At 35.3% G+C, this 72,089-nt stretch overlaps 1 long non-coding RNA gene across 2 annotated transcripts; it reads right to left on the bottom strand.

The window, feature by feature from the left end:
* Positions 1-36,716: 36,716 nt before the first annotated feature.
* Positions 36,717-53,617, bottom strand: LOC134737606 (uncharacterized). 2 transcript variants are annotated; one of them, XR_010122654.1, is made up of 3 exons: positions 53,519-53,617; positions 51,966-52,063; positions 36,717-39,162 (listed from the first exon to the last, which is right to left on the bottom strand). It is a non-coding gene; the product is annotated as an uncharacterized LOC134737606 (long non-coding RNA). The 2 variants fall into 2 exon arrangements; XR_010122653.1 differs by lacking the exon at positions 36,717-39,162 and adding an exon at positions 43,672-43,763.
* Positions 53,618-72,089: the final 18,472 nt, after the last annotated feature.

The following is a 72,089-nucleotide window of genomic DNA, read 5'->3' as shown; positions in this document are numbered from 1 at the left end:
TTTATAAGATTAATCTACTTTAGCTTCACAATGACCTTATGTGATAGACAATAATCATGTCCAAGGTGGCATCTGGAAGAACAGGGTATGAGTTCAAGCAGTTTTCAATAATTACACAGTGTTTAACTATACTGGAGTGTATGCAAAGTTCATAAAGCATTATATTAGACCATTGGCATAAGACTCATTGGGACACATTGAAAAACAAAAAACAAGCAAAACAACTCCTAAGCCTAGGTATGACCACAGAATCACGACATCTAGAGGAGAGAGATTATTTTAGTCACTTCCAGGTGATTCTTCTGTTTGCTTTGAGAACCATTGCTCAATAATTCAAGGAGAGAGACTTTTGCTGGGGTTGTGGTAGCAGTATTTGTGTGTGTGTGCATGTGCGTATGTGTGTGTATGTGTCAGAAAAGGGCAACAGTGCAAAATGAATGAAGAGTTTCACTTGCTTTACTAACTCCAGATCCACCAGCACCATTTCTCCTGCTACTACAAAACCTACTTTTCTGGGATTCAGGCCTGAGCATAAGGTATTGGGTTCATCAATGAGAGGATTTTAGACTCTTCTGGGAGCCAAAATTGGCTATATAGATTTTCAATTCTAATAAGAAACATAAAAATTCACTTTTGAGAAATCCTAGCCTAAAAAAACAACAGTTTGGAATAATGTTGTTCTAAATTATAACATTCTTTTCTGTATGACATCATGTACAGTTTCTTTCTTGAGTAGAAATATATATATATATTATTTTTTAAACAAGAGGGATTTTCCAACATGCCATCGTTGTGCAGATGGAACCATTCCATTCCTAAACAGTAGGAAGTCTTTTCTGTCATATTTTATTGGTTTTTCTGGTCATTAAATTTGACAGACTATAAATCCCCTGTTTGCCATTAAGCATATTGTGAATAACAAGATAGTATTAAGCATTTCTGGCACAGAGATTGCAGTTGGGCAATCAATAGCACCATCATTCTAGGAAAATTATTGCTGTAATTGAAGGAGATGGTCATCAAGGAGAATTGTATGTTCTCTTTATACTTGGACTTAGTAGAGAAAGCCAAAAATAAAAACTAGGACAGTTCACAGTTGCAAACATTCTAATTAATAATAATGATGAAGGAAGGCAGGAAATAAATGGTTGGGGTTGAGACAGAAGATGTGGCCTTCCTTTTGCATGATGTCTTCCCAGCAGTATAAGGCATGGAAAATATGAGAGGCCATTACCCAAATGTAGATGGCACTACCCAATCTCACAGCCAAGTGCACCAACCATCCATTAATTTTTTAAAAATTGTATGTTTTAGTGTTTTCCTGTTAATGAGTTGATTATATTTTTAGAAATCATGGGAAATGTGTAGATGCTGATATCACTGTTCTTTGGCTTTGCTAAGGATGCCTATTGTGAGCAAAGTTGTTTCCTCCCTTGGCTGCAGGCCACTAGACTGCTGTTCTCTCCCTGCCTGCCCACCTCTCCACTCCCTCCTCCATATACAAACACTGGGGCCATAGGAAAAAATATGCTTCTAAGGTCTAAATCTGCTGTCACTATTGCTGATTAAATTAGATTTCATATTATGTAATTTTAAATTCATCTGTATTTTTTCTTCATGGCTCCTCTTTTGAATATAATGAAAAAAGTATTTGTAATTATTAGCTTTGTATTTGTGTCCTCTTTTAGCCATAAGCTTCGTGAGAATGAGACCCTGGCTTGTTTTTTCCACCTCAGCATCTATAAACCCATTGTCATGAACAATGCCAGGCACATAGACAATGTTAAAAATATGTATGTGTGTGTATATATACATATGTATATATTTTTTAATGATGAATGCTTATCAACCAGTTAAGCTTGTGCCCATTGTCACTGAATGCCTTTCACTGAACGAATCTGTGATAATCTTTTATTGTTAGCTCACTTTATTGAGTTTACTTTCTAATACACAAATATACACAGATTTATCCCCACCCCAAAAAGTCCATAGTCTGCTTATTAGAACACAATAATCCCTCTCTATAAGTTTTTGACACCCACATCTCAGTAATCCCAAGTACTCTGTTGTGGTTGCTTTGTTGTTGTTTACTCTTTTGCTTGTTTTAAATGACCCTTTTCTTTTGACTAAGTTTTAACTCTCTCCTTAATGCCAGTGTCCAAATTTTTGCATTGCAGTTCTTAGGCCTGTGTTCCCCTACAAAATTACAATGTCTCAAGAATGGTGACTTTACCAGGTACCCCAGGGATCAATGACACATACTGTTAGCACCTTTGCTGAGTGGTCAAGGCATAGTATTTAGAATGGAAACGGTGCTTCCAATTCTAATTGGTATTCTTATTACTAATATTCTATCATGTTGTTTTTTCTAGTTCTTTTCATTTTTCAGTAGCCACATGATATTGAGTGAGTTCAATCTTTTCTTCCTCAGAAGCTTTGATTTAGATTAAGGTATATGCAGTTCCCTTAAGCAGCCATGTCGGGCACACAAAAAGCACACCCTGGTATGTTCTTTAGTTGAGGACAAACTAAACTATGAATCAGAAGGCTACACACTTGGTTTAAATCAAATGGCATATCTACACATTTCATGGAAAAAGAAAGCAGCCAGAAATAATAAATCTTCCTTTGGTTACAAGCTAAAATTTCTTAGCATTCTATCAAATGTATGTAAAAATTTTATCAAAGAACATAACAAAATTATTAAGTCTTTTGACTTTTTAACTTATGTTATAGATTTTATTTGAAAAACACTTAAAAATCATTTTGCCAATCCCTAAACAAAGAAATCCAAAATCATTATTCTGAATTAACTTAGATAAAATAAGAAAGAGAAAAAAAGCATTTTGAAAAAAGTATAATGTAAAAGATAGCGACATGAGATATAATGAAGAATATATACTAAAAATGTAAGAAACATACTACACTGTATGAGTGAAAGAAAACATCGACAAATAGAAAGTGTAATCCCAATTTTACGAGAAAACCAAATCCCTCAAAATGTTGGCATAAAATTAAAGTTATGGGGCATTTTAATTAAAAACTCTGTAAACATAGACAAGGGCATATTTTACCTTGAAGATCCAGGGACAAGTAGCAAATTACCACTCTGCTTCTTGGGCCTTTCAAGCTAGAAAGTGATGATTCCAAGACTTTCAGGGCTTGAAATAATTTTAAGATAGAGAAAAAAAATAAAATTTTCCCTTTCATCTCTAAAGAAGTTTATGAGTCTCAATGTCCAAAGATGGAAGCATAAGCTCCCTTCTTAGCATTGCCACAGAACGCACAACACTGACACATGCACACCCTAAACAAACTCCTTGATAACAAACTGTTGATTGTTTGTTTGTTTGTTTGTGAAGGAGTCTCGCTCTGTTGCCCAGACCGGAGTGCAGTGGCGAGATTTCAGCTCACTGCAACCTCTGCCTCCTGGGTTCAAGCAATTCTCATGCCTCAGCCTTCCAAGTAGCTGGAATTACAGGCACCCGCCACCATGCCTGGCTAATTTTTGTATTTTTTAATAGAGATGGAGTTTCACCATGCTGGCCAGGCTGGTCTCCAACTCCTGACCTCAGGTAATCCACCCGCCTTGGCCTCCCGCAGTGCTGGGATTACAGGCGTGAGCCACCACGCCTGGCCAAACTGTTGTTTTCTAATCAATTATACTTGTAGGAAGATTTTCAGTTCTTTGAGGAAAATAAAAAGTTTCTTCTTTCACTGGTGTTGCAAGAACATTTGACATACAGAGGGTCATTAGCATGCACATATTAGATAGAGGCATAATCAAATTCAATCCCATGAACTCCTTTCACTATGACCTCACAAGATTCATTCACTCAGAATTTCCAGAAATCTGAAGTCAATCATTCTCCATCAATGAATCTCCAACTTAGCTGCATTGGAGGGACATCTGTCTATATACTTCTTGCTTCAGAACAAAAAAGTCAAGACAATTGCCAGGGTAAAATATTCATATTCTTTTCTGTTGTTGTTGTTAGTTAAAAATGTTTCAATTTTGGATAAAAATTTCCAGTAGAATTGAATCCTAAGCAAACTCATAAACATCTGGGAGCTGGTATGACTTTCCTTGAAAATTACCTTGTATTTCACATTATTTAAATAATGGAGTTGTTACTTTGCATGTAACATGTGCAGAAAACCCGTAATGCAGCGTTAGCGTCCTTTGTCTTGGTTAATGACCACAAACACCTTAAAATGTGTATATTTTTATCTTTTGTTTTCAGATGAACTGAAACTCAGTATTTTCAGTTAGGCAGAGACTGCCAATAGCACCTTCAATAACTGTTTTCTCTCTCATGTAGCAGGAAGCTAATTTTATTGGTGTTGGCAAAGTTCCTACCTAAAAAGCATTTCTTAGACTCCTTTCCTGATAAAGGTATCCGTATAATGGTATTTCCAGACAATAATATATAAGTGACTTTATTGGGAGAGGTTTCTGGGAAAGCACCTTATATAGGAAATGGACTCCTGTAATTCCAGATATATCCTTTTTGCCCATGGCACATTTCCTTTTTTCTTGCCGGAAATACAGATCTATGGGGTGAAGCACTCCAGCAACCATCTCAAGCAGACTGTGGGGAAAAACAAGAAAATCAGCCTGATATCCCTGAGACACTGGATGGCTTACTTGTGAATTTTTGGCTTTGAGAGAGAAACACAACACCTATCTTGCTTAAACCACTGTTCCTAGCATTATCTGTTCTCGTTCAACTGAATAACTTTCATGTTCTGTAGCAAGTCCAAGGTCCCATAGCTATAAACTAATGTAACTTCTTCTGATTCCACATTCTATAAAGAATGCTAAGAGCAGATATCTTCAACATTAATTCAGCTAGCCAGAGTAATATGTAAGGGCTAACTTCCAGGACTAGAATGATCTCATAGGCCCATCTGTATCCTGAGCCACAAAAATAGCTTGTTTACTGCATATTTCATTGTTTGTTTTTATGCATTCATCAAGTATTATTGACAGCCTGCTATTAACAAATATTGCATTGTCTAGAGACCAATGACAGAAAATGTCACTGCTACCAAGAAGTTTATAGTCTAGTCTCGTGGGTATTTCCAATAAATAGGCAAAGAATTTCTATAATTGGGAAAATTTCCACAAAATCTGTTACTATGACAGCAGCAGAAAATGGGAGGGCCTATATCAGTGTTCGGGGTGAGAGAAAGCTTTAGAGAGAATATGTCACATGTGCTGACTTCTGAAAGTTGAGTATGGACTATCCAGGCAACTGGGTATGAAAAAACAGAAGGTGAGTTTAAGGCTTAAGAAACAGCATGTGTAAAGGTCCTGAGGTTTAATAAAGATTGTGGGAAGTGATTCACAATTAGACTGGAAAAGTAGGCCTGAAATATGGGTCCTTTCAGACTGTGTTTGAGATTTTGAACTGTATCACAGAAGCAATGCAGACCATGGAAGACTTGTAAATGGGAAACAGATGTAACTAAATATCTCTTAGGATTAGAGAGGAAAATACCCTAAGGTATTTTTTAAAATTATTTGGAATAAGACAAGAGGAAGCAGAAATAATAGTTAAGATATTATTATTGCAGTAGTTCAGACTGGTAAAGATGTTGGTGAATTAGAATTCAGTGATAATGGAGGAGTTAGAAAGAAGTGAACAGATTTGATAAGCATTTAAGAGGCAGCTGCTTCTGGATGCATAGCTGATTGGATAACAGAGCAGTAAGAACACAGATGTGAAGAACACCTTCCTTGTTTTTGATATGAACTGATGGAAACTGTCATAAATTACCAAGAAGAATGCAGAAGGAAAAATATTTGATAAAAAGAACATTAATCCAGTTTGTTGAGTTTAAAATAAGTGTAACACATCCAAGTGAGAATATTGAGTAGGTAGTTGAATACAAAAGACTAAGCACAGGAGAATTCAGATGGTGTACCCATGGTGAGTGTTCCACCAGCATATAAGTGACAACTTTATATATGTTTATTGCCACACTTCGGCCTCCTTTGTTTCTAGATTAGAGGTTCTTAGTATTACTGAAAAGTAGTTTTATGCTTATGAAAATTAGGTAGACCACTGTATCTTCACCCATCTTATTTGCCATACTTAATTTTCTCTTTTCACGATTCCAAATGAGTCAGTCAGAAAGCTAATTTTTTTCAGAAAGCTTCTTCACCATTGAGCACTGTATCTGCTTTCTATAATCTATTAATATTACAATAATGGAACAACACCAATAATTTACCAAGCACATAAATGTCCCAGATGCTGTTACATCCTTTGCATATATAATTTCTAATTGTCTCAACAATTATATGAAGTATTTTCCAAAGCATTTTGTCAGTGAAAGAACCGAGATTTGGGGCAGCTGCATTGAACAAGATTATTCCTATGCTAAGTGGGAGGCTTGTCTTCAATCCTGAGTCTCTAGGACTGGACACCCAGATTGTTCCTAAGAGTTCCCACTGAGAACATATTAAATACATGTTTTGTAGGGGGCAGAATCCTTTTTTCTTTCCTCTCTTATGTCCTCCATCTGGGTTCCTGCAAATTAGACTGACAAAAGACAGATGAACAAGAGAAAAATGAATACTTCATTAACATGTGTAGCCTGCAAGAGAAATTCAGTAATGAGTAACTCAAAGTAGTGTTTAAAACCTGGATTTATATAGCATCTTAACAAAGATCAATATTTGTACAGAACTGAAAAGCCAAAAACAACAAGATTTTAGGCTTCCAGAGGTTGCAAACTTTGGGAAGGTAACTATATGGGGGAAACAGATGTAAGGTAAGGAGTATCTTAGCAAGGTTTGTTTATGCAGAACCGTCTAGTAGCCAAATTTCTATCTTCTTCAGGACCGTAAAACTTGCTGGAAAGAGGGGATTTATGGCAGTCTTCATTTCTCAGAAGCTTCTGCCTCTAGTTATATAATGGAAGCTCTGAGAAGGCTTATTTCTGCATGTGTGGATTTTCTTTTGCCTCCAGCTTATAAGAGTTTTCATGCCAAAGTGTCATATTTTGGGGTGGCATATTCTGAACCCCTATGGCTTCATGGAATGATGGAAACAAGTACCAGCTCTTACTAAACTGGCCCCAAATACTCCAGGCAAATCTTGCAGAAGTTTCAGAGGAAAATTATATTTAGAAATAAATAAAGGTGATATTCAGAATGCAACCATGCATCAGACTTTATATCTGTTCATTTTATTTACTTTTGTGAGGGCAATAAACAATAGAGGCCACTTTTCATCACTTTATAAAATAATATGTCAAAAGAGTCCTCAAAATTCATTTGTTCTAATAAAGATCTCAGTAGGATGTTAATTTAGGATGGTTATAATAAATAACAATGTAATTTCTACAAGAAGAGCAAACACTCTGTCTGTGTGGAATAACCAGGTCCTGATTCTGTGCTTACTGCTTCCAAGAATTTGACACGTTAATGAGATGAGTGGGTGAAGTACAGAGAAACATTGTTCAGACCTCATTTCAACTTTCCTCTGTCTATATCAATCATTTCACTTTTTTTCTTTTTAAAATCTTACTTTTTCAGATTTTGCTTATTTTGTGCAGAGGATGAGGCTTAAGATGAATTTAATCTTGTCTTAGTAGATTCTTTAAGCACAGAATAAAAATTAATGATATGAAATACATATATATATTTTAGAAGCATTTCTAGATAATATGAAGTAAAATGGAAATAACTTCATATGCCTAAAACATATTTAATTTTCAAATATTTTTCTTACGAATTGTTTAATCTAGTAAAATAGATCTTTGAAATAATTTTGAATATTTTTCTTTAAAATAAAATATTTGTAAAAATCTACTAGTTACCCCAATAAAAAAATGATAAATTTAGAAAATACAGAAAGATAAAAAATAAAAATATTTCTATGTTTTCTTCCAGGATCTATTCATCTCATAACTGTGATTATAAATGTATCACATAAATAATATAAATAATTATAAGGTAAATTTTGTGTTTTCATAGCCTAGTTTGAGTAATTTATTTGCTGATGAAAACTATCAAATAATACTATGAAATAGCTTTGGGGCCTTTTATTAGTTTAACACATTTCATGACAAATTCACAATATAAGAACATGAAATTAGATGAATAAAAATTTGATAAGTGGCCACAGCACTGAAGCAGTTATTTCAGTGCTGTAAACCTCAAGTGTTACAAACTTAAAGACAACTCTCCTCCCAATAGTCTACCCTAAATGCCTCTCTAGAGAATCAAGGCCTCTTTTCCCCTTCCACTTCAGGTGACTCTCTCTTAGTGGCCGACTTTACCCTGGAAATATTCAGGGAAGGAAATTCTGGAAAACATAGTTCTGTGAGACCATAGAAGGATGTGGTGTGATGCCAACTTAACAGCACACAATCTACCACATTATATTATAAAATAAGTTAAAAAGCTGGATGGACTTTAATGATCCCACCTTAAGTATGCTCATTAAAACTCATTATTACTTCTTCCTGCCTATAGATACTCCACGTGTCCTAAACTTTGAACAGAAAGGAATCTTAGCTTTAGATTCTATAAAAGCACTGAATTTGGTAAAGAGTAAACATAAATTATTCAGTTCTGAACTTCTTTTCCTTTCTACATTTACTCCTTTGGTGTTCCAATGTGGATTGAATTATCATGTATACACTGACAACTCTCAAATTTGTTTCCAGCCTTGACTTTTCCCCTTCTATCATGAAAATATTTCCAGTATCCAACCAACCCTCACTTGGATGGCTTCCACCTTAATCCAAGGCAAACATGATCAATTACCTGCTTTAACTTGAGTCCCAGCTTTGATCATTAGCCTTTTATTCTCAACAAAGCAGGTAGAGTATATAGGTAATCCTTTTAAAGTTATGTATCAATCCTCTGCCCGGCACCCTTTAGTGGCTTCCACTCTTGTTCAAAGCAGAAGTTCAAATTCATCTCAGTGTCCTACAAGGTCCTGGATTTCTGCTCTTATTATCTTTCTGACTTCACTTTCTATTACTGTCCCACAACACTTACTTCATTCCAGCCCCGCTGGACACCTTGTCATTTCTCTGCTACCCCAAGCATCTTCTTACATCAGGGTCATTGAACTTGCTCTTCTTTCTACTTCGGGTACTTACTTCACTCAGGATTCTGATCAAATGTCACCTTCACAATAAGCCCTGACTTTTCTATATAAAATAATATCTTACCCAAGGACTATTATCCCTCTTTTTTATTTGCTTAAATTAATCCTTGACAAATGTCAATATATGAGATATAATTTTTTATTTTTATCTCTTTTTCCCACTAGATTCTAAGCTTCATGAAGAAAAGAACTTTGTCTTATTCACTGCTATATCCAAGGAAGAAAGAGAAGATCCCAGCATTTTGTAAACACCGAATAAGTAATCTGTGAATGAATAAATGAATAAAAGCTGAGTTGTGTTGAGAAATGATGACACAGATGTGACTGGCAAGCAAACATTTAGATTCAACCATAATAAGTAAGTGTATTGTCATATCCAAGAAAGAAGATGTCTACTGCATAGTTAAGCTCGTTTATCTAAAGTATTAACAACTCTTCTTTAATTTGATATGTACTCAGTCATTTCTATTTTACTGGACTCTAACTTAATGTAATATGCTGACTAGCTATGGAGTAGCCCTTCTTCATAAAATAGCACAATAACTCCAGGCTCTTTAGAAAAGTAAGATTATGCCATTGTTTACTTTCCAAATAAGCACTAGCAATACAAAAATTTTACCTCTTTTGTGATATCTGAAGATTGACTTTGACTTGGTATTTAACTGGGTTTCTGATCAGATTTCCCAATATTTTGCACTGACAATTTCTATTTGCATTTCCTTCTCTCTTCCTCTTTCTCAACTTCACTCACTGCCTTCCCTCTCCTTGAATGCTCTTCCAGCATTGATTTGCTTATAAAATATTTTCTCTGCATCTAAGACTTATTTCAAGTGCTAATACCCTGGCCAACACTTTCCTAATTCACATAGGTAGATGAAGGCACTCCTCTTGTGCTCTTATTGCACCATGACCACAGTATTTGAAGGAAGAAGCAGTATATGTCATATAAATATCCCTAGTGCCTTTCATATTGCCTTACTTAGAGTAGATACTTGTTATATATTATTTTCTGAATGAATAAATGAATGAATTCATGCAGGGAAAACAAACCGGCATCCAAAGCTAAATAGCAGCTCCTGCATTCTCACAACTACTGTTGAAATCACACTGTTTTATATTCTAGAGACATAAAGTTCTGCACTGAGATAAAACAATGAATTAAATTCTGTAATGTCACATACCTTGAACTCTGAGGGTCAGAAATATTTAATTTCCTAATGTGAAAACATAGTTTAAGGAAATTAAACCAGCAATTTTCTCACTCAAGTAATATGTTTTATTTTAACCCAATGAATATATTTATACAATACTTTAATGTCTATAAATTTTTCTTCTATAAAAATTAATGGATCTGGTAAAGTTTAGTCACTAATTAATGAAAAGGCAGCGCATCTTGATTTTTTGAGTGATATTTTTAATTTCTGTAGCTTAAAAAATTATGAAACAACTCATATTTCCAACTTCATCCTCTTGCTGATACCTTCCTGTCTTCCTATTCTTATTGGCAGTAAACTTGTCTTGCCTGCCAAGTGAGTAACTTGAGATGGGAACATTTCTTGATTAGAACCTACTTGGGTCAAAGTAATATAAAGAATATATAAGAATGAAAGAAAAAAAATACCATGCTTTATGAATACACAGAAAAACATATGTATATAAGTGAATTGTTTAGGAAACAAAGTCTCTAGATAATGAAAAAAATGCTGCTGGATCTCAATCTTACTAATTTTAGAATTAAAATATAGTGCTAAAATGGCTACTACTCCAAGACCTATATGAAATTTAAAGAGCCAGAAAGCTAAATATTAGTTTAGTGGTGAAGGAAACCAAAATATGCCACAGCAAAATATGTTTCTTTGGTATATTTTGAGATGGCTATTTAGAGGGGTTGCAGACACAGGAATAGCTATGAAAAGCTGTCCTTTTGTGGAAGAGATTTGCATCTGTAAAGGAAATCTACATTAGTGAAATAAACAGCAGATGCAAATAGGCTTTATCTGACCCCACCCCCACCCTTATTTGCCTTATATGAATCTAGGAAGTGATTAACAGAAAAGGAGACTAAAAGTCTGAAACTTTTGGAAGTTTGACAGAGTATATTTTACTATGGGCTCCCATCTATTCTTTCACAGGACTGCTACCCATGAAGCTTCATCTGCATCACAAGAAAGCCTTTGCTCACCATGCCTTTCCTCCCCTCCCCTTTCCATAACCTGTCACCATGCTTCAACCCTCTTTTCCTTTCTCTATGAAACCAAAACTTCAGTCATCTGGCTCTTCTTTGAGTTTCATATTTTGTATGACTCCTGTGTGCACACATGTGCATGCAATAAATTCATATGCCTTTTCTCTTTTAATCTGTCTATAGTCATTTTATTTTACAGACTCAAATATCAAACTTTCCTACAATAGTTTTTAAGATATTTCCATGGATTCTTTGATATTTCTCCTTGACAATTGGAGCTTTGTACCTCCTCCCTTAGTGTATGATAGACTTAGTGATTCATTTCTGGCAAATATAACTTTAGAAGGATAAGACATTACTTCCAAGATAGTTTATAAAGCAATTGTGAGTTCTATGTTGCACATATTCAACCTTTCTTTCTCCTCCCCCACCCTCATCACTCACTTTGGAGAAGACCATGCTACCATGTCACAGTGTAAATGAGGCAGTTATGGAAAGGTAGAAACTTACTTTTATGTACTGATCAAGAAGCCCAAGGGAGAGGTTCACATGGCATGGAACTGAGGCCTTGAGCCAATAGTCACATTAAGTAGGCTGTTTTGGAAGAGAATCCATCAACCTGGTCAAGATTTCAGATGTCTTTGGTCTGAGCTGATGCCTTGACTACAACTTCAGGAAAGACCCTGTATAAGTTTTTTACTGCTATTTAATAAATTACCACACATTAAATGACATAAAACAACATGTATTTGTTATCTTATGTTTTTCACGAATCAGAATTTCAGACACGGCTTAAGAGGGTTCTCTGTTGAGGGTTACACAGAGCTAAATTAAGGCTAAGCTTCACTGCTTTAAGGAGCTCAGGGTATTCTTCCAAGATGCTTCTGACAGAATTTGTTTCCTTGCAACTGTAGAATTCATGGTGGCTTGCTTCTTCAAGGTCATTCATCCAAATAGGTTAGACCTACACAGGATAATCTCCATTTGATTTACTTAAAGACAATAGATTAGAGATTTAATCATATCTGGAAAATCCCTTCACTTTTGCCGTATTCTATTGATTAAAAGAGGATTACATAAAGTTTGAATACTAGGAGTCAGGAGTCATGGAGACCATTTCAGAATTCTGCCTACTACAGACTCTAAATCAGAACTACCCACCTAAGCTCTTCCTAAATTCCTTACCTATATGAGATAATAAATCTTTGTTTTATTGGGTCACTACATTTTGGGGTATTTTGTTACACAGCAATAAATAACAAACACAATGAGGTTATACTTGCATAAATTACACTCAGGGAAGGAGTATATAATATTATCACTGTTTTCTTATTGGTTCAGAAAGCCCAGTTCTGCTAAAAGTAGTTGTTAAAGAGTACCATATTAAGTAAGGGTATAATCTTTGGGTTTCATGTGAAGAATTTACAGAAAAAAAAAAACAGCACAAAGACAGCTAGAAATGTTAAAATATAATCCCAATACTCAACGATTAAAATAAGAAAGTGATACAGAACTTGTACTAATTCTTACATCAGAGCTGTTCATTTGAAAGCACTGAAGCTTTAGCATAATACAATTTTTGGGGTCAAAGTAGAAATTTAGAGGCAGAATCATCTTATAGCAAAATCAAATCAAAAAACATTTCTTGCTAACATATCAGTAATTAAAATGTTACATATTAAAAATTATGAAATATTTAATTTTTATTGGAAATGAGTGCAAATTAGACAAAATTCTTTCCACATCAGCTCATAATGTAATCTTTCCTTATGAGTGGTGTGATAGTAATTAAGAGTAGTGGCACTGATACATGTTTGTGTAGAAAGATTACTTCATTATACATAAAACTAAAATTTTATGAAAATAATTCTAACCTTTAACATTCTCAAATAAATTTTTCTGTATAACCTCCCATTTCAATATACACCTAATCTTCTTGGGGAGAAACATTTTTGTTACATGTAAGTTAATTATGTATAACCAAAAAGTTATAAATTATCTGTAAACATCTTGCTTTCAAATATTTGTTACTTAATCTGCTGCTTTTATGATTTGATTGACATAGTTAAATTCTTATTTTAATAAAATAATTAATTCAAAAAGATAATATTTTAATAAATATATTGACTGCCTTTGTGCTGGGGGAAACAACTCAAAAAACTAAAGAAGACAGGTCAGCTTTAGTGAGATCATTTGCATGAATCAAATAAATGATGAAATTTATTTGTTGTTTCAAAAGTGAGGAAAGATGAAGAACTAAGTATAGCTATAGGGACGTATCTTTATTGTTTTGATGAATTTCCAGTATAGAAGTGATATGTTTATTCATACATAAGTATAAATATAATTTTAAACCCAAATAAAAAGTGATTTTAGACTTTTAACTTTTTTGGTTATTATACATTACCATTATAGACATATGAAAATATAAAGACTGTTTATATTGTTTGCTTATTCTTACACATTATCATTTTGCAACATTTACAATAATAAAGAGTTGGTTCTATGTGCAAACCTAAATCTTATTTTTATGGCCAGCAGCGCAACTTCCAAGTAGAAATGATGAAAACGAGAGCAAGAGGAAACAGTAAGCAATCAAAATTCTTGTCCTGAGGAGAAAGAGGCCTCTGATATCTAACTGGTGATAAGTTACTTTATGAATACAAGAATTCCAGAAAGCAATTTTACAATATTGCCTTAAAATAATACAATTCTAGAAATAGGATGTAAAGCAATGTTAAATGGTGGAATCAGCAATGAAAAAGCATTTTCATATCCATTATTTTATTTAGTCTTCACAAGTTCCTGTGAGTGACTAATGGCAGGATATAAAATTTCTGCCATTTGTGGATGAGAAACTGAATCTCAGAAACATTAAGTTATTGGTCCAAAGTAGCATAGCTACTACATGATAAACCTATGAAATGAAACTCAAATTGTATTACTGGTTTTCTGAAGTTTATTCACTAGAAAATGTTGACTTCGCTCATCCGTAAATATACTTTCAAAATTGGATCTCCATGAACTAATAAAAGCCAAGGAATGTTAATTTTAAAATGACAATGGTAAAATTTTATAGATTTCAGACACATAGAAATCATCCCATAAAGTGACTTTAGAGCAGGTCCTGCAGCCAGCCTTGCAAGGTAGCTTTATATGGTAGATTTTACCACTTTACAGAAAAGAAATAGTCTTAATTGTATAATATCAAATAGCTAATGATGTTTGGAGCCATGAGCCTTCATCTTATGCAGGTTATGAAGTTAAGTGCAACTCAGGGATTTCTACGTAGATTATTCACAAATTGGAGTGCTTATACCCCAAAGCCATTGCCCATGAATGTGTATGAAATTGTAGGATAAAGAAAACACACCTTTCCAGAGTATCCATTTTACTTCATATTGAGCACCATACCATAGTTTTCTTATACTAAAACAACTGCAAGTACATCACAGGCTGCAAAAATCAAATGAATAATTAAAGTATAAAACTTCAAAGATATTTCCTAAATTGGTGGGGTTTTTCATTTGTTTGTTTGTTTGTTTGTTTGGATTCTGCTCCCATGCTCCCTGGGTGTTCATTTACTCTCCTCTCATGTCAGGGTATTGTTTGGGAAAGTTAGGCAAGTATCGCTTTTTTATATGAAGGTCATGAAGCCCCTTTCTTTCTTTTTATCTCTCTCTGTAATACAGTCCTCTAGAGTGAATCCAAACTTCAGTTCATACTCGTTTCTTAAAATCCCAGGTCAAAGAGTATCATAATTAGTCTCCAATTTAGGAATTTCTTATACATCTGAAAACATATATTCTATGCCCTCTGATTAGACTAGCTTGATAAAAGAACACCGTGTGCTTTCCAAATTCACCACTTATATTCTAAATAATTACAATATTGCCAGTTTCATACTGACTTCTCATTAGTGGGTTGGCCTATGCTTCCTCCTCCCTTTGGTATTCCTCCAGGGACTGCATGTTGGATTTACCTTTGGACTTCCCTTTTTATATTCCACCTAATGAGTTATCCCTCTCCTTTCCCTGCCAATCCAACCCCATCAGCTACAACCCCTCTTTTACCTATTCCTGATTTATAACACTCGCCAATAAAAACAAGGGTGACATTTTACTTCGAAATTGAGATAGGAATTGAACGAAATATTAAATAGAATTTGTAGAATTTCTGACCCCCTTCTAGTGTCATAAGTCAAACATTTTGCCATTCACATTGGGCAATTAATAAATTTCTACTATGTGTTTTACCTTGCCCCCAACTCAAGTTTTCTAAGATAATAAAAATGTATATCTCATAGCTGTCTTAAAATATTGACAATTTAACAGTAGCAAATATTTTTAAGGTGGTAAGATTACATATATATATATATATATATATATACACACACACACGTATTTTCCTTTTTATCTTATTAATAGGTTTTTTACAGAAGTTTGAGGTTTACAATAATTGAGAACACAGTACAGAGAATTCCCTTATATCCCCTCTTTATCACCTCACAGTCTTCCTCATTATTAACATCTTGCATTAATGTGGTACATTTGTTAAAACTGATGAGCCAATATTGATACATTTTTATTAACCAAAGTCCATAGTTTACATTTGGCTTCACTCCTTGTGTTACAGTTTTATAGGTTTTAACAAATGCATAGTGTCATGAATCCATCATTATAATATCATGCAGAATACTGTCACTATCCTAATGTGCCCCTGTGTAGCACCTACTCAATCTTCCTCTTCCCCTCAAATTCCAGGAAGCCACAAATATTTTATTGTCTCTATAATTTTGCCTTTTCTAGAATACTATATATTTAGAATCATACAGTATGTAGCCTCATCAGACTGGCTTTTTTACTAAGCAATATGCATGTCAGATTTCTACATTTTTTGTGTGGCTTGACAGCACATATCTTTTTGTTGTTGAATTATATTTTATTGCATAGATATACTACATATAATTTGTTTATCAATTCACTATTTGAGGGACATTTTTGTTATTTCTAGTTTGAGAGGATTATGAATAAACCTATACACATTTGTGTACAGATTTTGGGGTGAGCCTCAACTTTCAACTTATTTGAGTAAATAACTAGAAAAGGGATAAAACATAAGGCTATGTTTAGTTTTTTTCAAGAAACTGACCAAACTGTTTTCCAAAGTGGCTATACCATTTTCACCCTTACCAGCAATGAATGTATTCAGCATTCTCACCAGCATTTGGTATTGTTGTTTTTGTTTTGTTTTGTTTTTGTATTTTCACCATTCTAATAAATGAAAGATGTTCTAATTATTTTATTCCATGTTATTGTTTCTCTTCAGGGTAAATGTCTTGTTGAAATATTAAGTTTTATTCCTGCTAAATTAAAAGTCAAACTTAAGTTTACGTGTGTCTGATTTTTTAAACAAAATTCAAGTATTTAAAATCTAAAAATCTCCTCAATAAAGTTGATGATAAATTTGAGTGCTATAGGAATGAGATATACCAAAACCTTTTCTAAACTAGAAAATTATGTAATTTGGGCTTAGAAGAGACAATTCATGAATAGCATCATCTTGAAAAGTTTACATTACTTATACTTTGAATAGTGAGTCAATTCAACTCTAAGAATAAGAAATGAAAAGAATAAATACACGTAATTTTGAGTTTTTTAGAATTCATTTTAAAGCCACCAACTTTATTATTACTAAGATGCAAGCAAGGCTTCAGCAGCTATAGGGCACCTGATTTATTTTCAGTAAGAAAAACATGATAGGTAATTTATTAATAAATTTATTTATAAATTCTTCATAAGGAAGGGCTTAGAGATGAGAGAATCTCTCTTTTAATAATATAGTCATTTCATGAGTAAAAGCCTACAATATGGGTTTGCATCACACTATGAAGGAGGAAGCAGCTTGATTGGAGTGTATAGAAAGCAAAGAAGACATAATCAATAACTAGTTTATTCTTCTTTGTGGGGCAGGATGACACTTTGCAAAGAGATTGGAGTTTATACACTGAAAAACTTGAATGGGAGGAGATTGCTGGCTGGTTTGTAGCAAATGCTCAAGAGTTCTGTGGAGGCTTCAAAATAGTTGTGTATTGCTGGCTGGGGTTTACAGAAAGCCAATTCTTAAAGACTTTTATAGACAGGGTTTAGCATGCAGGATGCTTATTAAGAAGTGCCTTTGGGACCAGGTGCAATGGCTCATTGGAAGGCTGAGGGGGGATGATCACCTGAGGGAAGGAATTTGAGACTAGCCTGAGAAGTAGACCAAGACCCTGTCTCCACGAAAAAAAAGAATTTAAATTTGCAGAGCATGGTGGCATGCACCTATAGTCCTAGCTACACAGGAGGCTTAGGTGGGAGGATTACTTAGGAACTGGAGGTTGCAGTGAGCTATGGTTGTGCTACAGTACTCTGCCCTGGGCAACAAAGTGAGACCCTGTCCAAAAAAAATGAGGTAAAAAAATTTTAAAAAAAGAAGTGCCTTGAGATCAAAAGCCATGAATGAAAAGGGAAAAAAACAAGATTGGGGAGAGGAGTATGTAGGGCTACCAGGCCAACCCAATAACATCAGCTAACACCACAAAGAATTTAAAAGAGGAAATGGCCCAACAGAGTTACCCCACTTTGGGATAAAAGGGCTTGAACTTTTTTTACTTTTGCCTAGATCAGTCGTTAAATGTGGACCACCCCTGGAAAGCCATGATCTTGGAAAAAGTGGGTCTCTATAGCTGAAGTAATTCCTGAAGAGGCTCCTCTCTAAAGGCTGTCTGCTGGCAGTACTCCCAGCAGTTGTTAAGGATCTTTGTGGGCCACATCTGTGTTCGCCATTCAATCCCTTGCGCATCTATGATTCCATTTCTCATATGCATCCACAGAGCAGCTCCTCCAGGATTGCAGTGGGTCCCTTTTCCTGAAAGAAATTTAGAAGAGGGAGGTTAATGGGACCCACTATATTCCTGACCACTGCAGCTGATGTTTAAGCTACAAATGATAATGCTCCTCTCTCTATTTTATCATCCACTCTAAGCTTATTTTACCCTCAACTGCTTGTCTTTGGGATTACCTGGTGACAGACTAGAGATCTTCATCCCTTAGGGGTCTGAGCTCTTGGTCACCATGCCCTTCTCAAACCAAAGCTGTTGCACTTGGCTATCTACCTGGAAATGCCAAGAGGTGCTCAAGTAAATCTCAGATGCTAAATATATTCTTCCTTGCCCCCATGCAGTAATATCAGTTTTATTTCCACCTGATAATCAGATCAATTGCCCAGGCCAAGTTACTTGCTGATCCCTAAACACAAGGGCCTAAATAGTTCAATAAGCCTCCTGCTGTGCCCCCTGGCTGAAGTGCTCCCCCTCTGAGGGACAGGAACTTTGAATTATCCATAGCCCAGACTTGTGGAAATGGATGATCTGATCCACTCATGCTTCTAGTATTTGGTTTTCAAACCCATGTACTTCTATGAGGGATATAATATCATGTTATATGTTTTGATTTGAGGTACATATAGGAAACTGGAGATTGGCACTCCACCCTCAAACTGTTGGCTCTGAGCTGGCACGTACTACTTAGTTGGTCTTTCGAACACTTTATCAGGCCAGCAGTTTCTGGAAGACACAATATGTGATATAAACGGTGAATCCCACGGTAAGAAGCCTACTATTATCCTGTGAAGTAGATTCCCTTTTGGGAAACAAAGTTTTGTGGTATCAGCCAGTGCTAGTGGAGCAAACGTTCTCTAAGACTTTGGATAGTAGTGCTGACCTGAGGCCATGAAGAAAGGAAAGGCAAACCATGCACAGAATATGTGTCTACTCCTGTTAAAATGTACCTATGTCTCCTACAGTTTGGAAGGGACTCAATATAATTAACTTGCCACCACATGCTCAGTTGGGCTCCTCTAGAAATGGTACCATGTTAGGAGTTCAGCGTTTTCTTTGCTGCTGGTAGTTTAGACACTTAGCATTGGTAGAAGCTATGTCAGTGTTGGTAAATGGAAGCCCATCCATTTTGGGGGGATATGGTCTCCATCTCTGCCACAGAGGACTGTCTCTATGAAGCCATTATGCCACCACTAGGGTAATGAATCTCAAAGTCTGGATGACATCCACTGTCTGAGTCATTCTGTCTTCTTCATTGTTGGATGCCTACTCTATGGTGAATGTGCTCTAATCTAACATTTAATTCTAAGATATTCACACTTTGTGCCTTCTTTAATGTGTGCATTCAGATTTCTCTATCTCAGTTCTCCTTGCCTCCAATCTTCCAGTTTTCCCCTTACAAGTCCCTGACCAGCCATCCATGAATTTGGATATATTCTAATGTTGGGCCACTTTCCAAATGGCCAGGTGGATAACCAGATGCATTGCCTAAAACTCTGCCTATTGGGATGACCTTCCCTATCTCCCTCCAACAACCAGCTGTCTTTCAAGACCACCTCTGAAAGTGAAAGGGAGAGGATAAGGGGAGGAAGAGTAGAAAATATTAATAATAGTGTCTCTTTATTAAACGGTCTCTATGGTCCTACCTTACAGATGAGGAAACAGAGGCTAAGAAAATTAAGGAAGTTTCCCAAGACTACAAAGCTTAATAAAAGTTTCCTTTCTCTGAACTTCCATGTCACCTTCTGATTGTATTTTTTACCTAGCGTTTGCCATTTCTTGCCTTATGGAACTATCATCTTTTTCTATATGTTTCCCTTTTCATGAAATCAATTATCAATCTCTTTGAAGCATAGATTGTTTTCTTTTTTAATTTATATCTATTGCCTCTAACACAATGCCCTGGACACAGCAGGTGCTCAGGAAAGTTTTTCTGATGATGATATAGGAGCTCAAAACAAATGAAAACGTTAGATAAACAATATTTAAAATGTGACAGTTATGAGATGCAAAATTTGAAGTTGTTGTGCAAGTTTGGTGGATATAATAGAGAAATAGGTCTCTCTGCTGCATAAGTTGTGGGATATGGAAGGATATATTATCTTTAAATAAAAAGTACAGTGGGCCAGGTGCAGTGGCTCACACCTATAATCCCACCACTTTGGGAGGCCCAGCAGGTGGATCGCCTGAGGCCAGGAGTTCAAGACAAGCCTGGCCAACATGGTGATACCCCGTCTCTACTAAAAATACAAAAAATTAACTGGGCATCGTAGTGGGTGCCTGTAATCCCAGCTACTTGGGAGGCTGAGGCAGGGAGAATCACTTGAACCCAGGAGGCAGAGATTGCAATGAGCTGAGATCATGCCATTGAACTCCAGCCTGGACAACAGGCAAGACTCTGTCTCAAAAAAAAAAAAAAAAAAAAAAGGTACAGTGAAATTTTTAAGGACTTTGACATCAAGGCCCCCACCATACTGCTTCCTTGCCATGAAACCTTAATGGGCTCTCAACCTCTCAGAAATAGTGTTTCCCCCTCTCAGAAAAAAATCACATCTCTCTGAGAGAGTTAAGAGGTAATAGCTTGGGAAGATTTGAAATGGTAATAATATGATGCTCTAAATGTACATTAGCTATTTGATAATATGTGATCTAGATGATAGAACATGATATATGTCATATAGCATATAATATACATAATATATGCTACATAGATATATAATATTAGTCTGTCATTTTTTAATAACTCTTATTTTTTTAGCCAAAGCCCAGAGTGAATTCTCAATAAGTATTAGGCCTTACTCTTCAGACAGAGAAAATGCTGTTACTGTCACTCATGTGAAGTTGCTGCTTCTTCCCTCTGTCTTCTTTATTCTCTGTCTGATTTTCCTCTCCTTAACTGTCACTTCTGTCTGTAGGCATATGTCAGAACCATGAAATATTAATCAGTTCCCTGAGGGAAAGTTTTTCCTCGGGCTTTTCTTGCTCCTGATTTTCCAAGCAACTGCGAATACCTCTTTCTTCCACCCTATACTATTCTTGCTGCAGACCTGCGGGGACTAAGGATACTTGAGCTCGTAATGGCAAATTGTTGGGTTGGTACAGTCCATATTAGTTCATCTTCAGGTCCTTGCAGCAGCATAGAGTACAGTCTCTTCATTCAGTAGATGATTAAAAATGCTTATTGGCTGGAATTTAACTTTATCATAGGACAAATCCACCTGTATTATTTTTTTTATTCCCTTTCAAGAAGCTTTCTGTGTTTAACATAATTATGTCTTCCTGAAGGCAAACTCCTAAAAGAAGATAATATTTGCATTGATTTTTTAGTAACTAAGATGTTATTTTTTAAAATGTATTATTAAAACTAACACGTTTGTAATTTTTAAAAAATTCAAACATTAGATAAACAATACAGATAAAGATAGATAAAAGTGAAGCAAAGTCTGGGCACGGTGGCTCATGCCTATAATCCCAGCACTTTGGGAGGCTGAGGTGGGCAGATCATGAGGTCAGGAGATCGAGACCACCCTGGCCAACATGGTGAAACCCCGTCTCCACTAAAAATACAAAAATTAGCCGGGGTTGCTGGCAGGCACCTGTAGTCCCAGCTACTCGGGAGGCTGAGGCAGGAGAATGGGGTGAACCCGGGAGGCGGAGCTTGCAGTGAGCCAAGGTGTGGCGCCACTGCACTCCAGGCTGGGCGACAGAGCAAGACTCCGTCTTAAAAAAAAAAAAAAAAAAAAGAAAGAAAGAAAAAAAAATGAAGCAAAACTCAAAAAACCCCCCATTAGTCTACCTTTAACACTGTTAGAAATTCTCACTATTAATTAGTTCTTGTGTAGCCTTCCAGAAAATAGATATAGAAATATACACATGCCACAGTCTTACACACTCATACTCCCTCCATGAGCACTTATTCATGTACTAGAATTTGTATGTATACATGTATTCATATATATATATATAAAGTATAAAGTATATATCACTCATACATAAGTTCTGTAACTAACTTAAAAATCTGAACTGCATTAACGATAATCAGAATAGTTGCATGTTGGGAAGCTTTTCATACAAGCACCCTAGAAGCAACATCATCAATTTTTATTGCTTTCATAGGATGTCATTGAAGAGAGAATCCATAACTTATTGCAGAATTTTTCTATTTATAAACACTTTGATTGTTCTCACTTTTTTGTGGTACAAGCTGTGCTTCAGTGAATGTGGCTATGCTTCTCTTATTGCATACCTGAGCCAACATTAATACACCCACAGATTGCGTACAGAAAAAGAGGCATGCTTCAGTTACAGTAAAATAGTTTTTTTTTTATTTTGAATAGACTGTGTTTCCCAATAGTTTGACTTTTTTACACTCCCAACAATAGAGTGTGAGAGTATCAATCTTATACTTGGAAAAGATAAAATGGTACCGTAATATTGTGAAATATATATTTAGTCTTAGTTCTTGTTTTCTGGCATACAAAGCCTAAAATCCTTGGAATCTCTGGAGTGATGAGTGGGTTTTTTTGTTTGTTTGTTTTATGCTACTGAGATGACTGGTGGCTGGGGTACTTTAAAAAGCTTCAGCTGATTTAGAACCACCTCTGGGAAAAAAGAGGGATTGAAGATTAAGCTGATCGCCAGTGGCCAAAGTTTTAATCAACCATATCTGCTTAATAAAGTCTCCATAAAATTCCAAAAAGACAGGCTTCAGTGAGCCTTCCTGATAGGTGAACACACGGAGGTTACTGAGGGTGGTGCACCCAGAGAGGGCATGGAAGCTTCTCCCATACCCCACTCTCTGCATCCCTTTAATCTGGCTGTTAATCTGCGTATTTTGTAAAATCCTTTGTAATCTTGTATATCCTTTAAGTAAGATAAAAATGTAGCATGGTACCGAAAAATACAGAAAAACAAAACAAAATAAAAGTGTTTTATTCTCTCTTACACACCACTCAACACAACACTTCACCAGATATGTGAGGGTTTTCCCCACATACAAACCAAGATTCTGCAGCAAACATCAGCTGAGTGTCCTCCAATTCAATCCCACACTATCTACTGGAGATAGTGTGAGATCTTTTAGACCGAGGGCTCATTTCTTTTTTTTTTTTTCTTTTATTATTATTATTATTATTATTATTATTATACTTTAGGTTTTATGGTACATGTGCGCAATGTGCAGGTAAGTTACATATGTATACATGTGCCATGCTGGTGCGCTGCACCCACCAACTCGTCATCTAGCATTAGGTATATCTCCCAATGCTATCGCTCCCCTCTCCCCCGACCCCACAACAGTCCCCGAAGTGTGATGTTCCCCTTCCTGTGTCCATGTGTTCTCATTGTTCAATTCCCATCTATGAGTGAGAATATGCGGTGTTTGGTTTTTTGTGCTTGCGATAGTTTACTGAGAATGATGATTTCCAATTTCATCCATGTCCCTACAAAGGACATGAACTCATCATTTTTTTATGGCTGCATAGTATTTCATGGTGTATATGTGCCACATTTTCTTAATCCAGTCTATCATTGTTGGACATTTGGGTTGGTTCCAAGTCTTTGCTATTGTGAATAATGCTGCAATAAACATACGTGTGCATGTGTCTTTATAGCAGCATGATTTATAGTCCTTTGGGTATATACCCAGTAATGGGATGGCTGGGTCGAATGGAATTTCTAGTTCTAGATCCCTGAGGAATCGCCACACTGACTTCCACAAGGGTTGAACTAGTTTACAGTCCCACCAACAGTGTAAAAGTTTTCCTATTTCTCCACATCCTCTCCAGCACCTGTTGTTTCCTGACTTTTTAATGATTGCCATTCTAACTGGTGTGACATGGTATCTCATTTTGGTTTTGATTTGCATTTCTCTGATGGCCAGTGATGGTGAGCATTTTTTCATGTGTTTTTTGGCTGCATAAATGTCTTCTTTTGAGAAGTGTCTGTTCATGTCCTTCGCCCACTTTTTGATGGGGTTGTTTGTTTTTTTCTTGTAAATTTGTTGGAGTTCACTGTAGATTCTGGATATTAGCCCTTTGTCAGATGAGTAGGTTGCGAAAATTTTCTCCCATTTTGTAGGTTGCCTGTTCACTCTGATGGTAGTTTCCTTTGCTGTGCAGAAGCTCTTGAGTTTAATTAGATCCCATTTGTCAATTTTGGCTTTTGTTGCCATTGCTTTTGGTGTTTTAGACATGAAGTCCTTGCCCATGCCTATGTCCTGAATGGTAATGCCTAGGTTTTCTTCTAGGGTTTTTATGGTTTTAGGTCTAACATTTAAGTCTTTAATCCATCTTGAATTGATTTTCGTATAAGGTGTAAGGAAGGGATCCAGTTTCAGCTTTCTACATATGGCTAGCCAGTTTTCCCAGCACCATTTATGAAATAGGGAATCCTTTCCCCATTTCTTGTTTTTGTCAGGTTTGTCAAAGATCAGATAGTTGTAGATATGTGGCATTATTTCTGACGGCTCTGTTCTGTTCCATTGATCTATATCTCTGTTTTGGTACCAGTACCATGCTGTTTTGGTTACTGTAGACTTGTAGTATAGTTTGAAGTCAGGTAGTGTGATGCCTCCAGCTTTGTTCTTTTGGCTTAGGATTGACTTGGTGATGCGGGCTCTTTTTTGGTTCCATATGAACTTTAAAGTAGTTTTTTCCAATTCTGTGAAGAAAGTCATTGGTAGCTTGATGGGGATGGCATTGAATCTGTAAATTACCTTGGGAAGGATGGCCATTTTCATGATATTGATTCTTCCTACCTATGAGCATGGAATGTTCTTCCATTTGTTTGTATCCTCTTTTATTTCCTTGAGCAGTGGTTTGTAGTTCTCCTTGAAGAGGTTCAACAAAACCAAGGTGTTTTATTCTCTCTTACACACCACTCAACACAACACTTCACCAGATATGTGAGGGTTTTCCCCATATACATACCAAGATTCTGCAGCAAACATCAGCTGAGTGTCCTCCAATTCAATCCCACACTATCTACTGGAGATAGTGTCAGATCTTTTAGACCGAGGGCTCATTTCTTAAAGATAGATCTCCATTTTAGATGCCTACGTAAGTCCGAGGTTGTAGCCTGTGCTTCTGACTGACTGGTTATAAATTAGTGTTCACACAACCCTTTTCTTAGGTTCAAGCAATTTGCTAGAACAGCTTATAGAACTCAGAGAAACACTCTACTTACAATTATCAGTTTATTATATTTTAAAAATAGAAAAGCGCTAAATTCTAGTATCTGCTTCTGAGTTTAATCTGTTGAGATATAAAATATCACGTAGCCTCTGGAAAACTCCAAGATACTCTTGTGAGATAATGACAGTATAAAAGGCAAATAATGTTTTAGTATTATTACAAAAGAAGTTTTTAACCTTGTGTACCTGAAAAAGTTTTGGAAATCCTCAGGGATACCTGGACCACACTGTGATAACTACTTCGCTGGAGCAAGAATTTCTGTCTACAGACATAGCAAGAATGTATCCTGTTCACCTTTCGTGCCCTTTCAGCCCGGGTATTGTGGCTTCAGAAATCAATTAATCATAACAGAAAGATAGTCTATTTAATGTTGAAGAAAACACCACCAATGCATCAAACATTGATTAATTAAAGCAGTTTATTTTTCTCTGTGGCTTAATAGTTACAGGCAAACAAATCTTTCGCTATGGAAAATTTATTCTAGAAAACTTTAAGCCCTAGGAAGATTCAAAATTGAAGCTAACTCTACATTATGTTTTATTGTTTGATTTCTGTATCTTCAATTATGATTACGCCTTGTATTAAATCTGATATTGACTCTGCCTGGCTCATTTGTTATATTAACAATTCTTTTCCACTGACAAGAATGATGGAAGTTCAATTTCTGTGTGAGAATATTAGCTAACAAATTTATTCCTTGGGATTCTGGTTTCGTTTGTTTTTCTATTGAAATTCAGAGTTCTGCAGTTTGTTTTGCTTTTATCTCCTTAATTTATTATATTAACATATAACTTTTACATAAATTGAAAAATGTGATTTTATATGTTTATTCTGTTTTGTTTGCTGTCCCCTTATTCTACTCACATTATTCCTCTGCCCAACCATCACAAATAACCCATGTTAGCAACCTAATGTATCATTTTCATATTTATTTCCCCACTGCCATAATAATATACCCCCTATGCATGTGAATAAATGCACACATAGATTTAAGGGCTCTAGTACTTTTTTCACAAAAATGTGATCATAAAATAAACATTTTTCTGCATCTTTTTTTTCACTCAATACATGAAGGATAGCAATGAGAGAATTAGTTCAAAAATTTATTATTTTTAAGGGTTGCCTAACATTCTAAAATTTATTCAACCATTCATTCTCCTATTAAGGGCATTTACATTGTGTAAAGTTGATTTTTAAATTTATTCTTGATATTATTTTATATCCTGGCCATTCTGAACAATGCTGAAATACACATCCTTCATGATACATTTTTACCTACCAGCACTTTCATTTTTATAGGACAGAAAACCAGAAGCCCAAAGTGAAACTGCTGGACAGATGGATTTATACATTTAAAAAAAAATTTAACTAGAAAATTTTCTAGTTTGTATTTGCAGAGGTGTTCATAATAGTCCCAGAGAATCTTTTGTATTTCTGTGGAATCAGTTGTAATGTCACCTTTGTCATTTCTAATTTTGCTTATTTGGACCTCTTCTCTTTTTTCTTCAATAATCTAGCTAGCAGCTCATTGATCTTCTTAATCCTTTCAAATAACTAACTTTTGAATTTGCTGAATCTTTGTATGGATTTGGAGGTCTCACTTTCAATCATTTCCCCTCTGATTTTGGCTATTTATTTTCTTCTGTTAGCTATGAGGTTAGTGTGCTCTTGTTTTTCTAATTTCTCTAGGTGTGATGTTTGAGCTTTGGGTTTAGTGTGTTCTTGTTTTTCTATTCCATCTAGGAGTGATGTTTGATCATTAATTTTGAGATATTTCTAGTATTTTGAGGTAGGTAGGCATTTAGGGCTATAAACTTTCTCTTAATACTTCCTTTGCTGCATCCCAAATATTTTAACATGTTGTGTCTCTGTTTCCATTTCTTTCAAAGAATTTTTTTTTTATTTCTATCTTGATTTTGTTGTTTGACCAAAAGTAATTCAGGAGCATATTGTTTAATTTCCATGTAATTGTGTGGTTTCAAGAGATTTTTTGGTATCAATTTTTATTTTTATTCCATTGTGTTCTGAGAGTATGGTTAGTATGATCTGGATTTTTTTTTTAATTTATTGAGACATGTTTTATGGCCAAGCATGTGGTCAATCTTGGAGTATGTTTCATATGCAAATGTATATTCTGTGGTTGACGGATGAAGTGTTCTGTAGATTTTTACTAGGTCTAATTGGTCAAGTGCTGAGTTTAAGTACAGAATTCCTTAGTTTTGTGCCTCAATGATCTGTTTAATGCTGTCAGTAAATGGATCAATTTCTGGAAGCACAAAGTCTCTCAAGATTGAATCAAGAAGAAATTGAAAACTGGACAAAACAATATTGAGTTCTGGAGCTGAATCAGTAGTAAAAAACCTAACACCAAAGAAAGCCCCAGAACAGATGAATTCATAGCCAAACTCAAAAAAAAAATGCTCATGGATTGGAAGAAACAATATTGTTAAAATGACCATGCTGCCCAAAGCAATCTATAGATTCAATGCTATTCGTATAAAACTACCAATATTATTTTTCACAGAATTAGAAAAAGCTATTCTAAATTCATATGGAACCAAAAAAGCAGCCCAAATAGCCAAAGCAATCCTGAGCAAAAAGAACAAAGCTGGAGACATAACATTGCCCAAATTCAAATTATTCTATAAAGTTACAATAACCAAAATAGCATGATACTGGTATAAAAACAGACACATGAAACGATGGAACAGAACAGAGAACCCAGAAATAAAGGCACACATGTACAGCCATCTGATTTTCAATAAAATTGACAAGAATAAGCAATGGGGAAAAGACTTTCTATTCAATAAATAATTCTGAGAAAACTGGCTAGCTATATGCAGATAAATGAAACTTGATCCCTACATTTCACCATATACAAAAATTAACTCAAGATAGATTAAATGTTTAAATGTAAGACTTCAGACTATAAAAATCCTAGAAGAAAGCCTAGGAAACATCATTCTGGACTCCACCTTGGAGAAGAATTTATAACTAAGTCCTCTAAAACAATTGCACCAAAACAAAAATGGACAAGTGAGAACTAATTAAACTAGGCAGCTTCTGCACAGCAAAGGAAACCATCAACAGAATAAACAGACAACATTGAGAATGAAAATATTTCCAAACTATGTATCTGACAAATACCTAATTTTCAGAGGCTGTAGTAATTCACATTTCCATCATCAATGTATGAAAATATCCTTATAAGTGTTCATGGCATTAAAAAAATTTTAAAGTCTGACTACTACAAAATAATACCCAATTACATTACTCATGAGTTTGCACATCTTTTTATACATTGTTGAAATTGTCTACTCAAATTATTTGCATGCTTTTCTATTAGCTAATCTAACAGGATATTCACAAGGACTCTTCCTGTTTACAAGTTTGGCTGAGACTTCAGTGCTGAGAATGGTAGGTACTACTGTGTCATTCCAAATCAAAATACCAGTTCTTCTATGCAGTACTTAGAAAAAACTATCAAAAATGGGCAATAAACATTAGTCCATCATCTATATCCAGGATCTGTAAAGAAAGCTCAGAGTGTATTAAAAGTAAAAAACTGATAATAATAGAAATCACAAGTGTTTAATTAGAGAGAATGAAGTATTTCCCATTTCTATAAAACCAAATGAAGAAACTGTTGATAACAGCATGGAGAGCTAAACATGTACCCCTGAAATCTCATAGATGCAGGAATTGGAATGTAGCTCATACCTAAAAAGACTGAAGCAGATAGGCTAGCAATAATGGTATGCTTCTGTGGCAAAGAGACAGCAACGGGAATGGCTGCCTCTCTGGAATGTGGCAGGACAGGTTACATAAATATCTCTTCTAAGTCAGGCAAGGTCTCTGTGTCAGAAAGCCAGACCTGAGGCATTGTAAAAGGAGGCTTGATGATAAAGAAATTAAACTTTGGATGGACCACAAGGATTCATATGGCATATGCACCCTTTGAAACTGTTTTTTTTTTTCCTTACATATTGTTTATTCTTCTTCCTCTTCTTCCTTTTTTTTTATGAAGTCTCACTCTACACCTAGGCTGGAGTGCTGTGACACAGTCTCGGCTGACTGCAAACCCCACCTCCCAGGTTCAAGCAATTCTCCTGCCTCAGCCTACCAAGTAGCTGGGATTACAGACACGTCACCATGCCCAGATAATTTTTGTATTTTTTTTTTTTTATTGGAGACAAGGTTTTATCATGTTGGCCAGGCTTGTCTCAAACTCCTGACCTCAAGTGATCCACCTGCCTTGGCTTCCAAAAGTGCTGGGGTTACAGGCATGAGCCACCGTACCCAACCTGTATTTTGTATTTTTTTAATACAAATAGTAACTCAAATAGGTCATTATAATTTTAAGCAATTTTTAGGATATTCTATTTGTTTATAGTTTTTCAATGCTAAATCTAATGTTTGATGAGCATTTTCTATATTAGTTTCATTTAAATCTAATTATTTCTTAAGCTAAAATTCTGGAAGCCAAATTATCAGGTCTTGGTAAAAAGATATTTTACATAATTCATGTTCACTTCAAAATCTCTTCTTAAGTAGACTGTAACAATTCAGATTACTACTGGATTCTAAGTTTCAAGAAAGCAAAGACTGTGGCCCCTTTACTTCAACATTTTATCTTTATACCTTTAACTTATTTTTTTTTTGAATTATTGCACTAGCCAGAACTTCCACAGTAATGCTGAATAAAAATTATGACAGCAGTGTATTTCTCTTGCTTCTAATTTTAAAATAAGTGTTTCCAGTGTTTCAACATAGAGTTGAGACTTATATACTTCAAAAATATATGTTTGAGATGGATTTTGCAGACACCTAGTATAATGCCTGATCCATAATAATTATAATTTACACAAAATAAATATTTGGCTGGGCACAGTGTCCCATGCCTGTAATCCTAGTACTTTGGGAGACGAGGCACGAGGATTGCTTTAGCCTAGGAGTTCAAAACCAGACTAGGCAACATAGTGACATACATCACTACAAAAAATTTTGAAAAATTAGCCAGGTGTAATGGCATGCACCTATAGTCTCAGCTACTTGGGAGCTGAGTTGGGAGGATTGTTTGAGCTGGGGGGTCAAGCATGCAGTGACCCATGATTGCACCGCTGTGTTCCAGCCTGGGCAATGGAGCATCACCCTGTCTCATAAATAAATAAATAAATAAATATTTTCAGAATAATGAGTGAACTAGGATATAACTACATCAAGATCCATAATTCTTACAAATACTGGTTACTATTATTTTTCTCTTCTATAGTTGAGATTTCAAAAGGCAAACATTTTTCTATTTTTAAGTTGTATTTCTTCGATCATTATGGAGGGTAAATTGTATTAAATATAAAGTGATTTGGAAACATCTGACATATTTCTGTATGACATGCTCAGATCTCTTGTCCAAATTATTTTGTAGTATTTTTTGTTCTTTTCTTACTGATTCATAAGAGCTGACATGTTGACATGATTGATGACACATTGATGCTACATAGTACAAGTATTTCCCCTGCCCAGTTGGTACTTTCTTTCTTATTTTTCTTTAAGACATTTAATATAACTCAGAAGTTTCTAAACTTTGAAAAATAAATATATCAACATTCTGGGGGTATAGCTCTGTGGTAGAGCATTTGACTGCATGAAAATATCAATATTTTCTTTTCTTTCTTTGCTTTTATATTCAGAAAGATTTTCCCTTTTTCTCACTATCTGGTATTTGATACAGGAGACTATTGTATATTTTCTCTCAAGATATATTAATTGAATAAATTTTATTTATTATGTCATTTGTTTTCCACTATTAGAAAATGTATATTTACAGCAGAATAAAGGACTAAAATGTTCTATTCAACAAATACTGGAAAATTAGTTCATAAAAATTTGCCATTCAGAATAAAAAAATTCTTACTAAACTAAATGTAAAAGGAAATATAATAAATGGTATCTACAAAAGGCACACCTCAAATATCATTCTAGATGAGAAATATTGAAAGCACTTTTTTAAAATTATATAAAAACTCACTTTTTTAATTCTACTCACTCAAAGTAAGTGTCTTGACAAGTGTGATAAGATAAAAAATAAATAAATAAATAAATGAAACAAAGCTGTCATTATCTGAAAGTGACATAATTATATAATTTTTTTAAATCTAGTAAAAATTACACAAAATAATACCAGAATTTAGAAAATTTGATGGGCATAAGATTGCATTTCAATATTCCCACAACCAATATTTGGCAATAATACTTAAATTTTACCATTTATAACAGCAACAAAACAGTAAATTACTATAACGACAATAAAATACCAAGGTATAATGGTTAATTTTATGTGTTAACTTGACTGGACCACAGGGTGCCCAAATATTTGGCTAAATATTATTTCTGGATGAGTCTGTGAGGGTGCTTCTAGATAAGATTAGTATTTGAATCAACAGACTGAACTGACTGCCCTCTCCAGTCCAGATAAGCATCATCCAATCCATCCAGGGTCTGAAGAGAACAAAAAGGTAGAAGAAGGGTGAATTCTCCTTCTCTCTCTCTCTGCCTGTCTGCCTGAGCTGAGATATGCATCTTAATCTGTCCTCAAATTGGAACATATTCCACCAGAGTTAGGTCTCTGCATATATGTGTGCATGTGTGCATGTTGTGTGTGTGTGTATATGTATATTGCAGAATATACATTTTGTTTCTGTAAAGAACCCTAACTAATACACAAGGAATACATTTTTTAAATGTACCAAAGTTTTATGCAGAATATTATAGAAATTTACTACAAGACATTAAAGGCAAGGTAAGTAAATATAGGGATACACCATGTTAATAGATTGGAAAACAATTATAAATGTCAATTATCCCCAAAATGACTATTAATTTACAGAAAATTAATCCTTTAAAAATTCTAAATGTAATATTTTAATGAAACTTTATAAATGACTTCTAAAATTTATATGGAATAGCAAAGCACTCAGAATAGCCAAGAGACTTCAGTAGAAGAATAAGGAGAGGATAAGACTTTCCAAATAAGAAGACTTACTATAAAGCTACAGTAATTAGAGCAGTGTGGCATTAGAGTATGGATAGGCAAATAATGATAATAATAAAGAATCTACAGCCCAGAGGATCCCATGCTCTTAGGAAACACTGACATAAGCAAAGATGGCATGGCAAATTATAGAGAAAGAAGACTGTTTGGTAATGAAGCTGGAAAAATTAGTTCCATATGAGTACAAAAAATGAAATCAGATCCTTACGTCATAACATACACAGAAATCAACTCTACAGGGATAAAGAACTGAATCTTTGTGATAAACACTTACATTATATCTGTGTGCCAGAAAAAGATATAGGAATATACATAGCTTCTTGACAGTCTTGTTCTTAGCATAAAAGAAAAAAAAATGGCAACAATCCAATGTCCATCAACTGGAGAGTAAATAAACTGCTCTTTTTCACACAGTAGAAATTATATAACAGTAATAGTAAATGTACTATAGCTGCATACAGTATTAATAATATAAAGTAAAAAAGCATGTCCAGAGACTACATATGGCACAGTTATTATGAAGTTCAAAAGCAAGCTAAAACTAAATAAAATAATGTTATGGCATGAATTAGATGTACCAATTTTTTAAATGGCAATTCAAAAACAGAAAAGCAAATACCGCATGTTCTCACTTACAAGTGGGAGCTAAATGATGAGAATACAGGGACGCATAGCGGGGAAGAACACACACTGGAGCCTTTGAGAAAGTGGAGGGTGGGGGTGGGGGGAGAGGATCAGGAAAAGCAACTAATGAGTACTAGGCTTAATACGTGGATGATGCAATAGTCAGTACAACAAAGCCCCATGACACAAGTTTATGTAATAAACCTGAACTTATACCTCAAGTTAAAATAAAAGTCACATACACACACACACACATACACACATAAAATTGTATTTGCATCTGAGAAGTGAAAGGGAGGTAGTTGAGGAGGATGGTTTAGGTAGATGTAAGGTTTTCTACTATTTCTATTTTTGGCTTGGATGGTAGTTTCACACAGAAGCTGACTGAATAAATTCTGAATAAATAAATCTATTAATTGACTAAATAAATGATTAAGAAAGAGAGTCATATGTAAAATTAGTAATAACAGCATGTATAATCCAGATCCAAAAATTGAGAGAAAAGTTTTATATTTATTATAAACTAAAGTTGAATCTTGACTGAGATGCCCCTCTATTATTTTTCCTCTTCATTCCCTATCTGCTTGTAAGAACTATTGTCTTTCATTTGTAGTGCTTTATCATGTGTTTTATTAGGCAGTAGACAAATCCACCCATATCATTCTTATTTAATACAGGTAGTGCTTTTTTTGAACAGTATGTATTAACTATAAAACATGCACATAAGAACTGTACTCTTAATTTGCACAGTTATTTAGTTACCATGATATTGTGAAAAATGAGGGTACAACATACATGAGTTGCAGTTAGCACCACAATACACAAATTGCAGACTGCTTGTATTCTTTTTATTATAATAATTATTATTTTATGTACGTATGTCTGTATTTGTTTACTTAGTTTAGAGATAGGCTCTCACTCTGCCATTCAGGCTCTAATGCAGTGGTGTGATCGTAACTCACTGCCGTCTCACACTTCTGGGCTCACGGGCTCAAGCAATCCTACTTCAGCCTCCTGAGAAGCTGAGACTACAGGTGTGCACCACTGCATCTGGCTAATTAAAAAAAAAATTGTAGAGATGGAGTCTCACTTTGTTGCCCAGGTTGTTCTCCAACTCTTGGCTTCAAGTAATCTTCCTGCCTCAGCCTCTCAAAGTGTTGGGATTACAGATGTGAGGCACCGTGCCCAGCCAAGCTTGGTATTCTCACATGGAGAGTTCAACCCAGGCTGCCTAGGTGAGATGTATTCTTAAGTCTTTCATTCACACATTCTGCTGGAGAAATTTAGAAATGTGTCAAGTAAAAAAATAAAGTTTTTATTAGAATTGTATACAACTTATAAGCTAATTAGGAAGTAATAACCATATTTGTAATATTGCATCAAAACTATTGCAACCAATAAAAACACTTGGAAAATTTGTCAGCTATAAAATAAAAACACAGGACAAAATATTGGAGGCTGGGTCAGATATAAAACTCTATTAGATGTAATTGGAAGTTAAACCTCATTAGTCCACAGAAGCTCTTTCTGTGCTCTTGGACAGAACCATGTTCTAACAATCATAACTTGATCAAGAGTGTCTTAACTGCCTAGGAATGTTCTAGGGCAAAGATCCAGATTTCCAGTAACAGAACTTGATTTCCAAGGGATAATGAACTCTGTGAGAAAATATCCAAGTGAAAAACAAGTCTGATGGAGTATATAAGTAGAGCCACAGAACCTGAGTTTTAAAAGAGAAATAGTATTTTCAGAGAGAGTATGAGAATAGACCTCTCCATCCCCTAACATTGCCCTTTGGATGCCTGCTTACTCTAAGACAGAAAATGATGTAAAATAAAGGAAGAATTTACCAGGGCCTCAAAATACATGCTATGAGAAACTTCAGAAGACTAGTCATATAAAGAAAAAAACTTTATTTTCTAATGGCTAGAGGGAGAAAGCGTCAAAAATAGAGGATATCTGTGACAACACTGGCAATTCCATCAGCAACAATCTTGGGCTACAGAGGTCATGGATGACCAGAGGAAGGAACACTAAAAAGAAGGACCCCAGAAATGCAAGAAGTAGCTTCATTTATGCCAGAACTCTGTCTCTCTAAGGACTCCCAGGAGAAATAGCTTAGATATTTTGCAAAACCGAAATGGAAACCCAGACTTCCTGTGAGTCAAAAAAGTATACGTTTGGAGATTTGAGGTCTAAGGTATTGTAAGAGTGGCGAGGGACCATGTGGGTGAAGTAAAAGAATCCCCCAAAGCTTCATTAAATGTTATATGATAATAATATGCTATATTAACAAAAGTAATTTTATTCCCCTGCCTTCTTTCATTCTGTGACCCTGCAGTCATTGAGGCATTCTACTGATTTGTCTCACATGAACTGAAAACAAGGGGAAAAAAAAAGATGCCATACTTTCTTGAATTTGGAATTTTAAGATTCCACTCTCCCAAGAGCAGCAGAAAGGACTCTAGTACACATGCCAGACAATAGATGGGAAAATGCAGTTTACTTAACAGTTAGACTCTTACCACTTTCATTCTCTAACTCGAAAATCAGTAAAGATTTCTCAGACAGTGGGAAGGAATGCGAATTGAAAGGGTAGCAAGTCATGAGTCCCTGTGAAAAAGGCTTTTGTCCCTGTAGGAACACAAAGCAGTAGCAACACTTATACTATCCTCAGTCAATACTGAGGAGGCAGCAATAAACCATATAACAATTTGCTGTGGTAGGTGACAAGACAGACAAGTCAATACAGCACTGAAGAGTTCCACAGCACCCCAGAAATGCAGAAACAAATGATTCCAGGCTGTCATAAAGCAGCACCAGAGTAGAGGAAGCATGAAAGAGAAGGGACAGAGAAGCAAAGCAGAGGTCATCTGTGTAGACTGAGGCATCATCATGATCCTATCCTTGCATGCTTCTTGCAGCAAACAATTTTGACAATTTATGTTAAAAGCATTAAAGATATATGAGTACTTTGACTCAGCAATTTTACCTATAGAACTTTTACTAAGATATTACTAAGGGAGAGTTCAGATTCCAGAAATGCCATGGACAAAAAAAAAAGTAAAATCTCTCATGCTTTAAAATGTTGAAATTGTTTTAAATGCCTGACAGCTTGTGAGGAAGGAAAAATGTCAAGTATCATAAATGAATAGGTAATTGAAAGCAGAATATTTTGAGCTGATGGTGAGGCTACTGCAGGCAGGAAGGATAAGGATTTTCTTTCTGTGTGATACAGCATCTTGGATACAAGACAGGGAAGAGAAACTGAGACTAACATAAACCTAGAATCCTCAAAGTGCTACACCCTTAGTGAAAGGGCAAACTAGACAAATATTCTCCCCACTGGCACAGGAAAGTGGAAAGAAAGCTCATCTGTATTACTGTGGACTATAGAAGGAAAAAGAATAATCCTCAGAGGTTCCAGTTTTGTACCTCACATTGGTTTAGGGTTCAAATTTTCATTACCTATGTAATGTAAGTACCACCAATTCAAGAAATTAATATAAAATTTGTTAATAATTCTGAGGCTTCTTTTGCAGAACACAGTGCAAGCTACTACAAGGTTTTGTGACAGCAGGGAAAAATTAAGCCTTCCTAATGTGTGAGCTAACAATAAAAAATTAAAAGCATATGAGGAAAGAATCTGAGTGAGTTAAAAGACACATCTGATTTATAACCCCATGACCATGTTGTAATATCAAGATCACTCAAATAAGATACAAAATAAATGTAAAATTCATTAAAATGTAAAATAAAAATTGAAACCTTAGGGAAAAAGCGTGACATAATGAAACAATACATCTCAGAAAAGAACAAAATATATATTTTTAAAATGCAGTTCCATTGAAATATATACATGCATATGTTATAGAGAGACAGACACATTAATAGGTAGACATAGATAGCTGATAGAGATAGGTAAACAGCAGTCTATATTTAGCTGAAAAAGGGATAATTGAAATGGAAAAAATAGTTGAAAATATCACACAATTTCTATCAGAAGAAATTATGACATAAAAAAGAGATATATTTAAATGTGTTAAAAAGATCTAACATTTATCTAAATAGGACCAAAAGAAAATGACAGAGAGGCTGTAGAAAAATAAATGCTTAAGATGATAATAACTGAGAATTATTCAGAATTTATATTTAAATATATTATAATAAAGTAGGAAACAGAAAACAGACACAGAGAGAAAGAAAGAACAGGAACAAAAGTGAAAGCAAGACAGAGAATAAGAAAGATAGGAAGAGCTAAGAGAGAAACTGTTCAAAGCTATGAGAGAGTAGCAGTATATTACCCACAAATAAATGGCAATCACTCTTACAGAAAAGCTCTTAGTACTAGATGCTCTGATAAATAAGTTCCAGCTATATACCTTTACAAGAGGTAAAAACATAAAGTCAGAGAGTTTTGAAGTCAAAGAATGGAAATTATATATAAAGTAAATGAAAGTTGGTTATATTAATATCAAGCAAAACAGACATATGGACAAATAAAAGAAAAAAATTGGCAAAGCATTACAACACAATGTAATGCTCTGACCATGTGGGTAACTAACATTACTTCAATATACAAGACATATTTTGGCAAATATAGCAAATATATATACAGAAAAAATATAGTAAAATATAAAGCAAAAATTATAGGGAATTCTAGAAGAAAATCGTACTTCTCTAAAGTTATTGACAGATTATTTTGATTAAAAAGTAAAGTAACAAGAAAAAACAACAGCTAGAATATATACTAAGACATTGACATTATCCCACAAAAGTAAACATATACTAACCATATGATCCAACAATTTTACTTCTAGGTATATATTCAAAAATAATAAAAGCATGTTTTCACACAATGACTTAAACATGAATATTCATAGTAGTTTTATATGTAATAACCTAAACTTGGAAACAACTAAAATATCTACCAACAAAATAGTAAATTGGTGTTACATTCATACAATAGATTACTACTCAGCAAAAAAAAAGATGTATGCAACAACATAGATGCATCTCACAATAATTATGCTAAATTAAAGAAACTAGACCAAAACAGAGTACATTCTATATGAGTCTATTTATACAAAATTCTAGAAAATGCAAACTAACTGACAGTAAATAAAGGAAGCAGATTAGTTTTGCCTGGGGATGGGGGATGGGGGTAGAAGGATGGGAGAAACGAAATACAAAGAAGACAGATGAAAGTTTTTGGGATTGACACATGTTCATTATCTTGATTTTGCTGATGACTTCAGTGGTGTTTACATATGTCAGCACTTACCACATACACACTGTTTTGGAGTACTATTCAGCAATTGAAAAAAAAAAAATGAGATCCCGTCATTTGCAGCAACATGGACGGAGCTGGAGTATATTATGTTAAGTGAAATAAGAGAGACACAGAAAGATAAACTGTGTGTTCTCACTCATTTGTGGCAACTAAAAATTAAAACAATTGACTTCCTGGAGATAGATAGTAGAATGATGGTTACCAGAGGCTGGGAATGGAAGTCGGAGAAGTCAGAAGTGGGGCTGGTTAATGGATACAAAAATATAGTTAGCTAGAATGAATAAGATCAGATCTACTATTTGATAGCACAATGGGGCGACTACAGTCAACAACAACTTATTGTGCATTTTAAAATAACTACACATATAACTGGAATGTTTGTAACACAAAGAAATGATAAATGCTTGACATAATGGATACCTCATTTACCTTGATGTGATTATTCATTGTGTGCCTGTTTCAAAACATCTCATGTAGCTTATAAATTTGAGTCTCCCCTGCCTGGTGTTCCGTCACGCGTGGTCCTGCCCTCCTGGGACGTCAGCAGAGCTGGGGTTGGTGTTGGAAACACAGGCGTTCTTCACTTTCTGAATGAGCAGTGGCTTTCTAGAGAAGGCTCATCCTGGAAAGTCAGGGTGGGGCTGCAGGGGAGCTCTCTGGACTTATGCTCGGGGGTCCTCAGCCATCTCTGCCGTCAGGTGGCACCAACAGGATCAAGTGTTATTTTTTGCTCATGGCTCAATGACCACTTTTTCCCAGGCTACTTGGCTTTCTTGTGGCTTCGCACGTTTCTTATCTGCATCTGCAGATAGACACAAGTTTATATCTATACTTTAGAAGCAGACAATGGAAGGAATAAAACCACATTCCTCATTTATTAAAGGGAATAAAATTAAATGTCTTATTATAAAATAAATAAATAAATAAATAAATTTGCATACCTACTATATATCCACAAAAATCAAAAATAAAAAATGGTTTAAAATAAAACAAATTTGAAAATTAAAAGAACACTTTTAAATGTGACATTTATCGTCAGTTTTACCTCAATAAAGTTGCTAAAAAAATATAACTGATTAATAACAACTCTACAAATCATAATGTGTCATATCCAGCAAAAATACTAATCAGAAATTCATACTTTTAAAAGCACATAATAAAATGAGAAAGAGACTCAAAATTAATGAGCTAAGAATCTGCTGAAGAAGTTAGAAAAATAAATAATATAACCCCAAAAGAAAAATCGCAAAGGATAGGTTATATATTCAAAGGAAGTAGAAGGAAAAAATATGAGGTCTGCTAATATTAAGTTTTAGGAAAGCAGTGAGAAGCAGGAATTCTTGTACATGACTCCTGAAAGTGTTATTTGGAATAACCATTCAGGAAGAAAACTAGCTGAAGTGAAGTTAAAGATATGCATATCCTCGTTTCCTCCTAAATCTGTTTACCTTACAGAAGTTTTGCGCTGTACATGAGGATGCATATACACAGATGTACTTGTGCATATACAAATAATGCAACATTGTTTGTGATAGCAAAATAATTTGAAAATGTAATTGTCTTTAAATATGAGTGGAAAAATGAAAGTTCAGTCATAAAACAGAACATTATATAGCAGTTACAGCTAATAATATAGATCTATCAACATGGATAAATCTCTAAAAAATAATGTTGGGCAAAAACTCAAGACGCAAAACGAAATGTACAATGCTGGTGAATCATTTTTGCTTTCTGTAGATAATTAAGTATGTGACAAATGTTCAGGGTCATTGATGGGAATGGCACACGCTTTCTCGAGGACAGTGGGTACACGGGGGGAGGTAGGGAGGACAGACCAGCTGAATTTGCTAAATTTCCTTTCTATTTATTTTTTAACCCTGTAATGTAAATTAAATATGACAGAATAGATACAGGGTTGTTATATATCTGTATACTGTAGGATATTTTAAATTATTCAAAATTAAAATGTTTAATTTAAAAATATTTGAAAGGTATGCATAAATGTGTAACTATTAGAATGTTCATTGAGCATTGATTTTTTATTTTCAAAGAAACTAGAAAGAATATAAATGTCTAATCATATGGAAATTATTCAATAAACTGTAGTACGTTAATAGAATAAGATAATAATCATGCATTAAAATACTATAGTTAAATAATACTTGATAACATAAAATATGTTAAAAATAAAATAATAAAAAATAGATTAAGATAACTGAGTACAATATTATTCTCTCTATTACTACACTATTCTAACACTAATTATTAGAATAGTAATATAGTATTCTTCATGACATGTTCGTATATATGCATATCTACACACACGCACAACCACGTGGAAATAGTTATAGAAGGAAAGTGATCCGTTTCCTCAGGATCGAGGGCTTTTTCAGGACACAGGACTTTCAATGCCAAAACCACAAAAGTCTCAGGTAACTGAGACAGTTGACCACCCTATCTGGAAGATGCTGCATAAAGAATGAAAACGAGCAAAGTAAAATTTTAACTCAAAAATATGGCACAAGATGCAGTTGGAATTCCCTTACTGTGTGTGGGGAAACTAGCTATAATTTCTGCAAGTTGAGAACATAAAAAAGCTAGTTCTGGTGTTACCTGATAAGAACAGATAGAGTTTCTCATCGATTTTGTGAGCATAGCTGGACAGGTCAGAGAATATTAGAGCTGGAAAAGACATATCACAAGTCCTCTCTTTAGAGATTAAAAAACCAAAAAGTATGTAAAACAGTAGTTTACAACAACTGGTAATTTAGCCCTCAGGAAACAAGTGGCGATGTCTGGAGACATTTTTGATTTTCACAATTGAGGGTGCTACGGGCATCGCATTGGAAGAAGTCAGTAATGTTCCTAAGCATTCTAGAATACAGAGAACAGTTTCTCACAACAAAGAATTACCTAGCCCAAAATGTCAATAGAACTAAGGTTGAGAGACCTGGTTTAAGACATTTCCCCATTGATATCACAACTAGATCCTGACAAAGAAGTTTCCATTGTCCTGACCTTGTTCAGCATTCTTGTCACTATGTAACTTTGGAGGGCTGTTCTCTAAATGTCAAGCATGAAATGGACCTTTCGATTATTTCATTTCTTCCTGGATATAGTTTATATATACCACTCTCCACTTACACTTCTTCATTCTTTTGGGTATATTTGTATCACTCTCCTGAGTTAATCCATTCTAGACAAATATTATTCTTAAAAAACAGCCATCCATCAAGTCTGAAAAAAAATAAAACCTTATCTGAAAAACAAATTGGTTGCAATTGTAGATTCATCTGGTTCCTTGATATATATCTGTAATGCTGATTTAGTACTTCTGATAAGCATTTCCCCAACTGCATCTTTTTAGCAGCATTAGAAATAATGGCTAAAAGAAATGAGTCTTTTCATTTGCATTATCTACAGTTGGAGAGTATTTTAAATCAAATTGATTGCTAGGATATTTGTAATGTCCAAATGTTTGCTTGCTTTGCTGTGTACCATACAGAAAAGTAGTAACACAGAGGCATGCCATTAAACAGCCTTGTTGTTTTCTTTCTTTTTCTTTTCTTTTTTTTTCTTTAGTTTTATGAAGCTGCAATTAATAGAAGTAATTTAGCAGCTGTTAGGAGAAACTGCCTAGGATAGTTTGTGTTATGTATCCAGTGCTAGAGAATTTTTGCTCTGTTGTAGATCTTTATCTATACTTAGTTGTGTTTAGGATTTATGATAAAGCCGTGTTTTAATACCTCAATTATCATTCTGGTAAGAGAGGAAACATCGTAGTTTCCTCTTAAGAGAGAGTAATAACCTAGAGAGATAAGGAATATGACCTTGAAGTGTTTTTGTTCATGCATCAAGACTCAGTTCATGCATAAGTATGCTGAGGGAGTAATCAAGGTCGCTGTTTCTGTCTTCCGTGACTGCTGGGTGTTATTACCCAAATCAAGCACATTAAAGACATTGTGGAGGACATAGGAAAAGAAATGAGACTTTAAGTATATGCCTAAAAGGTATTTTTAACTTAAGAGTCTGTCTAACAGGGAATCATTTTTCTTTTGAGGAGCAATGGATGGTCAATATCAGTTATTTGCCAGAATGTAAGTTAAAAAGAGTGTGCCCTAGGTGGGCACTTTTGAACATAATTTTGTTTTTGAAAAAATAAAAATTATTTTACAATGAGAACTTCTCCATACCATCAAGAACATTGCTCTATTCAGATATTATATGACGTCAAAGCATTCCAAGTATTGCCAGAATTTAGTGCAGAGATGCAAATTTGTGAGTGGTTAATAAAAACCTCTTGGCTTAAGTAATACAGAAAGTAATGAGAAAATATCAACATGTGAGTTTAGCAAAATAAAGGCCTTTAATCTTATCTAGACACTCAGAAATTATTTGGCACAATCTCAAGTTAATCATTCTGTTTACAGGAAAATGAAGCTTTTAGTACAAAAGAAATTTTTTCCTCTTAATAAAGTGCAAGAAAAGAAAACAATTTTTCTTTTGTCCAATCATTGGAATGATTGGAATAAAGAAATGTGAATACCCACTGAAAAAGAATCTGGCTTTAAAAAATGGTGCCACTGAGTGTCCCAAAGTTTGTTTCTCTTGATGTCTTGAGATTTCAATGTGTGCCAGAATAACTGGGCTGTGGCCAAAAATTCAGGCTAGCATTGAGATTCTTTTCTACTGCTGTGAAACTGCCGAAGAGTGCAACTACAGGGGCTCTGAAATGTGCTCTCACTTTGCAATTGTAGGAATATTAATAGCTGATTTCATAACCATTCATTGTCTTCAGAAAACAGGTACTTTTTCTCTATCAAAGACCATTAAAAACAGTCATAACACACATATAAATACAAAATAACTTGTTGGTCATAGCAGCATACTTTGGATATTCATGCCCTCCAAATCTCATGTTGAAATGTGATCCCTAATGTTGGAGGTAAGGCCCAGTGGGAGGTGTCTAGGTTGTGGGGGCAGATCCCTCATGAATGGCTTGGTGCCCTTCTTATGGTAATGAGTGAGTTCTTTCTCTGAGTTCCCCTGAGACCTGGTTGTTTAAGAAGAGTGTGATATCTCTTTCTTCTTCTCTCTTGCTCCCGATCTTGCCTTGTGATATGCTGACACCCTCTTTGCAGGGCACAGTGGCTCACAACTGTAATCCCAGCACTTTGGGAGGCCAAGGTGGGCAGATCACGAGGTCAAGAGATTGAGACCATACTGACTAATATGGTGAAACCTCATTTCCACTAAAAATATACACATATATACACAAAATTTAGCTGGGCATGTTGGCACGTACCTGTAGTTTCAGCTACTTGGGAGACTGAGGCCGGAGAATCGCTCAAACCCAGGAGGCAGAGGTTGCAATGAGCCAAGATCGTGTCACTGCACTTCAGTCTGGTGACAGAGCAAGACTCCATATCAAAAAAAAAAAAAAAAAAATCTGCTCTGATTGTAAGCTTTCTGAGGTCTTCACCAAAAGCTGATGCCAGTGCTGTGCTTCATGTATAGCCTCCAGAACCATGAGCCAAATACATCTCTTTTCTTTATAAATTACCCAATCTCAGGTATTCCTTTTAGAGCAACACAAATGGAGTAACAAATAGTATAAACAATTTTTACCCAACAACATCATGCTTTTACTTTCAAGCAGCCTATGAAAACATTGATGAATATATACAGAATGAATGAATTATTCATATAAATTTTAGGCTCATATATTACGTTGCAGATTTCACAAAAATTTCAGAAATTGGTTATTTACCTTTCAATCTTTGCTTTAGGCAAGATGAACCCCATTTATAGATGAAGAAACAGGTTCAAGACTGTTGCATGTTTTGCATAAGTCTACAAAATTAATAAATGCTTGGGATGAGAATAAAAATGGTGTCTTTTGTACTAATGTCTTTTATCTGACTGACAAATAAAAATTATACTATCTTTGGTGAGAGATAATATAATCTAGAACATCTACAATTTTTTCTTCTCAAATTCAGAAATCTGATAAAAATTATATATCATGCTAAAAAAGAGAACAATATATAAGAAAACAAAATAACAGGCAAAAGAAAGAGAACAGATGGTTTAGTCTTTAAAATAACTATAAAATAGTCAATAAAATAAACACATTAAGAATTTGAGCAAGGAATTAAAATCTATTTTTAAACAGGCAATTCTAGAAGGGTGCTATCCAATACAGTAACTACTAGCTACTTGTTGCTATTTAAATTTAAATTAATTCAAGTTAAGTAAAATTTAAAAGTCAGTTCCTTAGTTACACTAGCTGCATTTTAACTGCTCAGCAGTTAGATATGGTTGGTGGTTACCATGTTAAATAGTGCAGGTTACAGGACATTTCTATAATCCTAGAAAGTTTTATTAGACAACAATGTTCTAGAAATAGAAATTATAATAATTGAAATTAAGAAAGCCATAAGTGGGTGTCATATCATATGAAATACAGTAGAACAACAGGTTAGTAAACTGAAAAAAATAGCAATTTGTAAACATCTAAATTTGTAATGGCAGAGTGAGATCAACAGACCTTTCCCCCCAAAAAACAGCTATTAAAATGGATAAAATTATTTAAAAACAAAAACAAAAAACATCAATAAAGTCTCTGGATAGAGTCCTAAGGACATACAGAATATGGAGAAACTCTCTTAAAGAAAATCTACTAAATCTCAGTAAGAACAGTCAGAATCTGTGGCAATTGCACCATTACTTGTTCCCTTCCTTACACCCCACACCTGCTCAGACTTATGGAAACCCTACTCCTGGCACATGTAACCAAGAAGTCAGACACTCCCTGTACACTCAATTTTAAGTCTAAAGCTATAGTTTCACTGGTATTTCTCATACCTCTTAGCACTGTATAACAAAAGTATATTTTAGGTGAATAAGGCCAAAAAATTTGAAACTCTTTCCACACCTAGCACCTACTTACAGGGAAGAAGTTGTACTTCACACACAGTAGTCCAAGACTACTTGGGTCTTGACTACCCCTATGCAAGCTCACTTGTAGGATAGATTTTCAAAGCTTGATGAACAAGACAGTAAAGCAGGGGCTACCCTTGTACCCAGTGTTCACACTCCGGGAGAAGTGGATCTCAGTTTCAACCCCCAGTTCCTGTACAGTGGCACAGAGTTTCTGCCCAGTGGAAGAGACAGGCTATAAGAGGACAGATTTTCTTTAGAACAGTGAATCAAGCCTAAGGCCATACCACCCTGAATGCGACTGATCTTGTCAGAACAGTAAATCGAGAATTTCATGCTTTAAAGTCATGTCCAAGTATGTTCCCTCTCAAGAGTGATCAGAGAGGGAACATCCAAACTACTGATTATATATGTGGGAAAAAGGGTAAACTCTGAACTGTGACAGCAACCTTCAAGCCAGGCATACAAATTCAGTGGTAAAGGATAAAGATCTAACTGACTAAGATGACTAAAACACAGCCTTTGACCCATAAACAGCCTATGGTAACACAGGAATGGTAGCTGCTAAAAAATAAAACCAAGAGAAAAAATCTGAACAAGGTTATCGGAAGCTGCACATTAAGGAGGGAAATAGACTTCATAGAATTAGTTCTTTCAACTCATTAAACAAATAAACAAAGACCGAACAAAAACAATAATAATATTAATAATATTTCCAATGGGATCAGAACCAGTGTTGCTATATTATCTAAAATGTCCACTTTTGAACAAAAAATATCACAAGACATGCAAAGAAACAGAAATTATAACCTATATGTAGTAAATAAATGAAAGCTTTTTTGAGCCGAGACAAGTGTTAGATATAACAGAAACAAGTTTCAGAGAGCAAAGAAAGCCCTGTCTAAACAATTAAAGAAAATATAATAAACATTTTCCACTAAATAAAAATATAAACAAAGAAACAGAAATTACTTGAAAAGAACAAAATAAAAATTCTAACATTTAAAATTATAATCAATAAAATGAAAAATTATTGGAGGGTTCAATAGTAAATATGAACAAACAGAGGCAATAATCAGTGAATTTCAACATAAATAGATACAAATCAGACAATCTGAAAAAGAGAGAGAGAAAATAATGAAAAAAAAAAACCAGAGCCACAGAGAAATGTGAGATACCAGTTAAAGCACCCACAAAAACAAAAGTAATAGAAGAAGTGAAAATGAAAAGGGGGCAGAAAAAATATTTGAAAAAATAATGGTTGACAAACTTCACAAATATGTTGCAAAATATTAATACATACATCTAAAAAGCTCAACAGATACCAAGTAGGATAAAAGCAGTAAATGATACAGATTGCTACCATAGTCGAAACTTTGAAAATTAAAAAGAAAATCCTGAAAGCAGTAAGAGAAAAAGTGACTCATCACAACCCTAGGATAAATTAACAGCTGACTTCTCATCAGAAACAATGAAAGCAGAAAGCAGTGGGATATCATATTTAAAGTGCTGATAGTGAAATAGCTGTCAATCAAGAATTTTAGATTAGGCAAAACTATCTTTCAAAAATTAAGGTGAAATAAAGACATTCCAAGGCTAGTAAAATATCTTAATATGTGTTCTTAGTAGACCTGCCTTACAAGGAATATTAAAATAAGTCCTTCAGGTTGAAATCAAGTAACAGAAGACAATAATTTAATTCTGTGCACAAATAACCAAAGAATGTCAATAAAAATCATTAGGTACATAATCACAAAAGATGATCTAATTACATATTCATTCTCCTTTATTCTCTTAACTTACTTAAAAAGTTATCGTAGGGCATTCTGGTTTTAGCTCTAACATGTAAAGAGGTTGAAATTTTTGATATATGTTTTTACAAGAAAAAGTTGAAAAATTAAAGACTTTAAAAATTCTTTTTAAATATTTGATATTAAAATTTAAATTTTAAAATGTTACTTGAAACAGAAGCCATCAGCCATAAACTGACCCATCCTGCAAAAAATTTTAAAAGTTCTTCAGGGTAAGAAAAATGATAAAAGTCATAAACTTAGATTTACATAGAGAAAGAAAGAGCATTGGAGAAAGAGTATATGAAGGTAAAATAAAAAATTTATTTTTCTTAATTTTAATTGATCTGAAAGATATCATTTAAGTAACAATAGTGAAAAGGTATTGGGGAATTAATAACATATGTATAAGTAAAATGAATGTTGGTAATGCCATAAATGATGGCTGTGGGGAATCGGTAAGACTATTAGAAGGAATGTGTACTAACTGTGAAGAGGTGTGGTATTATTTGATGGGAAACATAGATTATTTAAAAAGACATACTGAAAAATTTGGGAAAACTAATAAAAATATAAAGAAATTTCATATAAATGATATGCTAACAGAAGAAATAAAGTTGAATCACATAATTAATCAGAACTAGGTAAGGCAGAAAAATCAGAGTGGAGGAGAAACAAAGAACAAATTTAATAAGTAGAAAATAGTTACAAACATGGTAGGATACTAATCCAATTATATTAATAATCAATTTGAATGTGAATTGTATAAATACATCAGTTAAAAAACAGAGATTGTCAGAGTAGATAAAAACAAGACCTAAACATATGTGGTCTATAAGAAACCAGATTTAGATGTAAAGATGCAGATAGGTTAAAAGTAAAGAATGAAGATCTATGTCAAACTAACTTTAGCCCCACCCCCCCAAAAAAATGGAACAGCTGTATTAATTCTAAAAAGCTGATGTCAGAACAAGCAAAATTTTTAGATATAAAAAGAAGCATTATAATGATAAATTGATCAATTATCCAATAACACATAATAATTCTAAACATAAAAATGTTAAAAGGAAAGAATAAAGTTGGAGGAGCCATACTTCCCAATTTCAAAACTTACTACAAAGCTAAGCAGGAAAGTGGAGTACCGATATGAGAGTAGACAATCTGGTCAATATTCATAGGCTTGAGAGTTAGAAATAAACCCACAAATTTATGGTCAAATCACAGTCTACAAGGGAGCCAGGACAAATCAATGCGGGAAAGAAGCATCTTTTTATCATATGATACTGAGGCTTCCGGATATTCACATGTGAAACAATAAATTTGGACCTCTACCTCTCACCATATACAAAAATTAACTCAAAATTGATCACAGACCTAAATGGAAGATGAAAATTATAAAACTCTTAGAAGGAAACATAAAATTAAGTATTCACAGCCTTAGATTAGGCATGCTTATTTAAATGACAACAGAAACAAAAGCTATAAAAGAAAAATAGATTAATTTCACTTCATCAAAATTAAGAACTTTTGTGCCTCTTAAGACACCATGAAGAAGTTGTAGAGAGATGTCAAAGAATGGCAAAAAGTATTTGTAAATCACTTATCTGATAGAGACTTGTATTCAAAATATAAATAATGTTACAAATCAACAATAACAACAAAACCCAAATGACCCAATTTTAAAATGGGCAAGGTATTTGAATTGCTATTTCTACTACATATTGTATGGAGTACAATACACTTATGGAATGTTCTGCATATAAAATGGCCAGAAACAGTAACTCTATAGATACAGGGTTGATTAGAAGTTGCCTAGAGCTGGGAGTGGAAAGGAATTAATTACTGATAATGGGTAGAAGGTTTCTTTTTGGGTTGCAAAATGTTTTAAACTTAGATTGTGGTGATGGTTGCACAAGTTTATAAATATACTAAAAATAACTGAAATATACACTTTAAGTTGATGAATGTTATATTAATTATATCTCAATAAAGATGTGTTTTAAAAGATAATATGCAAATTGTCTCACAAAGGAAAAATTTAGAAAAAAACAGAAAAAAATTTATAGATACTGTATAGTAGGACCATCTTAATTTCAGCTTTTCTGTGTTCTCATTTTTGCCTCTCTAACACATTAGGTATTCAGAAAAACATATGTGTTAAAAAATACTTTGCTATTAATTTGAAGTTTTAAACATTGATACTGTTTTTGTATTATTTTACTATGGAGATATGAGAAATGTACTTTTGGCTATTGATGACTCTTTTGTTCTTTGGATGCTTTAAATGAAAGCTCATTCTCTGCGCAGTACAAAATAGTAAATAAATATGTTAAATTGCTGTATTACTTACATTACTTAAACCCCATTAAAAATATTTTTTGTTTATACAACCCAGAAAAGACAGAATGTTACAGACAATATGAATAACCAAATTGGAGTCTGCTGAAACTCTGATTATCACATTTTCAACTTTTAAGTTATATAAGATTTTAGTTTTATCTTCTTTGTTTTTAGCTTTACATATTAGATGCAATTTATTTTGCTTAATATAGTCAAATTTGCTTTGAAATGCTTAGACTTTTACTAATTTCTTTGCTCCGTATTTCTTTTTAAATCCCACAACCTGCCCCTTGGATCACTTCCCCTTTCACTGAAATACCACTTTAACACCTTATTTATTGCAGATCTATTGTTTATTCCTTTATTACAGAAATATATGTATTTCACCCTCATTCCCTAAAGAGAATCTGGATAAATACAAAAATTAAGTTGACAAGTTTTTCTTTCTTTCTTTTTTTATTTTAACCACACAGCTCTGAATCCTACACATCCTACTGTCTATTGTTCCTTTGGAGAATTCTGTTGCCAACCTAGTTTTTGTTCCTTTGTAGGTAATCTACTTTCCTCTCGAGTTGCTATTAAAATATTTTCTTTATTTTGGGTGTTTTTCAGTTTCACTTTGATGAACCTAGATACTCATTTATTTTATTTATTGCTTAAGAAACATTATGTTCCCTATATATTCAGCAATTTTGATACCACGTAGCCACAGTGACTATTTACATAGATGATTGTGCACTGAGGTAAAGGGAATTCTCAGACAGTTCAAGGATTATTGGTCTAAGGACTAGAGTTGACATTTATATCTGGAGAACTGAAGCATCATCAGGGCCCCACTTTTAGAGTGGGGGCAAATAAATGGCAGTAGTGAATGAAGCCGTGGTCAAAATCTGGCTGGCAATGAGCCCACTGGGTCCACTGACATACCCAGTACTCAATTGTGCAGGTCCTGAATCTATAATTGGGATCAACATACTTGAAATTTGGATTGATCCCTACATTGAGTCTTTGGTCTGTGAGTTAAAACCCAGCAGGTAAGGAGCCAAATGAAAACCTCTGAAACTACACTTCACTCCAAATATGATAGTAAATTAAAAATAATTAGTAATTTAAAAATAATCATGCTTCAGAGGATGGTGGATATTTACCCCATCATATTTTCTATAGAAATTGGATGGACCTTGAAGAATAATTTTAGTCCATAGCAAGTTGAACTAAATAATATCCCTAATCACAGTTTCCATGCAAGATATGGGATTTTTCTTACAGCAGAATAATATGACCTTAGACACATGATATATGGCTCAATTATGGTCTTCACAAAATTCATATGTTGAAGTCTTTTCTCTTACTACCTCAGAATGTGACTGTATTGGAGATAGAACCTTTAAAACGGTGATTAATGTAAAATGAAGTCATATAGGTGGGCCCTAATCCAATATAGCTAGTGTCTTTATAAGAACACACAGAGGAACACCATGTGAAGACAGAGGGGAAAGATGGCCATCTGCAAGCTAAGGCAAGAGGCCTCTGGAGAAACAACCTTTCTGGGATCTTGATCTTGGACTTCTAGCCTCCAGAACTGTGAGAAAATACATTTCTATTGTTTGAACCACTCAGTCTGTGGTCTTTGCTACAGCAGCCTAGCAAACCTAGCAAATTAATACACAGTATGTAGTCCTTTAATCAATGGTGACTATGCTCTACTCTATCCCAATTTAAAAAGAGTGTTACAAACAGCTTGCATTTAAATGTAAGGGACAACAACAATCATTCATAATTTTGCTTTGGGGCTTTGTTATCTCTCCTAGTTTTTGTCATAATAAAGTCCACAGAGATTTGGACATCCAGTAGAACTTCACATTGATATCAATAACATCATACTGATTAGACAACATTAGAAAGTTGTAGCTAGTAGGTTAAAGGATTTGGAAAGGCACACAAATAGTGTGTCTATCTGTAGGACAGACAGTGAGAGATAGACCTTATGAAGATTCTGGGGCTTGCAGCACCAGTAAAGGATTTAAAGGTTCAGAGGTCAAGTGTATGTAAGAACATCTCCTCCTGAGTAAAAGAAAAATTGCAGCCTCTTGCACTGTATTAGTCTGTTCTCGCACTGCTAATAAACATATACCTGAGATGGGATAATTTATAAAGGAAAGATGTTTAATTGACTCACAATTCAGCATGGCTAGAGAGGCCTCAGGAAACTTACAATCATGGCAGAAGGGGAAGCAAACACATCCTTCTTCATATGGTGGCAGGAAAGAGAAGAATGACAGTTGAGTGAAGGAGGAAACCCCTTATTAAACCATCAGATCTTGTGAGAACTTACTCACTATCACAAGAATACCATGGTGGAATCAGCCCCCATGACTCAATTACCTCCCATCAGGTCCCTCCCACCACATGTGGGGATTAAGGAAAGTACAATTCAAAATGAGATTTGCAGGGGAACACAGCCAAACCATATCATCCTGCCCCTGGCCCCTCCAAAATCTCATGTTCTCACATTTCAATAAGACAAGCATACCTTTCCATCTGTGCAGGTCTCAGCTCATTGCAGCATTACCCAAAATTCTAAGTCCAAAGTCTCATCTGAGACAAGGCAAGTCCCTTCTGTTTATAAGCCTGTAAAATCAAAAGCAAGTTAGTTACTCATTAGATATAATGGAGGTGCAGGCATTGGGTAAATACACCCATTCCAAATGGGAAAATTGGACAAAACAAAGGGGCTACAGGCCCCATGCAAGTCCAAAATCCAGTGAGGCAGTAATTAAATCTTAAAGCTCTAAAATAACCTCCTTTGAATCTATGTCTCACATCCAGATCATGCTGATGCAAGAAGTGGGATTCCATGGCCTTAGGAAGCTCCACCTCTGTGGCTTTGCAGAGTACAGCCCCCTCCTGCCTGCTTTCATGGGCTGGCATTGAGTGTCTGCCACTTTTCCAGGCACATGGTGCAAGCTGTCAATGGATCTACCATTCTGGGGTTTGGAGAACCATGGCCCTCTTCTCACAGCTTCACTGGTCCCTAACTGGGGACTCTGTTTGGGGGCTCTAACTCTACATTTCCCTTCTGCACTGCCCTAACAAAGGTTCTCCATGAGGGCTCTGCCCCTGCAGCAAAATTCTGCCTGGATATCCTGGCATTTCCATACATTTTCTGAAATCTAGATGGAGGTCCCCAAACCTTAATTCTTGACTTCTGTGCACACACAGGCCCAGTGCCACATGGAAGCTGCCAAGGCTTGGGGCTTGCATCCTTTGAAGCATTGGCCTGAGATGCATGTTGATCCCTTTTAACCACAGCTGGATCTGAAGCAGCTGGGATGCAGGGCACGATGTTACAAGGCTGCATAGAGCAGCTGGGCCCTGGGCCAAGCCTGCAAAATCATTTTTCCCTCCTAGTCCTCCAGGCCTGTGATTGGAGGGCTGCTGTAAAAGTATCTGACATCCCCTGAAGACATTTTCCCCATTGTCTTGGTGATTAATATTCAGCTCCTTGTTACTTATGCAAATTTCTGCACTGGCTTGAACTTCTCTCCAGAAAATGGGTTTTTATTTTCTATTGCATCATCAGGCTGCAAATTTTCCAAACTTTTATTGTCTGCTTCCTCTTGAATGCTTTGCCACTTAGAAATTTCTTCTGCCAGATACCCTGAATCATCTCTCTCAAGTTCAACATTCCAAAGATCTCTGGGGCAGAGACAAAATGCATCCCATCTCTTTGCATAGTAAGAGTTATCATATTACAGTTCCCAACAACTTCCTCATCTCCATCTGTGACCACATCAGCCTGGACTTTACTGTTCATCTCACTATCAGCATTTTGGTAAAAGCCATTCAACAAGTCTCTAGGAAGTTCCAAACTTTCCACATTTTCCTGTGTTTTTCTGAGCCCTCCAAACTGTTACAACCTCTGCCTGCTACCCAGTTCCAAATTTGCTTCCACATCTTTGGATATCTTTACAGCAGCACCCCACTCATGGTATCAATATACTGTATTAGTCCATTCTCACACTGCTAATAAAAATATACGTGAGACTGGGTAATTCATAAAAGGAAGAGGTTTAATTGACTCACAGTTCAGCATGGCTGGAGAGGCCTCAGGAAACTTACAATCACGGCAGAAGAGGAAGCAAGCATATCCTTCACATGGTGACAGGAAAGAGAAGAATGAGAGCCAAGTGAAGGGGGAAGCCCCTTATAAAACCATCAGATCTTGTGAGAAATTACTCACTGTCATGAGAATTCAATTACCTCCCACACGAGTCTCTCCCACCACATGTGGGAATTATGGAAACTACAATTCAAGATGAGATTTGGGTGGGAACACAGTCAAACCATATCATGCATCTTCTATTGCAAGAACAAAGCCTGATGCCTAGTAGGTCTCTTTGGGTTCTCATGACAACACATCTAGGAATACTCCTCTGGCTCACAAACTGGGTGACATAAAAAGCTGCCAATTTTATGTAGAACCTTGAGTACAAAAGGGCTCTGCAGCAGATCCAGAATGTAATATAATCAATCACACAGTTAGGTCAGGTAGTCTGAAAGACCTGATGGTGCTATTGTCATCAGTGGTAGAAAAGATGCAGTGTAGAATTTATCCCAAGCCATAGAGGAAATATCATAATGACCTACCAAGTCATTAAATTGAGGAAGTCTAGCAGCATCCATTATAAAGTAGAAATGGTACAATCAGGATAAAACATGAGCAGTAAGTAGTAGAGATGATGAGTTAAGTTTTATGAGCAGATAGGCCCCCATGTGACTCACAATGGTTTCTACAACACTCCCCCCTCGTTTCACATATATAGCCATATGCAGCTATGACTCGCTGAAAAAGGAGGAAAGAGGTCAGCTTAGTACATGGTTGAAATACAGTAGTAGCCTTGAAATACAGTAGCTCAAAAATAACCTCCCAGTAGGCAGAACTTTACATGGTGTACCAGGTCATCTTTTTTCTATGGAAGAAAAAGTTGGCTGAGGTGAGAATATATATAGACTCAAGGTCAGCCACCACTGACTTTGCTGATTTTTCTGGGTTCTGAAAGGAAAAGTAATATACAAGTAAAGATAAGAAGCTCTAGGAGGGAGTTATGTGAAGGGTAGATTAACACATGATAGGGAGGAGCATACTAACACTCATCAGAAAACACTCACCGCGGAAGAGAAACAGAAAAATCAATCAGACAAAATAAACTGGTCAATTGATGTTAGAGTCTTTCTGATTGGCTACATGGAGGCTATGCATGGGCTTAACAGCATGAACTCCCACTTACCAAGGCCGTCTAGCAATGGCTGCCTCTGAATATTCAACTTCCCAGCAACAGAGACCAATGCTTAGCTCCTGATATGATATATACCAAGGGAATATTTGGTAGCAAGTTGATTATATTGGACCATTTCTACCTCGGAAGGCTCAGCAATTTATTCTGAGTATGTGTTTGCCTTTCTTGCCCACAGAGCCTCAGTCAGCACTGAGGGGCTTACAGAGTACCTGATCCCACAGAAATGGAATCTAATCTGACGTGGGACCCATTTTATAGCTAAGTAGCTATAGGAATGGGACTATGACAACAGAATGCACTGTTAGCATTCCATCTCTGCTGTATAGAAGTTGCCACTCTGATAAAGCATTAGAACAGACTGATAAAAGCACACAGAAATTGATACTCCCAGGGAATACTCTGCAAGAATGGGATGCACCATTTATCATGCAACATTTGCACATGCAGTATCAGAGACTTCTGTTTGATGCTATTCTTTGGTGAAAACCATCTGTCTACGTACCAAAGGTTGGAAAAGAAGGTGGTGCCACTTATCATTTCCAATGATACACAAAGGAATTTTATACAACCTTACCCGCAGAATTAGAGGGCCTGGTCCCAAAGGAGGCAATTTATCCAAGGGACAAAATAAAGATCACATTGGAACTACAAGCTATGGCTGCCATGTGAGCACTCAGGACTTATTTTTCATAGAGACCAGCAGGCAAGAAGAAGTATCACCATATTGGAAGTGGTAATTGACCCTATTTATATGGACAAGATAGGGTCTGCAGACATACATGTGGAACTCAAGTAATCAGTTTGGACATCTCTTGGTACTCTCTTGATTACTTGGGACTGTGACTGCACAAACACAGAACTCTCTCCTGAGAATAGTATGGTTAGCAGAAACTCAGTTATCTCAGGAAATATTGTGGGCCACAGCTTTGGTGAGCCACCAAGATTGGCAGGAGGTGACAGCTGAGTGCAAAAGAAATTTAGAATAAAAAGTGAAGGTGTAAAATAAGTGCCAGTTGTAATCCTGAATATAGCTGAATCATTGAGGCTGTAGCTCATCCCACTAACCTCCCTCCTAAATATTCCCTGAAGAAGAAAGACCCACCAAAGCAAGTGAGGCTTCCCAAAAGCATATGGTATCTGTATAAGGAAGTGGTGGACTGCAGCAGCTGATGAATTCCCTACACAGGTCTTTCATAAAACAATTTGCTGCTGTTCTGCTGCAAAAAGTGCAGTTAGGAGGATCACTCCCACCTTCAGCACCTTCAGGATCTGCCTCAGCTTTCAGGTCGAGGCTGTGAATTTCCTGAGCAAATCAGCCAAGAATAAGCATGGAGGAAGTACTATGTCTAATCATTTCTGCCTAACAGATGACTCCTCTAAAAATGGATCTTTGCTTCAAAGTTCTCCTTCTCTTTGGCAGAGACTTTTATTTCTGTGCATTGTATGGTCTGGGGCTCTCTCTGCCCAGCTCCTGCTTCCTCTCCACTTCCTTTTTACATATATTAGATCTAAAGGCTTTCCACCCAATTTTTCTTATTCGTCATTTTATCTTTTACAGTACGTATAACCCAATAAGTTGTTGTCACCCTTAATTCTGTCTCGGTGTCTGTTTCCCAAGGGTCCTATCTGATGCAGAACTTCAGAATATGTTACAAGTATGTTTGTTAAGATTATTCAGCATCAAGGTAAATTTTAGCTGAAGAGCTTTTCATAATATCTTGTATGACACATGCTCCAATTAGAAATCAATTACGCTTGAAATTTCTTTGGGGTTTGTCCTCCATATTACCAATATGCACTTCATTTCTTTGATAATTTATTTTTCTCCTTCCTTTGTTGACATGCTCCTATTTTATGTCCTTTTATTATCTTTCACCATTTTTTCCTGAGATCTCATTTTTGCTTCAAGATTTTATTCATATTAATATTCCTGCAATAACTTTCTGTAATTCATGGTGATACAGCTGGTGACCAATTGATTCAATTCTATATCTGTATTTTTCTGGTGATTCTACTCTAAAGAAGTTTTTCCTCTTCTTTTTCTCCTCTTTATAACATTATTTTATAGAACCTATTTCATTTATTATTATTATTGTTAATCTTTGAGGCGTTAAAGAAAAGCTGAGCTATATTTCAAGTTAGAACTTTTCCTGGTTCATGTAAAGTTCCTTATAAAGCACAAAGTTGTAGGAATGAACGACTTGATTTTTTTCTGGACAAAAGTGATTGATAGCTGAAATATTGCTCATTTCCCTCCATTTGTTTCCTGAACATAGGTGTGTCTTGTGCTTCTATATTTGGCAGCTCTTCTCTTCCTTCGTAAACTCCAGCTAAGTCTAGGGGATCTCCTGCCAATAGACACACCATGTTTCTATTGTTGAAAACAAGAAATGTTGGTTTTCTCTTCTGATAAGTGTCATCTACTTTGCACTGCAGTGTCCTGTAGGTCTCTCCTTAGATCTGCACCTCTGCTTAATTTTTTTTCTTTTTCTTTTTCTTTTTTTTTTTTTTTTTTTTTTTTGAGACGCAGTCTTGCCCTTGTCATCCAGGCTGAAGTGCAGTGGTACGATCTTGGCTCACTGCAATATCCACCTCCCGGGTTCAAGCAATTCTCCTGCCTCAGCCTCCCGAGTAGCTGGGATTATAGGTGCCTGACACCATGCCCGGCTAATTTTTGTACTTTTAGTAGAGATGGGGTTCCGCCATGTTGGCCAGGCTGGTCTCAAACTCCTGACCTCAGGTGATCTGCCCACCTCGGTCTCCCAAAGTGCTGGGATTACAGATGTGAGCCACCATGCCTGGCCACATCTGTTTAATTTTTATGGCATTTGACAACCCATTCTTTCACATTATAGTTGATATTCATTTGACTTTTAGTTTTATCCAAAATGAAGACAACATTTTTTCCTTTCCTTTCTCTTTATTGCTTGAGGATAATTTCCTAGAAGTGAAAGACATTAATCTGTCTGTCTACTTCAATATTTTAAAACCAGAGTTTTATATTTATATTTTACACATAATGCATTAGGGATACAATTTTCAAAACTATTAAACAATGTATTTTTTACTCTTTTTCTTAATCATACGTTTCTGATTCTCCCTACACATTGAATCAGTGACATCACTTCAGAGACAGAGAAAACACCACACAGCATTTTTTTTAAAGTACTGCTTAGCTTCATGTCTAAAATTAAATTTTGGCAAGGCTTATGAGAAAAGACTATATAGTAATGCTTTGTTGTAAACAAAAACGAACTATTAAACAATAAGTATCTTCCTTAAGATATAGCAAACAAAATGTGAATCTCTGACTATAGTTTTTCCTATTAACTATAGTTTATGGAGGATGGAGGATATGACATAAGAAAGAACCAAGGCAGGAACAGAGCCCTAATAAAGGAAGAAGTAAGATGGAGAAAAAAGGGCAGAATTGCAGGTTGTAGTTATTCAGGCTCCCCTCTTGTAGTCAAAATACAGAGGAAAGTTGCAACAGGTGATAGAAACATGAGTGTCATTTGGTGTAGCTAGCATAGCTAGCTCTCTGTGTGGCTAGTCTTTGCTTTCTAGGACACATCTCAAGAAAACTGCAAGCTCTTTGGAGAGCCTTATGATTAAGGGGAAAACTGACATACAATAAGGAGAAACCTGACATATATAAAAATGGCTAAAAAGATGATCAGCATATGGGTCTATAACATGACCTCTCAATTCTTCGTGTTTGGTGTGGAACAAGGGGGAAATCCAGAAGTTTCTATATACTCTGCTCAGAATAGCTGAGCAACCAATACACAAAGAGAGGCCAGCAATTGGGACAAGGAAGTCCCTGAGTGTGATGACCTTGAGCTCAGAGTCCATGAAAGTCTGAGTGTGATGACCTTGAGCTCAGAGTCCATGAAAGTCAGACAAATTTCAAGAAGATTTGCAGTTACAATAATCCAAAATTAGTGAAATTCTCAGAGACCACAAGCATAAACATGCAGTCCAGTGGATTGACATAAACCTGCCAGACTGCAGACAAGATCAATAGAAAAAAATAGGAGAGTAGATAGAAAAAAGTTCCATTTTTCTGAGCCTAGAACATATTTAACCCTCCCAGTATCCAGGCACCATTTCAAGAAGGATGACACATGAAAAGAGAAATTGACAGAAAAAGGGAAAGAAAGAGACCTAATGAGGAGTGAGAACTCTGAAGTAACTTAAATAAACTTTTTTAAACTTTAAGAAGCTAAATTATATTCGACTGGTAAGTTTCCAATTTTTCTACCAAAAATCAGAAAAATAGAGACATGACAATTAGGGTTGTAGAAATATTAATAATTTAATTTGTTTTTGCATTTAGTAGCTATGCAAAATTGAAATTACATTATATACAAGGTAAACTTTTACCCTGTTTTCTTAAGTTAATGTCATGAAAATCATTTTCAATTTTATTAAAACTATTTGCAAACATCTACTTTAATGACTGTATAATATTCTAATATTCTACCTTGTAGAATTCTACCTGGTAGAATATTATAGTAGTTTAAAAAATAATTCCATTAACACTAGGTACCTGTATTTTTCTTTTATTAATTATAGAAATTATGACATAACAAGTGAGCTATTTTCTACTGTCCTAGAATTGTGCCTAATGTCAAAGTCTGGGGACAATAATTACTAATTATTTCATATTTGAAAGGGAGTCACTGGTGAGCATTCAACAAAAGGAAACAGATGTCACTCTCGAAGCTTATAGGAGGTGTGTGATGGCAAACCTTATGTGTCAACTTGACTGGGCCATGAGTGCCCACAGAGTTTGTCAAATGTTATTCTAAATATTTCTGGGAGGGTGTTTGGATGAGATTAACAAATTGATAGACTGAGTAAAGTAGATTGCCCTCCCTAATGTGGATAGGCCTCCTACAATGAGTTGAAGGCCTGAATAGAACAAACAAAAGAACCAGACTCTTCCATAAATAAGGAGAATTCATCCTAGATTACTGCATTTGAGCTGGGATATCTGTTTTTCCAGCTTTTGGCCTCAGATTGAAGCATCACCTCTTCATGGGCCTTGAACCTGCTGGCCTTCAGACTGGAACTACATCATTGCCTCTCCTGGGTCTCCAGTTTACTTGCTAGAAGAAGAATTTGGGACTTGTCAGCTTCCATAATCACGTAAATTGATTCTTTACTTATCTATTTATATCTCTTGTTGGCTTTGTTTTTTTGAGGAACCCTAATACAAGTGACAGAGCTTCTGCTACCTAAGCCTCATACTCACATATGTAATCTCTCAAATACAAAGACAGGGCAGGAAAAAAAGAAGGCAGCAGTCAAGAGACATAGGCTATGCCTAGAGACCAGCATCTCGGGAAGCAGTTTAGTCATTCTCCTTTCCCTAGAGAGCTTGAGAGAGTTGCTTCCTTCATACCCTAAGCCAAGAAAGGTGGCAGCTCTGAGACACTCGCAGAGACAGTGAGGCCTGAAAGGAGGGGAGAGTGGCATCATTCTTCTAGTGGCTTGCTGCCCTGCATCTCTATAGACCTCTGCAGTGCTCCCAGCAGAGTGGAATCAGTCGTGGTGAGGTACCTGTGATGAGTACTTACATGTATTCCCTGTTTGCAGATGTATGTCCACAGGAAAAACGGGGCTAGAGATTTCTGAAGAAAGAAGAGACTGCTGGAGAATCCTGTGCCAACAAGACCTGAAGGGAACTTGGTGAAGAATGTCCCATGCCAGTTGTTCTTAACTCTCAAAAAGTGTAGAAGATGACCTAGTACAGTCTGCAGATCCAAGTGAAGTGTTAGAAAGGTTAGGGGAAAAGGAGAGTTACCAACGTAGATCTGGGAAAAAAAAAAAAAAAAAACCCTTCCCCACTGGGAGGGCTGAAGGGAAATTAGGAGTCTTCATCCATAGTTGGGGATACAATAAAACTAAACACTCCCCAAGAAACTATGCTCACCGTCAATTCAGAGACCAACAACAGCAGGAGACGCAGGAGGAAATAGAATCAGATCAAATCAGAGAGAGAACAAGGACGCCACCTAGAAACACCTTCTTGGGACACACACTGGGACACAGGCCATTTTCATAGTACAATCTATTCTCTTCTAGTCTCTTCCTTTTCCTGCCCACAGGGGATAGATTTTGAAGGGGAAGGGTGCCCAGAGCCACAGCTGCCTTTCTGCCTCACATCAAATCTCTTTGATTCAACAGTCTAGTTTTGCTGAGAAGGGGGCAGGCTTTGAGTCAGATAAAAAATATGAAATCTGAATCTATATAGTACTTACTACATTTCCATAAGTAAAAAGTAGTCGGAAGTTCATTAATTCTGCTCAAAATTTTGTTGAAGGATAGTGAAAGGGGGATTTAACATGCTACAATTTAAATCAGAGACTAGAAGAAATAATACTATTTCAGGATATATACCCAAGAGGCTGAAACTTCTTAGCCTTTTTAATGAACCAATTATACCAACGGATTGAAATTAAGAGTCTAGTGCATTATAGCTTCTAATTGTTTTCCCTCTAGATTTTCAGTTGTTTCTTTAGGATAGATTCCTAGAAATAGAATTACTGTATTAAAATATTTTTGGTAATGAGGAATAGAAACACATTTGAACTATCTTGTATTAAAGAAGGAGATCTCACTGTGATATAATCACAGAAGTGTGACATGAACTCCATGGACGGCGATGCCGCTGGGCTTCAGGCTAGGATGTACCCAGGAACTGGAAAACTGCAAAACTTTTCTATTTACCATTTTGATTGTCTGCACATCTGCCTATAATTTCTCTGTTGACAAAGTAGTTTCTTCTGCCTCTCTTTAGTCTGAATTTTTACACTAGAATCTTTAAATACTCTACAACCAATTTTATTGTATTATTTAAGACCTAAGTGTCTCCAAAAAGAAAAAAAAATTCTCAACACCTAACCAGTTGTCCCAGCTTTCTAATGAATAATTCACCTTACCTTACTGATTAATGTTTCTACTTTATTATATACTAAATTATATAATAGAATTTATTTGTAGTCAGGCTAATTCTTCATAGTTCTGTACTGATTTCATAATTATAATTTCAGAACGTGTTTTAGAATCTGGGAGATCTAATCTTTCTAAAGAACTTTTTTTCATTGTTCTTAGCTATTTTTCACTTTTTCATGTAGTTGAATTTCAAAATCATCTTGTCACAATTAAAAATGAAAGCTTCAATGATATTTTGACTGGGATTAAGTTAGATTTGTGCATTAATTGTTGTTCCTCACTGGAATATGGAATATCTCCACATTTACTTATTTCATATTGTGTGTGCCTGAGTAATTTTTGGTTGCTTTTTTAACAGATCATACATGAATTTATGAAAGTATCAATTGTAAGATATTACTTTTTATTTATTTTCTAATGTATTTTTGCTCATATATAGAAAATGTATTAGTTTGTTGCATTTTTTACATACGTAGTTACAGAACACTTACTAGTTCTAACAATTTTATCAGTAGATTGTTTTGGCTCTTTAGTTGGTTTTTGTATTTTATATAGTATTACTTCCTAGTTTACACTAGACTTGCTCTTTTCCTTTTTATCCCTGGGCACATGGATCAATGCTTCCTCTTCTTCCTGCTTCAATGATATGATGCATTTTTAGCTTGCAGTTGCAGTGCTTTCTTTTACATGGGCCCCAAGAATGACAGTATGCATTGGAACAAAGCAATCCCACAAATACACATTATTTATAGTGAATTGATTAACAATATCTGTGCTTATAAAAATCAATTAAACAAGATTACATACTATAGCAGTTTCCAAACAGTGCCCTAAAACTATAAACTATAATTAGTGGTATATAGTTCATGTGACAAAATGTACAAACAGCCTGTAGCCCTGGTGAAAGACTCTATTGCCTCTAACAGATCAGTTAGTTATTGCTTACCGTTCAAAAACTGAATAACTGTGTCTCCTTTTGAGAGTAAACCCAGGTCCAGGTATGCTGGAAAGCCTCTGCTATTTAGAAGGATCCAGCCAATATCGTCTTAATTGAATTTACATGAGTAGAGGTAGATGTTCTAAGACCATGAATTTACATGAGTAGAGGTAGATGTTCTGGGTTCACTTATGTCTATTAAGGAAAACATCCTTCTCTTAAATTTATAATTACCCAACTGATATTTCTAGGTAGATAAAGATTCCTTCCGTTGAAACACTTAAATGTAGAGAAAATACCACTCAGGAACAAGATGAAGGAATTTGGTATCATTTTTCCTGCATAGATTCCTTGGAATCTCACATAAGGGTTCTGTCCTATTTGGGTTAGCCCTCTTAGAGGAGTCAGGAGCCCGGCCTTTAGTGGATGCCATGCCTAGGTCTTTCATTGTTAGCCTAGTCCCCCCACAGGCTTGTTGTCAATGACACCATCTTTGTTCCTGCCTTTTATCTCAGAACCACTGACCTGATATTGCTTGAGCTGAGATAAAATAATAATATCTGTAGATGTTCATAGTGCTCCAAGTGGGAGGCTTGACATCACAGTAACTCAGAAAAAAGATAAAAAGCTATAGCTAGCAAACAGCAGAGTGCACGAGCTCCAACTTTAATTGGAGCTGCTATGTTGAACAACAAAGAAAACAGGTTGACTCACTTGGTTTCTATTGTACTGGAGTGATGGGGTTATTTTAGTATGTGTCCTAGCTATTCCTTCTACAGCATCAAATAGAAATAGATTGGTCCAAGCTCTAGTGAATGCATTTGGCTCATAATATAGTTTGTATTTAAATCAAATTTATAGTTGCCCAAAATAGATTCTCCAACTGCGCAGAAGTCATATAAGTAGCAGGCAGAATGATAAGGATTTTTTTTTTCATGCATTCAAAAACACATAAATTGCTAAAGATACACTTTTCAATTGTTATCCATCCTACTGAGACTATTGCAAGGGTTCCGGTTCTCCTCAATTACACTGAAATGATGCACTTCTGTCTGCTGTTCTTTTAAATCCCTATTATCTCTAAATGGGTTTTTCTGCAATATTAAAAGGTGTCAAGAAAACACCAAGAAGCTCAAAAGGTTGTTGGTTCTTTCTTTATCTTTTTCTGCATTACTTTTTCCCCTTTTTCTTTCTTTTTATGAGGGTTCATGGGTACAGTTTAACTTTATTCTTCCAAAGTAAGTGTTCTCAACTGGGACATTTTGCTTCTTAGGGGATCTTTGACAATGTTTGAAGACATTTTTGGTTTTCACAACTGTGCACGGATGGGGAGATTTGCTACTAGCTCGTGGGTAGAGGCCAGAGATGCTGCTAAACAGTCTATATTGTATAGGACAGCTGCCACAACAAAGATTTATTCAGCCCAAATGTCAATAAGATTGAAATTGTTCCAGAAGAAAAACACAAGATTGATTAGAAATATCTTTAATATGACTTTTAGAGAAGGCGAATTTACATATTTTCACTCTATAATTTTGAATTTAGATTGGGGGATTTGTGTCTTGTGGGGCTTATACAAGTGCACCATGCCTTGAAGTTACCAATGAATCATTAAAATTACTAATTTTAAAAAAAAAGCCATAGATCTGATGCCACTTTTCTATTTCATATTCTCCTCTAATATATTGCTAATATATCTAATTGAAGTTATTTGTCTGTGACAGAAAAATAGCCAGTTACATTTACCTAGAAAGAGTGGTATTCAAAGAAATTTTAAGTTGCTTTTTAAAATCTTTTGATGAGAGGATAGAAGACACTCTATTCTAAAAGGTGGCATCTTGGCATTTGAAAAAGCTGCAGGAGAAGGAAGGTCACTCACACCTTCCCCTTGCATTTTTCCCCTGAAGCAGGTCATAAAACCTAGGAAGGACCTTCCTATGCTCTTCTTTCCTTAAGCACATCATAGGACTCTCAGTCAAAAAGAACTCATAGGACTCTCAGTCAAAAAGAACTCTTCCTTGACTTAGAGGAAAGAAATATTCTTATTAACAAAGACACAGAAACACCAGGAACACTTCAAAAAAAATAGGCCCTTGTCAAGTTCCCCCAATAAAAAGACACTAGATCATATCTTTTTGTCCTCCAATCACATTTCTCGACAACTGTTCACTCTTTATCAAACCTAAAGATAAAAATACACAAGTTTACCGATTTCTTTGGGTCTTCATTTTCAAAAGCTCTCATATCCTGTAAAAGCTATATTAAATAAATATGTATGTGTTTCCATTCTTAATCTGTCTTTTTGTACAGCGGCCTCAGCTATGAACCTAGGAGTAAGTAAGAGAAAGATATAGGTTGTCCTCTGCTACACTGAGAAGGCTAAATTTTTATGTATATTTTGATTCTATCAACATATAGTGAAGAGTCTTTGGTGAACCCTAATTTTATAGTTTGAGTGTTGGTCTTACCTTTAACACTTTTACTTTTTATTCTTTACTTTCATTTTTACTTTTCTTTCTTAGTTTTTTCAAGGGTTCTGATAGGCAACATTAGTATTTGAAGTTTTTCATATAAAAATGCTCTTATAAAATATGGAAAAGTTATACACATATTGACAGTTCAGAAATCACTTGATCCAAGGCACAATGTGATCAAAGCCAAACAGTAAAATCCACATGTGTGGGCTGGCTGGGGCCAGTCGTCTTACAAATAATAAAGGAATTAAAGAGATCTGTCTTCTGATACCTGTGTTCACATCTGGTATGACGTCTTAGATAAAGGAACATTTTGCCTTAACCCGACCTCAACCCCTTCTCAGGCTTTCAGAATTAGATTTACACAACTACATCAAAAATTTTAAAAAATCCTTTCTAAAACAGCTCCAACAGAGGAAAAAAATGTGCTTCCTTCAGAGACTCCTACTAAACATCAAGTGTTCAATCTGGTGTTTCTCCAAACCTATCGGTAGAAATAAAAATGTCACTATTGAAAGCAGTGCTCCTTCACTGTGGATGGTTCTATCCCCCAAGAGATGCACGACATCTGGAGACATTTTTGGTTGTTACAACTGGGGAGGGGGGTATCACTATTGACATTGAGTTGGTAGAGGCCAGGGATGCTGCTAAATTCAGGACAGCTCCCCCACAACAAAGAATTACACAGTCCCAAATATCAATAGTATTAAGATTGAAAAACCCTGATTAAAGGGATAAACCAAAGATGAGTTCATAGGTGAACCCCATTCTCTTTAATGTAGTTAGCTACAGAGTAAGAAACCAGACTGGAAAACATGTTTCTAAACTAATGGGTTTTTTTCCTCTCTTTTTATTCTTTTACTTTAGGGATTTTGGATTTAGTGCTTATGATAGTGAAAGTGTATGTTTAAAAATTTTATAAAGCAAATTAAAGGCTTCATTGCATTTTTATTCCCATTCTCTCATGTTACTCGACATCATCCCACAGTATGCAGGCTTCCAAGGCAAACTAGTCTGTCAGTCACTTGAGAGCACAGACCACTATAGAAGCCAATTCCGACAAATCTGATTTGAAATAGTTCCAAAAAGACTCTCCTGAGCCTGATTTTTCCATGGATTACACCTAAAGGATGCTCTAGGGCCCTTCAACTGATATGTCACTTTGTGAATACAGCAGCAAAATCCCTGACCACTAGTCCTCTTGGGTGCCCATAGCATAAAGCTTGAGTAAGACATAGTTGGAATAAATAAAAATTAAGAGGTGGTACAAAGGAAAAATATAAATAGCTTTGAATATGGTTTGCCAAAATTAAACAGTAGATAAAGAAATTAAGATTACAGGGGGAAAAAGTAGATTATGGTTATGAATAATGGGTTATTAACGAAAAACAGACATTCGGGCCATGTTTTTGACCTTTGATGTTAACAAGAACCATAGACAGCACTTTCACCCTGCTGCTGCCTAACCCATTGTGGGCCAGCTCAGGGACATTGTTAGACTGAAAAATATCGTGGGTCTGAATTGTATGGTCAGTTTCATTTCAACTTTTAACATGTACGAATTGTGAAAGGACTTTTGATGTTCTAAATAACATAAACTAGCCTGGTTTATTTTGTGTAGTTCATAGTAGATGCACACTAAATATGCATATGTTCCACAAGTATGAAAAATATTAATACAGATAAGTTACTCTAACGAAAACATTTAAAACTGACATTTTATAGGTGAGCAAACTAAAGCACAGAGTTTATGTAATTTGCCCAAAGGCTCTTATAGAGTGAATGGAAGAGCCAGGATCTAAACATTACTATGCAAATCAAAATAGAAAAATGTAGATAAGAATCACCAGTAAATTCATCACCAAGTTTTTTTTCACATCTTTGTATATATTTAAGCCTAGATGTACACATAAGTTTTTAAGAGTATATTATTCATTTTGTCTTGCAATATTCTTTTCTCTCTTAACAATGCATCATAACATTATTAAAAATCAGCAATCAGCAGGTCCCATATTGGTATCTGATTAGTAATCTGGGAAACCGTATTCCACAAAATGTTAAGAGCTGTGCTGCCAGAACCTAAACCAAAATGAAAAGATAAACAAAACCAAAGTGAATAGTTGCCAAGGGTTGGAGGGACAAGAAAATGTGGAGTTGTTGTTCAATGGGTATGAAATTTCAGTTACACAAGATGAATAAGTTCTAGAGATTTGATGTAAAACATAGTACCTATAGTTAACAATACAGTCTTGTGCACTTAAAAAATTGCTAAGAGGGTAGATCCCATGTTTAGTGTTCTTACCACAAGGGGGAAAAGGGGAGCACAAAAAAACTCTTGGAAGTGACGGATGTATATATTACTTTCTTGTGGTGATATGATAGTTTCATAGGTATATGCATATATGCCCAAATTTATCAACTTGTATACATTAAATATGTGCAGGTTTCCTATATTGATTACACCTCAATAAAGCTGTTAAAAAAAGAAAAAAGAAAGAGAAATTAACAAAAACATATTTTAAAGGTCTTGCTAATATAAATAGCTATTATTAATGTTTTGCTAATATTATTAACTATTATTTCAAAGGGCAGTGTACACTTAGGGTAAAGTTCATCGTGATGGTAGTTGATGTAAATATGTAACTTTAGTAGATCTTAAATTCAACTTTTTCAGCCTATTTCTTGTTAGATCCTATTAGACTGTTAGTGTTTTTAACTCATAATATGCCTGATTATGAGCACAAACAGGAATATATATAACTGAAGACCGCAATACACAGCAATAAGCTCAACGAAAACAGGAACATCATCTTTTTATGGATCTCACTCTTTCCATAGGAACCATCATGTGACTTAACATGCAAACTTCTGACATATGGACCAAGTGAGGTTCCGATGTCAATGAGAATATAAATACCAGTGAAAATGTGCTTAGAAATTACAGCATTTTCTTTCCATATCATCGTGGATCAGCTTAAGAATCATGGCCTTATGAAATATACTTCTGTGAAATGTTACAGGTAGAAGAGAGATTACTATGAATTAATGAGAGAGTGGGAGGAGAGGAAATAGAAATATTCCAGATGGACTTGTATTTCAAGTAAACTTTCCAAGAAAGAAAGGAAGGAATTCTACATAAAAACATGAGGATGTCAAGGAAGTCTATGTACTTCATTTGTTCATTCTTAAAATTAGTATTTCTTGAGTATGTCTAAATATCAAATATATGTTGGTGGAAGAAAAGCCAGTGGAGAAAGATGTATTCTTTATCTCATGAGATGTATTCCTTCTCTTATAGATGTACTCTTGTCTCTCATGTATTTTTCTCCTCTCTCCACTGGCTTTGATAAGGAAAAATTGAATGCAGGACCAGAGACTGAACTATTGTAACATACAAAAAGAGAGCTTTCTTTCTGCAGTTAGTAGAGCTGGGTAGATATATGAAAATATCTCATCTAGAAAGATACAGCTTTGCCAAGCTCAAGCTCAAGCTGTGCCAGGGACCAGAAATGAATGCAGAAGTAGAAGAATGGACTAGAAAGAACCAGTGTGGCAATACAGAACCAGAAAAACAAAAGAGATGGTAACCCTGAGGTGAACTGCAGTCATTTCCTTCATCATCTTAAGACAAATTTGAATGATGGAATCCAATGAGCAGAAATTGGAAGTTAAACCAGAGCCATCTCATATGTCAATCATCCCTTATCAATTAATTTCTAAATTCATAAATATCTACTCAGTGTTTGACATATTCCAAACAATGTGTTGGGTGTTGACAATACAAAAATAAAATAGATAGATGTGTTTTTTGCTTCCACATTTGTTTTTTAATTGTTGTTGTTATACCTCTGAATTATTTAACAAAGTACATATAGTCTATTTCATAGTGTCAGATGTCGTTCTTAATTAAATTTTACGTACAGGTCTTGACCAGGAAAAAAAGACACCTTCAATATTGGGTAGGGAGAAAAGTGAACATGGTGGATTCCCTAAATGTGCAAAATTGTTTAGAGTAGTAGATAAATCTATATCATCTCACTGAGATATGCCAACAGCTCCAAGGACATGGGTATAGCTTCTTGTTTTCTGGAAATCCATTATGCGGAGTACCTCAATTATTTTAAAAGAAAAAAGTCATCTGAGTAACCAAAACAGAAATATAGTCATGCTTTGTTACACCAATATGTATGTAAAAGAAAGAGAGAATACATAAAGATAACTCACTGACAGTACTATTGAAAGATGGTTTCAAATTTTTCCTCTCCTTTCAAAATTTAGTTTTAACTTTTAATATCCTTGGTCTCGATACCAAGCAATTTCATGAATCCTGCAGTCCCAACTTTATGTGCTGTATTAAAAACATGCACGCATTATTATTTCAAACCATACCAAGGAGATAACACTGCCTTCCCAGAGTGAATAGATCATTGCCAGTGAAGTAGCTTACATGGATTAGAAAAAAAGGGATGGAAAAGAAAATGACAGGAATAAAAGAGAGAAAAGATAGATAGAGATCAAGAAGGGAAGACATCTGTTTTCCAATCCAAACAAACTTCATATGTGCAGCAAAATCTAGATGTGGTATGTTGCTTTTTTTTTCTTTTGGCCCAAAATTTTTATTTTTTTTTACTTTTATTTTAAGTTCAGGGATACACATGCAGGAAGTACAGGTTTGTTACATAGGTAAATGTGTGCCATGGAGGTTTGTTGTACAGATTATTTCATCACCCAGGTATTAAGCCTAGTACCAACTAGTTATTTTTTCTAATTCTCTTCCTCCTCTCACGCTCCACCCTCAAAAAGCCCCAGTGCATGTTGTTCCCCTCTATGTGTCCATGTGTTCTCATCATTTAGCTCCCACTTATAAGTGAGAACATGTGGTATTTGGTTTTCTGTTCCTGCATTAGTTTGCTAAGTATAATGGCCTCCAGTTCCATCCATGTCCCTGCAAAGGATATGATCTCATTCTTTTTTATGGCTGCATGGTTTTCCATGGTGTGTAAGTACCATATTTTTTTTACCCAGTCTATCACAGACAACCTACAGTATGGGAGAAAATTTTTGCAAACTATGTATCTGACAAAGGTCTATACAGCATCTATAAGGTACTTAAGCAAACTTACAAGTAAAAAAACCATCCTTATTAGAAAGTTTTTTGGCAAAGGCTATGAACAGATAATTCTTAAAAGAAGACATACATGCAGCCAACAAGCATATGAAAAATAGCTCAACATCACTGATCATTAGAGAACTGCATATCAAAATCACAATGAGATACCATCTCATGCCAGTCAGAATAACTATTATTAAAATAAAAAATAACAGATGCTGGCAAGATTGTAGAGACAAAGGAATGCTCATACACTGTTGGTGGGAGTGTAAATTAGTTCAGCCAGTGTGGAAGGCAATTTGGAGATTCCTCAAAGACCTAAAGACCAAAATACCATTTGACCCAGCAATTCCATTACTGGATATATACCCCAAGGAATATAAATCATTCTATTTTAAAGACACATGCATGTGTATGACACTTTTTTAACTTTGTCACTTTCAACTTTCGTACTTCACAAAATAATTTTTCCTAATTGAAGAAGTTCTTTAATGTAAAAGAACTATGAATTAAGCTATGAAACTGATTAAACCTTTGGAATTCATCAGGAGGCTCTGCTAGAAGTCATCATTGTAAAGGATTGTAAAGGATCAAGGATTAATAATAATAATAACAAATAAATAATAAAATAATAGCATCAAAATTTGGCATCCAACAGTGCAAATTGCTTTTTTCTTTGCAAATTAGATTCCTTTTCTTAGGACTGTTTTCTGTTAAACTATGGCTTTAATCTACTTCCTTTTCTAAAACTTTCATATCTAAGGAGTCAGTCAAATAGCTGGAGCTACAAGAACAGTTCAGTTTTATGGTTTCCACCCTACTCATGGGCCCAACTGTGGCACATAACAAAGGGGCCAAGTCTTGGTTTTTGGTTTTTCATTTTTTTTTCAGAGGGGGATTTGGAATACTTGAGATAGGAAAGGTGAGAGAACAAGTCATTACGTATTTGGAGAAATTACTTATTATTTATTATCTAAATGTGTTATTTTCCTCCTATGGTAATATAGGCAGCCGTAATCATGTGAGCTCTGAAAATGAGAGAGAAATAATTCAATTCAGCAAAATTATACTGATTGAAATGGATGTGTAAAAAATATTGAACTACATTTTGTGGGAAGTGTCCCTTTTGTTCATAGGAGTTATGGAGAAATTTGAATAAACTAGACAGTGTTATAGGTGTCTGTAAGACATTTATAGTTCTACTATTGAAGTACTACCTTGAAAAACTCAGCTAAGATAATACTGAGAATTACCTCTTCAATAATTCACAATCTTCAGAATGCAGCTGCTAAGATAAATGAAGGCACAGGATTTAGGTAAAAACCAAGATTCTGTTTTCAGCTGTGCCTCCCTGACCTATCCGGATTAAAAAAAAAAAAAAGTTATTCTTTACAAGGCATTTTGTAGCTTGACCCTTCTACAAATAATTAAAATAATGGAAAAAAAGCATGAACAAATAAGATAGATTTCCTAAAATCACAGAGAAAAACAATTTCTGTTACAAAACATGTGTTACTACACACATGAGAATCATACTTTTTTGTCTGACCTCTTATTGCTGACCCCTTTTCCTAGGAATATGTGAGCATGGGCTACAATTCTAGCATCTGAGATTGAGTGTGGAAATGGGGGAGGGAAACAAGCGTTTGATCGAAGAACAAAGTGGGATTGATATCCAGGTCCCAGATGAGACTGTGGAAAGCAAGTAGAGTGGAAACATTAAGTGTAAACAGAAGGTGGAGACTAAATATTTAAGGAAGACAGATTTGGGAGGTAAAGCAAAGACATTTCCAATAATGAGATGCACAGCACTGGAGCCCTTTGCTCTGTGCCACAGTTGAGCCCATGGTTGGGGTGGGAACGGTGAAGCTGA

The sequence above is a fragment of the Pongo pygmaeus genome, chromosome 10, assembly GCF_028885625.2.
Source record: "Pongo pygmaeus isolate AG05252 chromosome 10, NHGRI_mPonPyg2-v2.0_pri, whole genome shotgun sequence".
NCBI lineage: Eukaryota > Metazoa > Chordata > Mammalia > Primates > Hominidae > Pongo > Pongo pygmaeus.
This window is presented reverse-complemented; position numbering and strand designations above follow the sequence as displayed.